We start from the raw sequence: 60,948 nt of genomic DNA on the forward strand, positions 1-60,948 counted from the left end.
GCCTGGTGGCTCCTCCGTGGACACCCAAGCCCAACGTGGTCTACGCCAAGGACACGGGCGACATCGCCGAGTTCTCCGAAATCAAAGGCATCCAGTTTGATGCCAACGATGAAAAATTCTTCAATGAGTTCAACTCAGGCGCCGTGCCAATCCAGTGGCAGCAGGAAATGATCGAAACGGGACTGTTCGACGAGCTCAACGATCCCAACAGGAAAGAAGGCGGCGGAGATGGGGATGACGAAAAGAAGTCCGGTACTTGTATATTGCTCTAAGAGGGACTCCTTGTTCATTTTTCATGTCACATGCACATTTATAATATTTTCAAATATGTACAGTGTCATTTGTCTGATGCATTTCAACGTCTCATCTAAAGGATGAGCTCTTGTGTTCCCGAGGCATCGGAATGAGGAACTTGGGTCAGTGACAGAGACGCGTCGGCGGTAACGAAAAAAATCTGTAAAACCAAAAATTTGCAAATTGCCAATCAATCAAACAATGTGGCAGCAAAGTATGAATGAAGGCAGGCAGAGTTTATTTGTATAGCACTATTCTAATTTCAAAGCAAATCTGGAGTGCTTTACAGAGCCAAATACATTTTTAAAAGATTCAATGATGAGATGAATGTCACAATAAACCCTGATTTAAAAGCAGGATTAATGAAAAGACTCGAAAAGAAATGACAAAACACGTAAACTCTTTGGATTTATAAAAATGCAAACTTTAGATCCAGCTCTTCCGTACATGGCAGAAATTTTATAATGCCACATAAATATTGACATAGTTCACCAGAAAAGAGTCCAGGTTAAATAGAATCATAGCAGAGGTGGCAAAAGTACTCAGTTTCTGTACTTAAGTAGAAAGACAGATACTTGTGTTGGAAAAAAAAAAAAAGGCTGGTAAAAGTTGAAATACTGATTGCTTAAGAAATATTTGCTTTCTCCGAATCTGTTGCTTTTCACATTCCGCCTTATATAATCCCAAGATCTCAACTCATTCAACATCAGACTGCGGTTGACATCTATTTCTCCCTTTTTTTTTATATCGTCATCCTCAGAGATTGAAATAAATTACCACCTTTTTTTTTTTGGCAAAGTAAGGAATAAAAGTACAGATATATTTGTAATGTAAGGAGAAAAAGTTGTTAGAAATATTGAAAAAAAAAATCTCTATTTGTAATTTTTTTTTGTTTTTTTTACACAATTCTGGATGGTCTGATAGACGTCAACGTTGAAGCATACCCTGGCAGGCCTTATGATGCCATCCATCATAAGGACACACACCAAGAAAAGTGCTTTTTAACTGCTGTAGTTGGAGTGCAGTTTAATTTTAAACCTCTGGCCTCTTTGTTGAACGTTGGATTGTACTATAAAAGCAGAAAAAAAAAATGTAAATATTGTACATCTATATATCTATATACTCTGAGTGAGGAGCAGGTTTAGTACCTTCGATGTTGGTGCTATGAGGCAAATTGACTAAGTGATAATGCATGGACTGTATTATACCCGAGAATGGGAAGGATGTGGGAAATTTTAGAGGACCTGGATGATGAAATCTAATTCTGGAATGTTATGTCCTGTGTGAATAACTCAAACCAGATGCTGAGAGGATATCCATTCGCAGCATTGTTTCCAGTCTCAAGAGAAAAATACCACAAGATTGATTATTAGAATTAAAATACACTCACATGCTTTCAAATTCTCCCGAGAACAGCCTGCAAAGTACGAATATTTCTCAGGAAAATTTTTATTTTGCTGAAACTTTTTGACATCCCCCAATTGTAAGCTTCAGTTTTTACAGTTAATGTTGAAAGGCTAAATGTATGTACTTGTACATATTAACACCAAAAAAGTTTTAACATATATGTAGAAGATAGATGTAAGGCTGAAATTTCATTAAAAAAAGTAAAAAATATAGTTTTAAAACGTCTCTGTTTCTGTGGACCAGCATGGTCGACGGTTGACATCACTTTTTTGGACAGAATAATGGAAATACAAGAGGAACGTGTGTGAGTATGTGTGTATGTGTGAGTATGTGTGTGTGTGTGAGTGTGTGTGTTACACACATATATACGTATATATATATATATATATATATATATATATATAGACACTCACTATATGCACTCTCTCTCTCTCTCTCTCTCTCTCTCTCTCTCTCTCTCTCTCTCTCTCTCTCTCTCTCTCTATATATATATATATATATATATATATATATATATATATATATATATATACATATATATATATACATATATATATATACATATATATATATATATATCAGTTTCATTAGTATGGACTAGTATGGACTCACTGGCTGCCTCCAAGTTGTCTTTCAGGCCCGCATTGCCTGGCAAGTTCAACTCTTAGCTGATAACGGGATAACCGGTGTTATCCTTTCCCCTTCTTTGCGTAAATCACTCTCAAATCCCTTAAGGTTCTAAAGCATCCCTGTGCAACTGCCATCTTGACCATCTGGGAAGAAAGCAAATTAAATGGAAAAGGAAGTATGGACTGATAGGTGATATTTGTTGTAAATGACTTACAATAGAATCTAAATAAAAGTAAATATCTTAAAAAACTAAACTCCATGATTCCTTGATGGGCCAAACAGTCAGAATTTAGGAGACGCCTAAATCCGCATTGATAATCCTTCTTTGACACGGACAAGTGCCTGATGGATTGAGATGGTGGCCGGAGAAAAACAAGAGAGCAATACTGACAAAAGAATACTCGCACTCAGTCCTTAAATTTGTAAGAAAACTAAAAAAGTAAGTAAAATTGCATTGTTATTGTCAACAACACCTGCATTGTTTTCTGATTAAACAGACTTTTTTTTTTTTTAAACATATTTCTTTTTTTTTTGTGCAAGAATCTTTCGTCATGAATTATTCTTGGAGCCAAACAATTCTTGGAGACAAAATCAAGTAAAAAAAAAAATCTTTACAGTGTGTACTATGACGCGCAGTAACAATGAGGATGAACGGCATTACAAAAATCCATGAAATTAACTGTCCCGATGCATGTGGTTCAATCCTTAATAGTTTTGGGCCAAGACTTGGCCAATGAACGGCTTGGGAGGAAATATCTTGACTCTAGCGGCCTCCAGTGGCAGCAATGAGTGTGAACGTGTGTCAAAAATAAAATAAAATAAAATAAAATAAAATAAAATAAAAAAGACTGGCCATTGTATCTTTTTTTTCTTCAAAACCACTTTATTCCACAATGTATTTCATCAGGTCTTAAGGCACCCTGAGAAGATGTTACAAGTTGTTCTTTCAAATGTGGGTTCCCTTAAAGACTGTGTAAACATAGTTTTGAATTAGATCATTTCCTGTAAATCTTTGCTTAAGTTATTTCTTTACAGTCCACAGACATTGTGTTGTGTGACAAAAAATACAGTGTGAATTAAGTAAATATGGTCGATAGTGTTTACAGTATATATATATACATTGAGTAAGAGTAATAGACTGGCAGACAATCAGATCAACGGGTTGAAGAAGAGAGAGAAAACTAACAAACAATCTTTGAGACCCGGATAGATATACAGATCACGTAGAGATATACAGTACATACTTACAGTGAATAATGATTTTTTTTTCTCTCCTTTCTCATCTCCGACTTCCAAGCAATTTACAGTGTACTTAGTGTGTGTGCTTTTGTCTCCTCAGCTTGCATCTGTGGAAGGCCATTTGAGCATTTATTCCAAATCCTTCATTTCCATCTTATTAGTATGTCCATGTATTATTAGTCCATGTCCTACAAGTACACAATTAAACCGAACTTGTAAAATACTCTGCTGCATTTGTAATACTAATAGAGCCAACTGGTCACACACTAGTAGCACCAAAATGTCTGATGTTTTATCTCACTATTAATGTCATTGTCATACTGTAGTGCACAGGAGTCAAACTCGAGGGCTACTATCCTACACGGTTTAGATGTTTCCCTGACCATGTGATCGGCTCAGGAAAGCTTGTAAAACACTCAACCTGAGTCAATCTATTAATGAGGCCAAAGAGTATTCTAGCACATGGACAAGGATATGAACTAAATGCTCAAATTGCTTTTTATAGTAACCATATGCAGAATCCAACTCCCTTTGTGAGAAGGGGAGACAGAGCGAGACAGCTTCTCTCATCCTGAAAGGCTCACCTACATGTCGGCTATTGCAATGGCGAGGTGACCGCACAGGAAGACAGACAGACAGATAGACATGCAGACAAACAGACAGACGGCACAAGACTAGATTGCGGCATCATGGGCTGCAACACAAAGATCTATCTATTTTCCCTAAATATGGTTCACTATGTATTTATGTATGTGTAGAAAGGGAAAATTGTCCATTTACATAGGAATACAGTGGCTATATCATATTGATTATCAAGACATGGAATTCTTGTGGTATGATATGACACTTCTTTCCCCCCCCCCCCCCCCAAAAAAGTGCTGGAAATCTTACAACGTAATTATTTGTGCGTTGTATGGCTATGAGGGCATGAAAACAAGATCGATCGATCACACAGGTGTCAAACTCAAAGTTTGTCTAGTTCATGTTTCTTAACAAATGGATTTGTTTGGACCAAAGTTGGAATTTTTCTTCAATTTCAACAGATAATAAAAGTCAACAACCTGTTTGGAATATTTAATTTTGGGTGAAATTTTAGAATGAAATAAAAATGCTTTACAGGTGATTAACGTATTTGCAAGGAGTTTCTTGTAAAAAAAAAAAGGTAATTTTACAGACCGTAATGTCTTTCCGCGTGAAACCACAACTATGATGTAGCCCCGTGACAAAAATGAGTTTGACACCCACAATGTAAAAAAAGTTGCATCAGGAATAACACGACAGCTCCAAATGGCTTGCTTTCATTGGCTATTAGTCAGCTAATCACACCAAAATGAAACCAAAACAAGGGAAGGGGAGGGGGAGCCTGTGTCTTGTTCTCTTGGGATCGTTTGCGGAGGTCAGCAAGGAATCTTGAAGGAAAGAAGGGTCATCAATGCCATCAACGCAACATTCCTAACCGCATTTCCTACTACCAACCAGACTCATCCCGAATGTTGTCTTGAGAGGGATTTGACATTTTCTTCCTTAGCGAATGTGGGCAGCCTCTGCTTTGGGAGGGGGTATACGAGGGGAGGAGGGGGGGGATCCTTTTGACCAGCAATTTCCCTCCCTTTTTACTCAATCACCTTGATCCTGAAAGTGACACGACCCAGGAACTTATCCCTCTCGTCGTTATTGCGCAGGTTAGAGCCCTCTACCCGGCACTCCACCGACAGCTCCTTGTTGTAGTCCTCCTTGGTGAGCAGCAGTTTAACAGCAACCAGCGGTTGAACATAATTCACCTGGAACAAATTAAACCGGTTGGAAATAACCGAGTACAGTCTATTCATTGATTAAATTTACTTGAGGAAAAAGTCAACTATTTTTAAGGTGATACCCAAAACACTCACATGGGCTTTCTTGCCATAGTAGGGGAAGTACATCTTGTCGATACGTCCCTTTCGAGGGAAGTACTGCATCTGGACTGGTTGCTCTTTCTGTAGAGGAGAATACTTGTTAGCTATGTGAGGCTTATATGAAATTCCATTGACAAAACACTCAGCAATGACCCTCATTTGTTAGTGTGGAGTTTGTAATGAAGTGGAAAGCATGGTATGCCTTTGTTGCAAATTGCTATTTGCAGCACACATTATGCTGATTGTACTAAAAATGGCTTGAAAATGGCACATTGTGACTTTGCTTATTTTTAATAGCAATACTGGCCTAATATTCCCGATACCATCTTACCCTAAAGTCGCCACTGACAGCATGCAGAAGAAAGTCAATAAGAAACAAAACAGACAGACAGAAAGGAGGGGGGGAAATAAAATTAAGATCAACAAAACAAAGTGTTCACACCGTTCTGCTCGTCACAGCTTTTTTTTTTTTTTATGAGACATGAAAAAAAACACAAAAAAATACACATACAAGCATGTCTATTTGGAAGGAGGCAAGTTTACTTTGATGGTGCAGTTGACGTAAGGATCTCCGATAGGCTTCAGGCCAATGATCTAGAAAGTCAGCAGAGAAATGAATTCAAATGAATTATTCTGGCCTAAACATGATCTCTACTTTAATAACCTAGCTGCACTGCTTCCCGCACGTATATGTGGATTTTTTCTGTCCAATCAAATTCTATATTACACATTAATACGTCTGGTGAGCATGATGTATTTTATTTTTGGTCACCCTGTTGAGTTTCAGGAGCACGCATGGTCTCCCCTCAGAGTAACCAAAGTTGACGTCGGACAGGCCGGAGCACAGACTCAGGTAGCCTCTCTTGAAGCGACACACTTTCTTCTCCTCTTCGTCATCTTGCAGGAAATACTCTCCTTCAGGGCAGTCTATATTCTTCTCCTGTTCAGTGTCATCATAACTATCTGAAAGAAGGAGGTGGATGCAAGTCAGAGGTCAGTAATGTGTGGTACTGTAGTAAAAAAGCGCGCAAATGTCAGTTTTGCCTTGACAAGAATTCAAGAAATTAGGAATCCTTCTCCATTCTCACTTTGCAGGAAGGTCTCCAGGCTTTTCACATATGTGTCATAGTTGGTGGAATCGGATTTGTTGAAAATGATGTCAAGAGAGTTTGGAAGGACGACCAAACCTTGAAGCAAGGAAGGAAGGGTTGGAGAGAGTAAGAGAAAAGCAAATGTGACGGAAATAGCTGCCAAGCAGGTCGATATATAATACCGTAAAGCCACATCGACACTGTAGTACATTTACGGCAACGGCATCTCATTATATGACGAATAAAATATGAATAATGAATGGAGGAGTCTTGGCAATTAGCTGAAAGGTTTACCGTAGTGCACGTGAGGACGGAGGAGACACTAACCTGGGAAAGGAACGCGATCTCTGTACCTGGGCACATTGTCATCCAGAGTGAGCAGCATCACCCACATGGTCAGAGCAAACATACCAGCCAGGAAGCAGTAGAAGACCAAGTAGAACAACAAGATGAGGGCTACAGGGGGCCACGTTGAAACCAAGACAAAAGAGAAGCGTTATGGGTAATTCATTACCGGCTGCAAACACACAAAAACTATCGTCATCTTGCCTTTGGAATCTATCCCTGAGGGGGAAACCATTTTGGCAAATGTTGGCTACTGTTCAAAAATATGGGAGCCAGCTTTAATTTTTCTGGGATGAAACTGCAGCACTCGGCACAGAACGTCTGCATATCTCCACTGCAAGAAAAAACTAAGCTATAAAATCACACTCCAAAAAACGTGACTCGGCTTGAGTATTTCAAGATGTGACTCGCTTTTACCAATACTGGATGGTGGCAGTGAATCCAACACACTCGCTGTTTGGAAAATTGTAAAAAAATTCATGGAAAAAGCGTCTTTGGGTTGTTTAATGCCACTCCCAGTTTAAGTTTCCTGTCAAACTAAACATAAAATAAATATTCTATTATATGTAAGACAACCGCATAGCTAGCCTTTCAGTCTGCTGCTTTAATGCTAAGGCTAAATAGCTTGTATTATGTGGTGCAACACCCTTAAAGCAATCGATTGAATATAAACGGTGAAGCAACAGGTAGACAGACACTAAAAAAGTACTCGTCGCCATACATTCTTTATCAGCTGAATAAATTAACTTATTTTTGTGGCTTTCGGGTGAGCTGATGGAAACCGAGACACCTTCCATGTGCATTAGTTCCATAATGTAAATTATCATTTGTATATTATATTGCCCTCAGGTGGCCAAGACATTCACACCGTGAGGAGAAGCGCAATAACCATTTGGCTGATGCCAAATTATTTGATTTCAGTATGATTTCATAAAATAAATACAATTCTTGCAATTTTTGCCAAGGGAGGCAGGAAAGGATTCATAACATTTCCATTCATTTTAGTGGAAAAAGATGATTTGAAATGGGAGTGTTTTGTAAGAACAAAGATAGTTTGGCACCACTGTATTTCCTGTTGCAAGATAAACCTATTCATAGGTCGTAATACTTTTTAAGAGGGGGGAAACTTACACTAAAATTTGTCACGACTTGTCCCCGGTTGTTTTATCATATGTAGGTTGTCATGGTTTCTGTCCGTCTGTGTACTCGTCCCTCCCTTCCTTTTGTCAACTCACAATCAATGTGACCTGCATCTCGTTACCTGTCTCGTATTTAAGTCCTGTCTGCGTGTCACTCCTCTGTCGGATCATTGCATTGTGTGTTGTTGTCTTAATGTCTTTTTGTTGCACATCTTTGTCGGTCAGTCGTGTTGGTGGTTTTGTTTGTTAAGTCATGTCAGTTTGCCGAGTCTGTTAGTTTGTGTTCTCCAATAAACCCTGGTCCAAGCTGCATTTGGTCGCCCTGCTCCATCTGATCGGTGACAAAACTGCCAGGTAGGAAGACTTATCTAAACACTGCAATAACAGGAATTAGTTAGATTAAAAGTAGAGTAAATTAGATACATATTACTTTTTTATTTAAAAAAATAAATCTGCCAGAACAGGATAATTGACAGTATCTGACACTGCCCCCTTAACAAAGGGCAATGGGGGACCCTTCATTCCCCACTCGTGCACCCTCCCTCCTTTCCATCGTTCCTCCTGTAGTGTATTTTTATTTAGGTCTTATGTGATGTATATTTCACTGGTAAGCCTAAGTATGACCGGGTCAAGTTTGTGCAGGATTATTTGGGGCCTAGTCCATGAATGCAGATTTGCTGGCGTCAGATACAGTTGGCTTCCATCTGCAACGGATAATATGTAGGCTGTGTAGAATCGGTAAGGGAGGCTGGGGGGTCATAGGTCATCCAGGTGCTCGTTTGTGCATGCGCCCAAGAGAAGGGAAGCAAACTCATTTCAGATTCATGAAGACAAAGGGGACTTGACATTTTGCTAGGGTGAGACACTTCACTCTGACATCAGTTGAATAAAATATTTCCCCAATCAGCCGTGTGTCACTGAAGTTTTCCTTCCCCGAGCCAGCCACTTTTCCACCGTTTGGTTTTGAAGACCAGCTGTTCACCGAAGAGAATTCACCACACTCCCCAGCAGTATTCCACAATTCTTAGTGAACGAAGCGAGTTGATGGGGTGGAAGAAGCGAGGAAAAAGAAGAGGGAATCCCATTTGACCTTGACAGGCATGCTAATGTGCGCGGCCATGCAACTGCAACGGAGCATCCCACTGCACAGCAGCGCAAGGGGGGGTGGGGGGGCCAGGCTGCATGACGGCCCCCGCTCTGCAGCCTATAGGAGCTGGATGCTTGTTACTACCTCTACCTCTGACCACCATTATATAAAAGCATCATAGGTGCAGCAGAGGAAATTGATGTACTGTGGCCTACCTCACACGTAATGTTCTCATTCATGCGCATGCAGGGAAAAAACTTTCATTAAAATCCTGATGGGGGTCCTTGCATGTATAGATATCACATCATCATGGTGCAGGCTTCTCCTTTCCATCTTTATGTAGGCCTGTGATGGTGCCTCAACCACCCCCCCTCCCCGTTTTTTCTGAGATGCTCGCATGTTTTAATGCAGACCAAACACGTGTTAAATAAAGAAGAAAATACAATGGGGTCACAGTTCTTACCCCAGCTGCCTGCTGTGCGCCCCAGAACCTCGCCGGTCCTCGGGTTGTAGAAGGAGTCCTTCCAGCTGGACTCGCCCGCCTTGTTGGCCTGTTTATCCTCCGTACTCGCCATGGTGGAATTATTTAAGTTGGGAGCAGGGGAGAGGTGCTAAATAAAATAAAACAAAATAAAATAAATAAAAAATCCCCAGAATATTGGGGTTTATTTTGCTCCGTTGGTTCGGGAAAATAACGCACAAAAGCGCACAGCGGGTGATGTGATGAGGCGAAAAAGCCGGCGAGTGGTCGGATCAATGGTTGGGAAGGAGTGGGCGGTGTAGAAAGAGGGAGAGCAGGCAGGCGCAAGGAAGGAAGGAACGACGGAAGGCTCTAGTGCTGGAACAAAAAAATCGAGGGGAAAAAAAGAAAATCCAGTGACGTCGACAAATGCCCCACGGTGGCAGCTGATGTGGAGGAAGGATGCGCATTGGTTGCCGACGCATGAGTCGCGTACCAATTACAAATTTAGGACGCGCTATCTTGCGTTCTTATCATCGTCACTTTATGCTCCATCCGCCGTTTATGGTCTTGGTTCTCACAGTTAATGCTGCACACTGTGTTTAAAGAAAAGGATGTGGTTTTGTATGTGTCTCCCCCACACTTTCTCTCTCCCATGATTGTGAGGCATGTAGCGCACATTCCAGCATGCAGGCTCAACTGGCTTGTTTCTATTCGCGTCTGACTGAGCATATACTGTAGATAGATATTTGGGGCATTTGCCAAGCCTTGTTGCCATGGCAATGGAACACTATGCAAAAACCACAGAGAAATAGAGGGGGACGCAGACGGTCATAAATACAGGAGCTCATATTGATTTGATTGAGTTGTGTTCCCTTGACTCCACTGTAAAATATCGAAGGACAAGCAAATGGATCGACGCCAATTTTAATTCGCCTGTCTAAGGCTGTTAGAGTCAAATTATTGGAAATTTTGACGAATATTTTTGGGGTTTAATGAATCAGAAGAATGTTTTAGACAACTTATGTGCTTCAGACTCGTTATATGCTTTAGACTAGATATCATTTGAGTACGCTGATTTGATTGGTTAGGATAAAAGACGACCCAGAAGTGCACAGGCGTGGGAGCAATGAATGTACGGTGATCCCTCCCTACTTCGCGTTTCGTTTATCGCGGCTTCACTACATCGCGGATTTTTTTTCTGAATTAAAAGAACATTTAAAAGTCAAAATAAAACTTCTAAATTAAGGAAACGTGTCTAACCTTTAGGACAATGTAGTATTGCTTCAAAGGTTCGTTTACATTCCTTTAGAAGTCCGTTTTCGCGTGTCATCACAATCGCGAATTAGCATCTTTCCGCCAACTCGTAAGCCTGACCAGTACTTCTTGTTGGTGACCGTACTTCGCGAATTTCACTTATTGTGGGTGGTTTTTGGAACCAATTATCCACGATAAACGAGCGATTACTGTATATAGTTTTTTTTTTTTTTTTTTTACCTTGTCGGTATCCAGTACCAGTGCCTTATGACATCGACGGTGTTTGATCTGGTTATTTTTCCATATTATGTGAACCTTATTGTGTGTTGTATTGAGATGACAGAAAGTAAACTTCAGAGAACGATTCTTAAACGCAAGAACTTCCCATAAAGTCCGTCAAACTTTGTTTGGAAACCGTCACGTACGCCAACTACAACGTCCATGTGGAGGTACGCGAATTTCGAGCACCCCGAGGCGATCGTGGATAAGAGTGAAATAAAATAAAAGAAACTTAACTGGTCCATGAGTATACAGAAGTAATGAAGGAAATGCATTCGATAAGAGTAAAAAACCCGCACAAAGTAGTAGTTTGAGTAATGAACAAATGTAATTAATTAAAATTTCCCTCTATAAAGGTTTGTCACATTATATAGTGTTTCGTTAAGTTTAAATATGATTCAAGTGAATTGCCACAAATACGTATATTTTCTCTCTCTTTTCACCAATTGCCAGTTGGAATGTATCCTCCATGATAAAAGGGTTCACTGCGTGAATAAAATGTACTTTCAAATATAATAATCAGAAAATGTTGACATAAGACCAATTTATAGCATGGATGCTCCTCACTCCCAAATGATGGAGATATCCTAGAGCTTAAGTGTAAGAGGAAGAGACACTGACAAGGGTACAAAAGCTTAACTTCCAGCCCTGTGACACTCCTTTAACAACCAGCATGTCAGGCATTGAGAACAGAGTTGAGGGTGGGGGTTATGTAATGCCCCACAATACAGGACGCCGTTCATATGGGTGGAATGGAGGGGGGGGTCAGGCAAGTGGTCGTGGCGCATCCAGTTCATGTTGTCAGAATGAATTTGTTTCAAGGATCAGGGTCCTCCCCTCCACAACTCATACAATGCGGCACGGCCATGATTAGTGTGAGAGCAGGCAGCACTGATTCATGGGCTCGTTTTGGCTGCCTCACTGCCACGTTTGGCTTTCTGTATTCTGCGCTTGCAGTGAGAAACATGAGATTGACAGTCGTGGGAGTGGAAAGAGTGGGGTGTTAGCTGATAAGAGTTTGGGAGACGGAGGAGCTCAGTGCAGCTATACTGGAGACATTTGTGTGATGTACGCTGTGCTCACTCTCATCACAATCCTCCTATTGTTGAGGAAGTCCCCCCACCCCTCCCCTTTTTATTCTAGTGCACTCAATTAGCACCCCTTCACCAGACCAGCACCATGAGCAGGAACCCCCCCCCCCATTTGTTCTCACTCGCCATCCGCAAGCTGCCATAGCAACCCTTGCAGTGAGCGTGCTCACAGCAATGGGAAGCGCTCCGTACACTCAACTACAGCCGTGTGTCTGTGTGCCCCACTCCATCTCCCTCCACAACTGCATCACCTTGGGATCTTTTTTTTTTTTTTTAAGAGTGAGGTTTATGAGTCAGCACCGGGTCACCTAGTATGTTGTCATAAGTGGAAACAATACTCAGACTGTAATCGAAATAAAAAAAATAGAATTGCATTCACATATTTGGGGAAACCTAACTGATTATTATTCATTGGAAAACACCTTAACTTCCATCTGAAAAACACCTATTTGCTATTTTTGCATTCAGGCCAATGTTATGTCCAATATAAAAATATTCCTGCCGCGCCATTTTATGGCCAAGCTGCTATGCTGTAGTGAGGAGATGCACGTGCAAAATGTTATTTCTAGCATCTCATACGGCATAGTGCATTAAAAAAAAAATCAAATCCAAAATCTTTTATTTAAGAGAAAAACATACACACATACATTTTTGTTGTTGTTGCACCTTGTTAAAAAGCAACATAATTAGACAAGCAATGAGTGTGTCTGTGAGGGCATGTGAGGTCAGTATCAGGCTTGTTTGCTGCGTTTGAGAGCACAATAACACAACCAAGTGCAGACACGCTCGAGCGACTGGCTCCCAACAGCCCCGACCTTCATTAAAGCGCACGTATATTGAATCACATACTGCTTCTAAATTATTAACAGATGTCAGAAAATGGCTTACGAAGGCTCCGTCACACTAATAAACCTTTTATGTTTACGTAGGTTTGTTACCTAATTTGTTTCCAGGTTTGGATTCAATCCAACCAGAAATATAAACTTATTGACAGAGGCTTTTACAGTTTGTGCAAGCTTTTTAGAGTAAAAGTATTCGATATCCAGCTTATGGTAGTGAGACAATTAAGCGCACTAGTAGAATGACTGTCTCACTAGTACCTTTTTATTCTATTATTATTTGCCACTATTGGTCTACAGCCAACAGTGTGTAGTTTTCTATTAGTTGATGTCAGTTGTTGCAAAATGTTTCTATTGTCATTCGACTACTAGCTGATCAAATTGTCTTACTGATGAAGAAAAAAATGGAGTACGTTGACCATATGACTGATATCAAATCAATGCTCTAATGGCTTTCCATACTGGCTTCACTTCCAGGCAACCCAGGATTTATGATCACTTACAGACAAAACGCACAAGAAGAAATTACTATTAGTAGAGGAAAAAAAGTAAACACCATATGAAGAGAAAATATAGTATGACATTGACCAACAATTCTGAGGTTTTTTGCATTCCTGTGAGTGACACAAGTGTAAATGTATTTGGTCTTGTGTGGGCTGCGCCGACTGGAGGGCTTATTTTCAGATTTGCGTAAATACATTTCGCTACTTTGATATGAGGCTCCTGTAGTCACTGGCTACAAAAATACACATTGATCAATAAAGTGCCCAGACTGACTGCAGTGTGGGTGTGAACTAGGCATAATGTGTCCACGAAGCACAAATCAATAATATTCAAATACGTCCTGAGCAGCTGAGTGAGGTAATCAAGTGCGCTAAGGTAAAGAACATTATATTTTTCACTTTGTAGTGAAGAGCCATTTTGTAAGATAGAAAATGCGCAATTAAGCATTTTCTGTACAGATGACACCTATTTTTGTGTCCACAAAAAAGCATTTGTGGTCCCAATTTACCATTTCATAGCCACAAGTAAATATATCATGGATACAATTTAGTCATTTGGAGACATAAATTAGTATTTGGTGCGCATGTTGTATCGATTTTGTACCCCATGTCATGTTGGGGGCTTAGTAAGAATGAGACATGGAAACGCCTCATATTAACGCCCCTCTGTGGGAAAATGTGCAAGTATGGTGTCCATTTGATGAAATAATGCAATCTGAGAAGTGACTTGAAAATCACATCGAAATGAAAGTAACAATTGATTTCTGGTCTCTACGGTCAAACGGGCTCTCGTGGTTTCAAGTATATTGGACATAATAGCGGGATGTGGCACAATCATTTTTTTTTTTGAAAGAGTGGCTCAGGTTTCAGTTTCTTCTTTTGTGAGAGGATCCCTTGTCATGGTTGCTTGTACCAATACATAGAGCGTTGTAGAGCCCTTTCCCATCTCTGGAGATCGTACCCGGAACTAGCACAGTCACCGGACATTCTTTTAGGGCAAAATATGTCACCTGCGCAGTGCAGCTTGGTCAGCTCCTCACACGATTTCCAATAGCCTGCAAGGACAGACGTTGAGAAGGGTTTGTATGTGCTTACTTGAATGATTATGCTCTCACCAGAAGGCCAGCTAATGTTGACAAAACACAATTAACTCACATTAAAGAAACCATTATTGATTTTTCCACCACCACCACCACCACCTCCCGTTTAAGACTTATTATGACACCACAACAAATTCATCTTCTGTAAGTGATTTACACAATCATCATGGGAAAAATGAATGAGAATGCAATTTACAGAACTGGATATTTGCAAAGTGACACTGACGACTTGAGCCATTAGTGGCCACCATGGTTAGCACGTCTGCCTCAGGCACAGGGTTCTGGAGTCGAATCTTTGCGGCATAGAAATTGTAGACTCTTATATTGTGCTTGGCCGTGAATGTGAATGCCATTTTGTCTACATTGACACCCGCCCCCCGCCTCTTTCCTATCAAGTCAGCCGTGATAGTTTGTACTTACCCGCGATCCTAATGAGGCTACAGAGAATAGATGACCTTGAGGTGCTACTCTCTCTCTCTCGCTCATTCCATCTGCATTAGTGCACATTTAACAGTCTCTTTGCCGCACTGATGCGTATAAAGAGCCACTCTATACACTATTTACACTATCAGTGTGAATTCATACTGTTGATATTTTGGATGTCTGATGTCAGTTTTTGTTTTGCCCGCCCCACCCAACCGCCTTCCCAAATTGCATCTAATTCCTCGCTAAAGAATAACATTTTACAATAACAACCCCACAAACTTACCCACAGAAAGTCCGGCAACAAAGGCAGCCCCCAAGCAGGACATTTCATGGTTCCGGCATCGTTGTAGCTTTCTACCAAACAGGTCTGCAGTGAGCTGCATGATGAAATCATTAGAGGAAACCCCGCCGTCCACCCTGAGAGGCAAATAGAAAGGGAAATTGCACTCAGCCACAATGCGCTGTCGTGAACTGTAATCAGAGAAACATTACATTGCCAGTAATATCTAATCTACATTCACTGAAGTCCAGTTCTTTGGCACACCCTGTTTTCTGGCGCTAATCCAAACCAATTGACTGTATATTGGCTCGTGAGATGGAATAATATAGGGCTGCCATAAAAGAGCTCTACCTGATCTTTGTAATGGGAATGTTGGTTTCTCTAAGCATCGTCTCATAGAGCTGCTTGTTTCTGTGAGGAACGCACAAATGTTAGGTCTCTTCAGCACAGGACAATGTGACTCCTGCAAAAAAAAAAAAAAAAAGTCTTACCTGAAGGCAATGGACTCCAGAATGGCACGGACCAGGTGGCATTTCGTGGTAGAAGGTTTGAGGCCCATGAAGGAAGCGCAGGCTTTTGGGTCGTTCAGGGGAGCCTTTGGCCATATACAAGAATTTTACATTCCAACAGGATCCGATAAACAGGTAACATTAATCTACTGGTAAGGAGTTTGTTTTCAAAGTGGCTGTGTTCAGAATGACTCTTTCGGGAGTTTGGAATGAGCGAACAATTCCGGACACAGCCAATGCATCCACTGCATCCGCTAACACAATACAGTACTTTGGATATTAATATTCATGATGCACACTTACAAAGGCCACTTCAGAAAGGTAGCAGAGAAAACAAACAAAAAAAGCAAAATATGTTACAAAGACAAATGGACTGAAAAGCTGGATATGAATGCAAATTGAAGTAAATGTTGTTATATTCAAACTGTGCTCGTACCTGCAGCCCACTGAAAGACGGGACGAAACACACCCCATTGGCGTCGCTCACACTGTACGCCATGGGGCTGGTATGCTCCACATCTGAGAAGAGATCTGCAAATGCAAAAAAATACAGCTATCACATTACTGTACATGATGGTGGATTTCGCTAGACCAGAACTGTTCTATGTAGTTTAATAGTAGGCCATGTTTTTGTTACGATTACCCACGGGGGACTGCGTATAATGGTGAGAACATTTATAATCAATGATACGCCCCAAGAAAATTCCCGTTTGCAACAGTGATTTTTGAGGTCATGGTTTGAGTCACATTTGGTGTGTCTGGAATCTCGCCGCAATCTCCAACCACGCCTAAACAGGAGTAGCATGACGGCTTAAAAGCAATTGCACAACCGCTACAGTAGGTGGTGCAAATCCCTCATCATGACTGCAATTTCCGATCTTTTTCGTGACTCACCAAGTGCCTGAGCCCATTTGATGGCGGTGCCAGTATCTGCTGCATTACCCTCAGCCAGATACACTACTTCTGGGCCAATCTTCCAACCCACCAGCGGATAGAGACCTACAAGAGAAGACCCACTAGTGCTCGTCACAAACATGGCACCAACATTGTGCGCAGGCATCATACATGATGTCACTCCTTGTTACTTTACCATTTACGGATGTGTGAGGTGTGCTGCCAGTGTTGATGTCCATGAAGGTACCTGTTCCCATGGTGATCTTCACATCACCCACATTGTAACAGCACTCCCCAAACATGGCAGCCTGTTGATCCGCCATCTACAGCGCGAGGCATTTCATAATTATGCGTTGACGATTGGCAAGATAACACGATCCAACATAGAGGAGGACAATAAAGACAATGATATGACAAGTCATATCCTAGTGATAAAGATAAAGGAGGTTGTGAGACCAACTCACCACTGACATGATGGGAATGGGCAAACCAAAGATGGACGGGTCAGTGCAACCAAATTCATGTCTGGAGTGTGACAGGAGAGTAAAAGAAAACAATCATCAACCCAGTTTTTACTGACACCGTCTGAGGTATTTGATTAACTTTCATTTATGGTTAAAGATGATGGAACTGCACATCTTCTAATATGTTGACTATTAAATAACACTCAAATAAGACCATCCTTACAAACACTGAGTTTTTGTATTGGATCTCACGAGTGGTCACGGGTGCCGTAGGAGCACACATGACGACTTGTAAAGCCAGCTCGAGATCAATTTCTGTCTGCTCAGTCACTTTAGCTGTGAGTGTGCATCCTTGTCTGCCTCTATGTGCCCTGTTATTGACTGGTGACCCATCCTGGGTGTAGTCTGTCTTTTTCCAGAGTCAGCTGGATACTCCAGCTTCCCCCTGACACACAATAGGATGCACAATTCTCGGATCTCATTAATATAGCGGAATGTCATGCCCGGTGATTTTGAGATTCATTTACTCACCCTGTATTTTCTACTTTGGGAAAAATAGAGAGCGGCAGGGAGACCAGAGAGCAAAGCATCTGACTCCAACACATCTGTGAATAAAGAAGCGTTACAGGGATAATAAATAAATTCATCCACAAGTTAGGCGAATAAATTACACGAATCACCAAACCTGATAGGAGTCGAAAATCCCCGTTGCACTTGCATTTGAGTAGTCAGTGGCATGAATCACTCCTGCGAGAGATCAGGTGACACTGAGATGACGATTTCTTTTTTTATCTCATGGTGTGTTTTGTATTATGCAACTCGTTGCGCACAGTTTGAGAGGATTTTGCAAGAGGGGTGGCTCTTACGTGAGAACAATGTGAAATATCAAGCCTACCGTTTGTGAGCTTAAACAAGAGCCAGGTGTCGATTGTTCCAAAGCAGCAGTTGCCTTCGGCCACAGCCTGAGCAACCTAAGAGCAGCACAAACATTTATGTTGACGTGTCATTTAAATCAATATTTATTTGGGGTTTATAATAGAGACCTTAAATGTTGCAGTATCTTTATCAGTGCTGTGCAACTCTCTCATGCACTCACCTGTTTGTAGTGTTTGAGGGTCCAAACAAGGCGGAAAGTGACATGCTGAGTGGAGAAGACAATCAGACTCGCTGCAAGTGAGCGCTTCTGCCTGGTCACGAAGTGCAGAACTTTCATTACACCATGGATCGCCTGAAGGCAGAGATGGCAACAGGATTCACAAGTTGTACTGTACTTATTTATATTAGGAACATATACTTGTGTTTAAAAAAAAAAAAAGACTTTGCTTCAAATGAAAATACAATTTATGGTCAATTATACATACATTTTGATAACTTGGCACAACATGTAAAAAAAGCACACAAAATTGTTGACCTCTCATTAACTTGCATAGTTCTCCTACTGAGAAAACTTAAAAATAAAAAAAACTGGACATATCATGGTGGACTCTGGTTATTGGAAAAAAAATGAAATAACAGATGGAAAACAGCAATACAGAATGAGACTCACTTTCAAGGTGCATGATCTGTTCCAGGATGTTACCAACTCCGCTGCTCTCTGGTCCTGCCAGCTGATGAAATTATGGAAAGGAGTGCCAGTTCTCCTGTGGAAGGAAAAAAAAACCAGTATGAAAGTAAATAAAGTGTGGCTGTGTATACTACATGAATTCTCAGCTGATATCACCTGTCCCACGTTGTAAAGGTAGCTCGCTGGGTAGAGATGCCCATAGCTTCCATTTGATGCATTTGGACTCCGGCATCTATATTGTGCAAAACAAGAATCCAACAGTGGTCCCTGTTAATTCACAATGTCTTGATGGTTCTACTGGGGATGCTGGAGACAATCAATACCTTTCACAGCCCCCTTCACCACAAAGATGAAGCCTTTCCACAGTTCATCCGGGTCAAGTTCCACATGCCCTTCCTCTGGATATAACGGGACCACCTAAATTAAGAATACAGCGTTAGTGCATGGAAGGTCGAGCTTGACTGTATTAGAAGAAAAAGTGAATACTGGACCTCTGTAGAGCACGAGCCACGAATTTGTGCCTTCTTGTCATACACGTGACATCTGATCGAAGTCGTACCCACGTCCACAGACAAAATAAATCGTCCCTTCTTGATCCCATTCCTTGGAGTCCCCATTGGAGGCAACTGACTATCGTTCATATGTCATATCGGTGTTGTTTATGGCAAGACTACATTGCGCGTGTGCGCATAATCGCTGTTTTTGTTGTGCCGCTGAGGCAAGTGACTGAACTTTTGGACTTTACGGACCCCGACCCAGTTGCAAACATCAGCGTAGCTTCGGAAACGAAACAAAGCGTCATTTTAGCAGCCAGATACGTACCATGTTGTAACACAACGATCCTCGTCCATTAAGTGGTGAAATAATTCAATTATTTTACCAAGTTACGCTTATTAATATACTCGTAATACATAAGACATAACACATAGCATGTTAGACCTGGCGGAGACGTTGTTAGTACGCAGACTAAAATCGCGGTCGAACCGCAACATTTCTCAAACAGCCGCACTTTGGGGCACCCGTAGTTAGTAAACGCCTCGAGACGTTGCGCATGCGCAGTAGGAAACGCTAGCTTGCACACACGTGTATCATCTACTGTCTGCTACAAACATGGCAAAGGTAAATAAGAAAATTACATTTTCACCAGAAATGAATGTCAGTATGCCAAGTCAAAATGTCCTGACTAGAAAAAGCGTCGACTATTGCGCGTTTGGATCATGTGCATAACGAAATTTATTGTTTTTCATCAAATTCTGTAACTAATGAGTGCTATGTATTCATTCATTCGCTAGCTTGTGTTTTAAACACAAGACCAGTCACATTGAGTTGATACTTATCGTACGAACACTAACAATACGTTACGGTTGGTTACCGTTAATTTAAAGTACAAATTAATCCCGTCGTAGTTTGTTGTAGACTGATTCTGATTGAAATCTCTTTATTCTTAGGGAAATGCCATACAGTATAATATTAAGTATGTGTGGGTTCTGAACTCATAATTGTGTGCTGCACCATATTTTACATGAGGGAAACCGTAACAAGATGTTACAAAACGTTGTTACACACTTCTACAATGTAGCTTCTGCCATTTAATCGAGATGCATTTAATTTGTTCTGTCTGTTGATGCTGGCACATGGAGATGAACAAAGATGCATTATTTGTTTTCCTCAGGGTACAACAACTAAAAAGACACCAAGTAAAGTTCTGAAGAATGACGTAGATGTCACCGCTATCACAAGTGAGTAACTACTGTCCGAAGTACAGATGAACTACTTCTCCAGACAAAGTTACACTTAGTAAAATTATAAATATGTTTCTTGATCCTTGGCTTCTAGCCGAATGACTGCCATGCCTGAGTTTGCATATGGAATTGAGCTTTATAACAATCTTTTGAAATACCAAATTAAATTTAACAGTATAGTGCTTACTCAGACAAAAGAAGCAGATGGTACATAGTAATCCCTTTATTTATCCTGTCATAAAAATTGCCACTAGTGAAGTGAGAACTGATTTGATTGATCAAACTGCTGTTGCAGAAACAAGTGGTGGTATGAAAATGACCGTCAAAATTGTGTGTCAAATTGTATGGCATCTTCTTTCATTCCCTCAAAATTGCAGGGTGAATTTATACCAGAGACCTTTGTCCAAAGGTTGATAGTAGGATTAAATCCAGCGTACTCTCAAGCTTAACTATTAAAACATATCACTTTGATCCATTTCAGAAAAACAGAAACGCAAAGCGGAATCTACTGGTGAAACGTCATTGCCCAAGAAAACTAAAGTCATCAATGATGGTATGGATGTTTGAAAGACACATTTTCTTTCTGGAAACTTCATCTGAAGCGATTTGTGTATTTTTATAGGTTATTGCGTTTTTGTTGGAAACTTAAACACCTCCAAAACCTTTGAAGAAGTAACTGCCTCGTTGGAAAAGTTCTTTATGACACAAAGTCTCATAGTACAAGACATCAGATTAGCTAAATCCAGGTAAGTATCATTTTACGTGACAATGATATGACCATTAACTTTGTTACGACAGTATTGACCTTGACATACAATGACGTTGTTGTTTTAAGAAAACATGCATTTATGGATTTGGCCTCAAATATGGATGTGACTAAAGCCTTGTCACTGGATGGGGAAGTAATTCTTGGTCAGCCACTGACTATTGATAAAGCAAAGGTCAAAACAGTGGAGCCTGCGAAAAAGAAGGCGAAGGCTCCTAAACTGGACCAGAAAGGTAACATGGGCTTCTTACTGTTGTGCTTTTGCGTCCAAACCTTTAGGGGGTGCTGTTGTTTAGTTGCAAAACATAAACGTGGATGCTCCTTTGTCCCTTACTAAACTTGATTTTATGAAAAGGTTCGGAAATGTTCACTTTAATTTTTTTTTTTTTTTTACATTCGTCAGCTAAAGATTCTAGATGTTTGTTTTTGAAGAATGTCCCATATAACGCAACAAAGAAAGATATCAAGGAGGTTTTCCCGAAAGCAATTGACATCAGGTTCCCTGATCAGGCTGACAGCCCAGACAAAGGGTGAGTTTTTTTTCCCCCAACTTTTCTAACTACTACTAATGCTAGTAATATTTTGTTCCCAAAACTAAGTAAAGTTTGTCTTTATCAACAGTATCGCCTTTTTGGAGTTTAAAAATGAAGCTATTGCTAGTAAAATAAGGACGAGGAAAAAGGGAGCCATGATCCAAGAACGGGTTCTCATCATTGACCCAGTCGGAGTTGTCAGCAGCATTAAAAAGAAAAATGCCAACCCCAAATCATCCCATGAAGGTAATTTCTGTATATCCGAGTAACTAGTTCTTTTTTTCTTGTATTCTTTAAAATGTTATCTCCCCTCTTTTTTTTTTTTAGTTGAAATTTCTCCAAGTACCAAACTTTTTGTGAGCAACCTGCCTTTCAACGTGACAGAAAAGAACATTAAACACATCTTTAAGAAAGCTCTCACCATTACTATGCCAAAGAATGGTGATAAAGCAAATGGGTAAGTGTGCACTTATCAAGCTCTATCTCTTTCTGAGCTAATGTAGCTAGCTAGCTGGCCAAATGCATGTCAACATTTGATGTCACAATTGCCCGCAGATATGCCTTTGTGGAGTTTGCCACAGTAGCAGATGCTGAAAAAGCCATGAATGCCACCAAAAAGGTGAAAATCCAAAAAAGGCTGATCAAAGTCCAATTCCATGAAAAGAGAGAAAAGACAGAGATTGGAGAAGGTATTTGGGACTAAACCCAAGTGCAATTTAAGTATTGACTGATGTCTACAAGGAATAGTACAGTTCTGTTCTTTTCTTTTTTAGTGGAGTCAAAAAAACTATTCGTATCGAAACTTAGCGACAAGACAACTACAGAGATTCTTCAAGAAGCTTTTCAGGGATGTCTCAATGCAAAAGTTGCCACAGATAGAGTGACAAGAAAGTCAAAAAGGTAGGTTGAATGTGTCATGGATTAGTCTGACACATTTAGGTGTGTTTTGTTATTGATTTTATTTTCTCAGGTTTGGCTTTGTGGAGTATGAAAATGAAGAAACGTGTGCAGCTGCCAAAAAGGCCATGGAGGACAGTGAGATCAATGGAACCAAAGTCAGCGTGTGTTATGCAAGATCCAAATCTAATAAGGTGGGCGGGGCACCAGCAGACGGGGAGTAAAAAGAACAGGTGTACATTGTGCGTATGTATACATTTGGGTTATCGTTGTTTTTCATTTAAGTTTATGCATATGTTGTTTCTCTTGTCACTGATGAAATTTTGAAACTGGTTTGTAAATTTTAGTTGAAAGTTTCTGTCAGGACAAGAATTTGGAGCTGCAAGGATGCTATGTGATGTTAAAGGCGTGAAATTTGAATCTCTACATATCACAATACAATAGTTTTTGTGTCTACTGTTTTTATTTGGATTGTATTCCAGGCTAAATTATCTTGCAACGTCTATATTTTACAAATTGTGCACTGTTACTGTTGTAATTGTATGTAACTGGTTCTGAGCAGTGTTACTTTTAATGGAAGAATAATTGTTTAGGGATCCGTGACAGCACCCTCATCCCCATCCTCACCTAGTGGTAATACATCTTTTTTTTTTCTGTATCCAACAAATTAAAATGAATAAAATTGTTAGCAAGTATGTGCAGCAATTTCTATGCAAGTGGATTCTGGATGTTCTTCAAATATATTTTTATGTTGGGGAGTTATCCTGGATGAACTTAAATATATTTTGAAAAGCAAATATTGTCTTGTTTTTGTTTGTATACATTGTATTTTCATTAAAGATTCCTACACCACCACTGATTAATAGTAATATTGTAATCTTAACTGTTTTGCTCACTCCTTTCTGAATGGGCCGGTTGCGCCAGTGTGTGTCTTGGTCATGTTTCTCCAGAAAAGCTGCAGGCAGAATAACGGACGGAGAACGTTAGCAAACATTAACAGACCTGTGGACTTGGGCATTTGATGTGATTGCACCAAGTGGAGCGCATATATTGGTGAGTTTTGCCTGAGAATTATTGCTCTTTGCATCAACTTTCACATGAGTTTATGGACTTGAACTCCAGTTATGTTTTTCATTCATTCTAAAAATAATTATAATCAATGACGGTTGCAAAACCTGGTCAGTGTGATGATGGGTCTACAAATCGAAAGTGTTGATTCTTAAAATAGTAACATCAAAATCTCCAAAACGGTTTGCATGTTTTGTTTGTAATACCAAAAAGGTTTTATCTTGCCCGTTTTATATTTTCAGCAGAAATCTTTTAACTTCTCAGTGAGATTTATAATGTAAAACCAACGTGTTTGTTTTCCAGTCAGTAAAGTAATTATTCACAAAGATGATTTGAATGCATAATAAACTAATTAACTAAACTAATTTAATTTGGTTACTGCCTCCAAGGAATTAAAATTGAATTGATATTTCATGGCAGCGTGAATGCAAGTAAGTGTCACTGAGTTAGTTGTTGCTCTTCTACTTGGAATTTGTGGAGTTTGTTTTCCCCCCCTCTGTAAACTTCCTGATGAACTTTATGCCCGTCATGCAATAGTCAATCCACTCTTTCCTTTATTTTGACCTCCAGTCTGTAATTAGTGTTTGTGTGTATTTTCTACCGTCAAGTAAAACATCAAGAGCCAAAATGTTCAATGTAAAATAAAAGAGGCCACAATATTTGAAAAATTCAGTCAGAATGACATCAACATTTTTTTAACTTTCAGATGAAAATGTGCAAAATGTGTGTCACATTTATGTAATATTTCTCTTTGTGTTTTATAGTGTTTTTTTTTTTTGTCAATATGAAAAGCAGCGAAGGGAAACTCATCAATCAGGGTGTGGCTTATGAGATGGTAATAATCCCTTTCTTTTTAGTTGACATGCTAAAATATTAAATGTATTATTAAAATATTAAATGTATTATTTGCTACATTTATTGAGATAAATAAATTACGTGGCTCTAAAAGGAATCCCTGAGGGACTCCAAAAATCTAAAATGACTGCTCACGACCCTTTCAAATGGTCCCTGCAGGAGGTGTTTGGGTACCGGCCCTGCCTGTGGAAGATGATCCTGGTGGGTGTCGGTGCAGTTTGCTCTGGTGGTCTCCTCCTGCTGCTGCTCTACTGGCTGCCCCAATGGGGCGTCAAAGCGACCTACACAAAGTCCTCACTGAGGGAGGCACAAATACTTCTGCTCAGGACTACGGTATGGGGCGTCCCTAATTCTGAATGTGCCTGTGGGTGAGAAAGAAAACTAAAAAGAGACATGGTGCTCTTTCTTTCTTTAATCCAAATAAATGTGTGACTTGAAGGCTAAGTCAAATAATGCAAATCTGTTTTCATTCACAGGACAAATTCAAACAGTGGACTTGTGTCAAAGTACATGTGATGATGGCGGCAGGGAAGACCCCCTTTGATAATTTCAATCAGCAGTCAACAAATCACCCGCTGAATGGAGATGACCATCAAGGTCCCAAGACTGAACATGAGGAACAAATACGGAAGCTCATCCCTCGCGAGTCTGTCAAGGTACTGTAAAATGAAGTTTGAAACAAGATGACATATTTGACAGAAAGAAAATGATCATGTGACTTTTTACGCTTTGTATGTTTTTAAGTATATGAAGCCAACTACATTACTGACGGCCCCCCTCTCTTCAGTCCACTACTTTACCCACAACAGCATCAAATACTACTGGAATGAAGGGACACAGAACTTTGAACCATTTAAGTACGGGTCCTTAAACAATGTACCGTATTTTCCGGATTATAAGGCGCACCTAAAAACCTAACATTTTCTCAAAAGCCGACAGTGCGCCTTATAGTCCGGTGCGCCTTATATATGGATCAAATTCCTAAATTTAAACTGGCCCAAAGCATTGTGTCATGAAATCAATCTTAAGTGGGCCCCTGAAGACTATGAATCATGAATCAAAAAGGCTATGGATCATTTTTTTGTGATTATAAAGTAATTTGTTGCGTCTGAAGTTGAAATAAAAAAGATAAAATGGAGAATGATTTGATTTGGATTAAAAATCGGACATGATGCATTAATGGTGGGCCTTATAGTCCGGTGCGCCTTATATAAGTACAAAGTTTTAAAATGGGCCATTCATTGAAGGTGCGCCTTATAGTCCAGTGCGCCTTGTAGTCCAGAAAATACGGTAATTATTTTTATTCTGTAGAATGTCAGCGTAAATAAATGTTGGGGGTTCTTTTAGTGGTTTAGAGGACATCAAGGTGAGCTGTGCAGCTATACACAGGGACCACAGCTCTGGACTCCCGAAAACACAACAGCACTACAGGTACCACAATTTCAATTTTAAAATTGTTTAGCAGGTCCATGATGCACATTTCATGACGGGGAATATTCATTGTCAATAGAGCTTTGTTTTTCGGCAAGAACGAGATTGACGTACGCGTGCCATCTTTGTTAAAAATCTTTGTGAAAGAGGTAAGTGTTTGGTTTGAGGAAAATTATTGTTTGTTTAGCTTCGTAATCATTTTTTTCTTCTTCTTTCAAGGTTCTGAATCCATTTTACGTCTTCCAGCTCTTTGCTCTTATTCTGTGGTCCACTCAAGACTCCTACGATTATGCTGCGGCCATGGCATTAATTTTTTTATTTGCAATCGCCTTATCTCTGTACACCATTCGAAAGGTGAGCGAAGACCAATCTGAGGAAATATTTGTGCCGATACATTTGAGTTGAACTTCTGAGTCTTATTGAATTTGAACACCATTAGAACAACCATGTGATCCTTTCTCACCGGTTGTCTGGTCTCATTCTAGCAACACGTGAGGCTGCATGACATGGTGGTGGAACACAGCATGGTGAGAGTGTCTGTGTGCAGAGGAAAAAAAGGCACGCTTTCTGATCAGGAAGTGGAATCTGAAATGCATACAGTACACGCACAAATATTCATGTGCATACTCTCCCACACCCATAAATATGTGCACTGCATATTTTAAATCTTTCATATCAGTGCTTTAATCATTTCCTGCTGTGGATCAGTGTATAGTAAGCATCGCCATGTTTTTGCCATTAATTGCCATTCTCCCCCGCGCCATCTCATAGCCTTTGAGCAAATCATGTCGACTGAGCTCGTGCCTGGTGATGTCATCTCTATTCCGACCAATGGGATGATCATGCCATGTGACGCCGTGCTTCTCTGTGGCACCTGCACAGTAAACGAGAGCATGTTGACAGGTTGACCTTTCTTTTTCTTTTCTTTTTTTTAAGACTTTTTTTTAGTTTTATTGTGTTTCTTTGTATTTATTTAACTGTATTTCTTGAACTGGCAAAAGTGAAACAAAATGAAAAAAAATAATAATCCCACTTTATGTGGACTGGCACTATTTTGGGCGGGGGGCCGCAAATAGCAAAACTCCACTTGTTATGATTGCCATAAAAAGGGGAAAAATGTGAACAAGCCTGGTAAGTAAGTCTTTCTGTGTTGGGATCCACAGGAGAGAGCGTACCTGTTATGAAGACCAGTTTACCAGGTTTTGGCAAGGAGGCAAACAAGATTTATAATTCAGAGGAACACAAGCGACATGCCCTCTTCTGTGGCTCACATGTGATCCAAAGTCATTTCTATGCTGATGAGCCGGTGAAGGCGGTCGTGGTCAGAACCGGTGCGGTCTGATGGTGAAATGTGGTGAAAATGTAGCCTCCCGCTCTTTTGTGCATCATTCTACCTTACATGATCTGACAGGCTTCAGTACACAAAAGGGTCAGCTTGTGCGTTCCATTCTCTACCCGAAACCCACCGACTTCAAACTGCACCGTGATGCCACACAGTTCCTGATGTGTATGGTGGGCTTGGCAATGATTGGCTTCATCTACACCATCACTATCGATGTCCTAAATGAGGTGTCGTATCTAAAAATAGTCCAGTTATTCCGTCTATATGTCCTATTCACATATTCATCCCGTCCAGGTTCATATTCAGGGCATCATCTTCGACACTCTGAATATCGTTATAATCGCTGTGCCCCCGATCTTACCCGTGGCCTTGTCTGCTGGTATCGGGCACGCACAGAGACGCTTGAAGCGTGTCGGCATCTTTTGTCTCAGTCCGCAAAGGATCAACATATGTGGTCAGCTGAACCTGGTCTGCTTTGACAAGGTGGATGTCACCCACAGGCTTTCTGATTTGATGACATATTTGCCTTACATAACACTTTTGTGTCTGTACTTTAGACTGGAACTCTTACTGAGGATAGTTTGGACTTGTGGGGTATTCAGAGAGCTGAAAATGAAATGTAAGTAAGAAAGACTTTTTTTCTCTTGACATTAGTTTCTTGATGCCCCTACTTGTTCAGGATAAAATGAGTCTTGCCGCACAACAGAAAAATTTGACGACAAAATATTAAGAAATGTTTTGTGCATTTTGTCCTTCTAAGTTCTCCTATGAGCATCCTTATAGTCCTCTTGTCCCACACAGTTTCCTACCTCCAGACACCGACGTGTCAACAAAGAATCTGCTCAACACTTGCTTTGCTGCCTGCATGGCAACATGCCACTCACTGACCACCATAGAGGGCAAACTCTTTGGCGACCCTTTGGACCTCAAAGTGTTCAATGCCACAGGCTCGGTAAAGAACACTGTTTGTTTACGCATTCAAGCCTGCCGTGGAGACTCCGTTGCCGCAACCATATTTATTTTGAAAAGCTACATATATTGTTTTTTTTTTCAGATTCTCGATGACGCCAGAAAAGAACATATTGCCCTTTACAAAATCAATATTTCCACTGTTGTGCAACTTCCGCAGCAGGTAATCCATAAGTCAATTCGGAGATTGATGTTATCCTGTATGGCTCTTCCTAAATGTAATATATATACATTCAACTTTCAGTCTGGTGAATTTGGCATTGTGCGCCAGTTCCCCTTCTCCTCAGCATCGCAGAGGATGAGTGTGGTGGTCCGGCAGCTGGGACAAAAACACTTGGATGTCTACCTAAAAGGAGCACCAGAGACTGTGGTTGACCTTTGCAGACCAGACACAGGTCAAACGTGTGTGTGTGCCGAACAGTGGCCATAAAATACACTCTAATCAATTTAAATTGACCATCTCTAAACATTTGAATGCACATTTCCATGTAAATATCCGGATCAGACAATCAACGCTTCTGTGTCTGAAAGCCACTTTGTGTGTATTTCACTTGTCATTAAAACAATTAATATGTTGAGCTCACAAATGACAGACAGGGCTTCTGTGCTTGTGTTTGTCTCCGCAGTCCCACAGAGTTTCAAAGAGACTTTGGAGTCTTACACCCGGCAGGGGTTTAGGGTTATCGCCCTGGCACACCTGCAACTGGAGTCCGAACTCTCCTTGCCACAAATCCATAGCCTCAGCCGGTATGTATTCATGCTTATGTCGAATTTATGGGTGAATACACAAACATCCCATTAGAGTGTCTTTGAACAGATCTTATTTTCAAATGATACTTGTAGTCAACAACAAGTCCAAACACTCTTGGCACAAAGTTTACACTCACCGCAGCCATTGTTGTATTCTTCCATCACGGCACAATCACAGGAACATCCCACCCCAGAATACAAAGATGTTATTTATTTACTTTAAAAATTCTTGCTCCTTCATGCTCTAAGCTTCACTCTGATCTTGGTGACCGTTGTTTTGTTATTTTCTCCTCCACATACATTTAGTTTCAATCTGTTAGATGATCACAATAAATGCAACCAGACATCTCGACAAAATCCACACCTCAGGGAGAGGTTAAGTTTAACCTGAGTTGGTAGTGAACGTTATAGTGTCGATCTTCACCGCATGTAAAAAATGCAAATTGAGTCATTTATTTAGTTTTTTTAAAATGAGTTCGAAATGATATTAAACTGTTTTGGGATCACGGGTTTGTGGTTGAGTTGGTTTTACCTACCCATATAAGCAATTATAGACAATTAGAAGAGGTGCACTATGAATTACTCACTTTTCTGCCAAGTCTTTTTCCCTTTGCATTAATTTTGGTGCCTCAACAGAGAGCAGATAGAAACCGGCATGGACTTCCTTGGTTTGATCATCATGCAGAACAAAATCAAAGAACAGACTAACGGTGTTTTGCTTGATTTAAGACAAGCCAACATTCGAACTTTAATGGTGACAGGTAAAAGGTGTATCTTGCATATTGTTAGGCTGCCAGAGTTTGAAGTTCACATATTTGCCATCACATTTGTGTGCCGTTAGGTGACAACATGTTGACTGCAATATCTGTGGCACGAGACTGTGGGATGATTCAAGCCCATGAGAAAGTTATTATTGCAGATGCTGTGCCTCCGAATGATCAAAACCCTGCTAGTATTATGTGGCGCTACCCGGCGAATCCTGTTCTGAACAATAATCAAGTAAGACCGGCACTAAGAACCGTGTAAATATATATATAAAATTATAGTCTTTAAATTCTTCAGAAAACGCTTCTTTATTCAGATTCATTATATGTTCCCTTCTGAGATGAGTAGAAATCTTTAAAAAAAAAAAAAATCAGAGAAAAATTAGAAAATGTGTAGTTGTCCAGAGATATTTTATAGTGGAACGAGCCCTCCGTGGCCCCCCTCTAGCTCTGCCACTGCATTGTAGTTTTTATGTATTGCATGCTCTGGCTTTTGCCCCCAACTCTTTTTATTGAAAGTGGAGGAATATTCCAAATACATCACCAGATTAATGTGACAATGGTTTTGTATAATTGTTCGAAACAACACATTTGTATCAAACCTGTGTGTGATCTCCTGTTGCTTACTCCATTCAGATGTCTACAATAAGCTTTGCTGGTGAGGGATTACATTGTGAGAAGAACACAGATTATCACTTTGCATTGAGTGGCCAAGCCTTTGCTGTCATCTCTGAGCACTTTCCACAACTTCTTCAGAAGGTATTAAGATACATTTGGCTTGTTTAGTTTTCAATGTTATGGTTTTCACATTGACTGGATGCTGGACTTTGTTTCTTTCCATGGGTCACTTCAGATTCTCCTGGGAGCCACTGTGTTTGCCCGAATGGCTCCAGATCAGAAGACCCAGCTGGTGCAAGCCCTGCAGAACATTGAGTCAGCTTGATTTGTAATTTTTATCAATTACCAAATTTATTTCCATAGTGTTCCATTCTGCATAATATTTTTTACTTTACAGTTACATTGTTGGGATGTGTGGAGATGGTGCTAATGACTGTGGGGTGAGTATGCAAAAACTGATCGGACATCCCAGGTTTTGGGCTAAAGTTTCTTTCTTTTGCAGGCCTTGAAGAAAGCACACAGTGGGATCTCCCTCTCTGAGCTGGAGGCCTCAGCAGCTTCCCCCTTTACCTCCACCGTTCCGAACATCTCTTGTGTGCCTAACCTCATCAGGTTTTGTTTTTGCCTGTCTCGTCTAATTTTGACATCTATGTATGATAGCTTCACAGTAGACCATTTTTGAAAAGTAATTATTTTCCCCTCACTGTCCACAGGGAAGGCCGCGCCGCTCTTGTCACGTCTTTCTGTGTGTTCAAATACATGGCCCTCTTCACCATCATCTTGTTCTGCAGCACAACTCTGCTCTACTCAGTAATTATTCTGCCTCATTTGTAGACGTGGTGATGCATTTTTTCTATAATTCATATAACGGGGAAATATAACTCAAATTATGAATACTCTGCTATGATGCATATTTGTGGGAGTTTTTTCTAATAACAGACAGGAAAGAAATTATTGCAAGTGTCATTTTTGGTTATTATTTCCAATGATATAAAAACAAAAATGTGTACATGCAGATGTGCTGTGTGTCTGATGTGTCTTCCCCAGGTTCTTACAAACTTTGGATTCTACCAGTTCTTATTTATTGACATTGGCGTCACTATCTTTGTTGTCTTTACAAGTGAGTAACAAGCATTCCATTCTCTCTCTCTCTCTCTCTCTCTCTCTCTCTCTCTCTCTCTCTCTCTCTCTCTCTCTCTCTCTCTCTCTCTCTCTCTCTCTCTCTCTCTCTCTCTCTCTCTCTCTCTCTCTCTCTCTCTCTCTCTCTCTCTCTCCTCTCTCTCTCTCTCTCTCTCTCTCTCTGTATATATATATGTATATATATATGTATATATATATATATATATATATATATATATATATATATATATATATATATATATGTATATATATACATATGTGTATATATATATATATATGTATATATGTATATGTATATATATATATCTATATGTAGATATATATATCTATATCTAAACTATATATATATATATCTATATGTACATATAAAGTATACTATATATATTTAAGTACTAAACTATGTGTATATATACTATTATATATATCTATATAATATATTTATATATACTATAATATCTATATACTATATATATACTATTGTATATATATATATATGTATGTACATAAAATAGTATATATAGTATGTATATATATCTATATATATTGTATATATATATATATAAAATATATATATATGTTATGTATATATGTATATATATAATTATATATTTAAGTATTATATATTATATATATGAATATATGTATATATATATATATATATTGTTATTTTATGTATATTATATGTATATATAATATGTATATCTATTTAAATATATGTATATAGTATATATTATATATGTATGTATGTATGTATGTATATATATGTATGTTAAGTGTGTATGTATGTATGTATTAATGTTGTATGTATATGTATGTATGTATGTATATATATGTATGAATGTATGTATATGTATGTATGTATGTATATATATATATGTATGTAGTATGTATGATATTTATATTTATGTATGTATGTATATATATGTAAGTATGTATAATTTATGTATAGTATTCTTTATGTATGTATAATATATGTATGTATGTATATTACTAGTAGCTATGTATTATTATATTATGTATATTAGTATATGTATAGTATGTATTATTTATGTATGTATATTATGTATGTATATTTGATGTATTATATATATATATATATATATATATATATATATATATATATATATATATGTATGTATATATATGTGTGTGTGCAAGCTGATCTAGTCTTGAAATGAGCAGATTGGTCTTGCATAATGAGGCACAATCATTTGACACAAGAGTGCTGAATTTAATGCATAATGCATAATTTTCCAACGGGTTTGTTTTGATTTGTAGTGAGCCTAAACCCAGCGTGGAAGAAGTTGGTGAAGCAAACCCCTGAAACCAGCCTGATTTCCTGCTCAGTGCTCTACTCGCTTATTTCTCAGATCTTCAACTGCCTACTGTTCCAGCTTGTGGCTTTTTTTTTAGTGCAACATCAGAGTTGGTATGAGCCGCCCAAGTCAATGTGAGTAATGTCTCCTATGAGAATTACCAAAGAAAGAAGTGAATCACTTGAACTACAAATGGAATTTGTGCTGTAATTGCTACTGTATACAGTCAATTTTGTGTCAGCATTTTTTAATCCAGTGAGGCGATAATATAAATTATTTTTCTAATAACCCTCATCTTTTAATACTACCCTGGAAAACCAACTTATGACTTGTGCAGTATTTTCTCTTTTATAATTTTGTATTTTAGTATAGAAGATCAAATTGCCAAAATTAAAAGTAAATAAAAATGAAAATGAAAACAAAATGTTTTTTTTTTATAATTGAACACATTTAGGACCGCCCCCTCATTTGAATAACATTTCCTTCCGCATTGCAGGATGAAAATTGCCAGAATAAAAAAAAAAAAATTAAAAGGGAAAACAAGAATGAATACAAAAAATATCATTGAAAATTTTAATCAAAAAAAGATACAAATAAAAACTAAAATTAAAAATAAAAGAAAAAAATATTTAAAAATGAAAATGTGGAAATAAAAAAAAAAAATTTATATACAATTCAACATCAAGTAATTTATATTATAATTTATGTTTTCAATTATATTTTTTCAAATTTCATGTTTTTTTATTTACACATTTTGCATTCTGGCTGTTTCATGCGAAATAAGAAAAGCTATCATGAAAACATACTTGCACACATTCTTTCTTATTTTCTATATTAGATGCGATTAACAAACTCTGTCTCTCCGCAGCCATGATCCCTTCTCCAAGTATGACCCTAACGAACTGTCTAACCTCAGTGTAACGCCACCACCTAAAGAATTGTACGGTGTAAATTACTTGTATGCTGACGTCAGGAACTTTGAAAACACCTCCATCTTCTACGTTTCTGCCTTCCAGTACTTGACTGTAGCAATCATCTTCTGTAAGGGAAAACCTTTTCGACAACCATCCTATAAAAACTGTAAGACAAAAGCAAATACTTTCTTAGTCAGATATGTGGATTTATAACCAGCATATTTGCTTGTAAATAGTTTAAAATGAATCACAGTTATTAATGTTTCATTAACATTTTTTGTACTTTTTTTTTCTATTTTCAGGGGCTTTTATGCAATCTGTCCTTACACAGTATGCTTTTTTCCTGTTCGTTTTGCTTCATCCCATTCCTGCTATTGACGATGTGTTTCAGGTAAATTCAGATGAACCCGTTGTGTTGATTTATTTAGAATTTTTTTTGTGGTTAACATCTCAATTGCAAAAAGCCCGTAGGCATAACATAGGTACACCAGTAATTTATTTTAATCCTGAGCACAATGTAGATATAAAGGGCGTACACAGTGTTAATTTGTGCCACAAATAATTACAAATTGGCAAACAGTTGGGTAAAAAAATATAGCGCACCCTCTCTTATACTAAGAGGAGAAAATAAAGAGAATGAAGGCAGTATTTGTTTAGGCTGCAGATGAGGTACAATGACATTCTGAAAGCTTCCCATTCCAAAATATTATGGTTACTGATAGACATTTGAAAGAAATATATAGACCTTTAAGTGTATTGCAGTGTCTATCAAAGGTGGCCCTTTTGGTTGTATACATAGACCTCCATGTTTTTTTTTAATTCAAATATAACTCCTTACAAGTTTTTAAATCTCGGGCCACATTTTATTTCTGTCATGTCTGATGGCTTTGTACAATCAAACGGATAGATGTGAAATGTATTATTCTAGCAGGTGCACAAAAACTATGTGTTTTTGTCTTTCACTCAGATTGCAGATGTTCCCTACGAATGGCGCATCACGCTGCTCATCATTGCTTTAGTGCATGCTGTTGTGTCTTTCCTACTGGAGGTATGCTCATAAACTCATCTGTTTTCATCATAACCAAAATTCAAAAAGTTGTGCTATTGAGCTAAATTTAACTTGACCTCATCTAAACTTTTGAACGTATCCAAGGACATCTATACTTTTCTATAGTTTCTAATTGGATAATAATTCAATTAAAACGTATTGCACCTAAATCAAATTGATACCTAAATGTTAACATATTAAATGTAAATGCAAATGTACACGAGTTTAAAGTTAAATACAACGTAACTGTAATTGGACAGTAATTCTTTTATTTATCACTAAGAGGACACCCATGTACTCTGATGTCACCAATGACAAGTTTCAATGTTTTATTTAATTTCAAGGCACTAGTGTTCCACTGTAATCTGTCTTGTGAGTACAATATAATTTTTACTGACATTTTTTTCAATGTTCTACCTTCATGCTGAACCTGACCTCAGATTGTGAATAATCGTTGGGGTTGGGCCTACTTCTCCTGGAACTTCTGTTGGAAAAAACGTCACCCAAAGACTAAATACAAGTGTCTGGGTCTGAAGCTGAAAGATGAGGCTTTTTGGCCTCCTGCACCCTCCACCATTGCCTATGCCAACAGCACTCTTCACCTGCACACTTCTGTCTCCCCTTGATTAAAAAAAAAAAAAAACTAAACCAAAAAAAAACCTAAACATTTTCCTTTCATGGAACTTCAAATAAGATCTCAAACAGGAAGCAGCATTATCAACATTACTCCAAATCAATAACTCAAATTAGCAGTTCAAGTAGATTGATTTGCATTACATATTTCATACGTCACTATCATTTTTCTGTAGTTAATAACAGTTTGGTTCTAAATACATTACATATCTATGACACCATTAAGGAATTAAAAGAACAAATCGGACTCATTTGGTCAGTTCTATGACAGCCCTCAAAGTTCAGCCAATCCAAGATTGACCAACTACAAAAAAAAAAAAAACATTGTGCGTGACCTACAGAACCTTTGTGCATACGTGACCCTAACTTGAATGGTTAACTTTTGGATATTGATTTTGCAACAGTAACAATGTCGCATGTACTGACAATTTGTTTTAATTTTTCTTACCTTATCAACTAAATGTAGTCAAATGCTCGTTCTTCAGAGAAGCATTTTTTTTAAATGTGCTTGTCAGTATCTACTAACTGTTAACAGGCCATTAAGACAATTTGCTAGATCAACAATTCATTAGATTAGACATTTGGATGTTTTAGCTGTAAACTACAAAAGTGAATCCACCTTGCCTTTGAGGGAAGTAAGACCAAATATTTTTCACCATTTAAATTATCCTCAATTCTGGGGGGACTTGACAAAAAATGCCTCCAGCAGTGAGCACAAATCGTCCATCCTATACTTTTATTCTCACTTTACAGGTATTTTAATTGTTCTGCCACTACGTGTCGCTGGCATGAATAAAATGAGTAAAATTATTTGTAGTAAATAAATCATTTTCAGAGTGTTCAAGCATAATTGGATCATTTGCTGTGCCGATACAACTGATGATCTGTAAAGGCACATACTTGTTCTAAATCACTGGACTAATGCACCATCTTACATTTCTCGTGGTTCAGGTGAAACGATGACACAACTTTCCTCATTTAAAAGGTTCCTAATTGTTCAACTGGTTTGTTTAGGTGTAGTTTGTATCCTACATAGATAGCTTCGTATTCATTTTCCCACGTTGTTAGTCGTAGATTGCGACAGCAATCGATAACATCAAAATGTACAATCTGTCTATTTCTTATGCAAATTAGCCGATGCTTATCTGATTTTTATCTCACACTCTGAAGAGGCTTGTAAAATATCCGTCGGATGCTTTGTTGTCTTTTCTTTACTTGAATGAGCGTGGGTAAAAAAATAAAAAAGAACATCCTGATTTATGTCTCTTGAAGCATGCAGTGTAAATCCAGCCTTAGAGGTGTGTCCTGATGATTAAATAAGCCAAAATAACCGCAGACGTCGGCCAGAAGAGAAACGTGGAGGCACAGGTAAGCTCATTCAATCCCTTGTATGGAGAAAGAGCTAGCACGGGCCAAATAAACGGTATGTAATATTTACTGAAAGTAATGTTTTATTGTCAAATTCCGCGCATGGTAAGGTACGTTGACGTTTGTGAACTCACTGACGTGTAGTTTTGCTTGTTTGCACATGGAGGTTGTTTCAAGTGTTCACTCATGTTACTTGAAGTGTAAGCAACCTCAAAGCAAAAGTCGGAATTGAATATGTGCACCGCATCTGTGCAAACCATGTCTCGAGAGAAGCACTACTTTGCAAACAAAACTTGAATTCATAATAACGATCGCGTTTTAACAGCAGAGGTAGATATAGCTACAAACTGTACTCAAATAAGAGTAGACCTCCAAATAATTACTCGAATAAAAGCAAAAAATGGTCAAATAAATACTCGAGCACTGAGTAACTGATTTATTTTCAATCCGAGCATGGAACGTCAAGTACAGAAAATATAAATGTGGAATGTGAAAATTGAGAAAGTGACCAACATTATCACTTCAATTAAATTAATAATGCACTAAATCTTGCGATTTTGCAAAACCCATATGGATTAAGGCAAAATCAACCCTAAAAAAATTGTCCCCAACAATTTCAACAAACATTGCAAACAATTATAAAGATAAAAGAACAGACTATAGCTCAAAGTAACAGAGCAGTACTTTGATTTGATTAAAATGATGCAGTGAAACTACTCTGACAAATATACTTCAGTAAATGTAGCACATGACGTTACTACCTGCCTCTGATAAACAGACAAAATTTTAATGTTAAGTCACAAGCAGGCCAGGCAAAATGATTCACAATGTAAGTAAAAATCTTGGGAAACAACTGCTGATGTATTTTCTTCTTATTTATTTTTTTTAATCTATTTTTTATTTTAAAGAAAATGGTCTATTTTCAGTGTATGGTACTCAACACAAAAGAGTGCATGCACCTAGGTGTTCTTTATATAATTTATATTTATTTATAAATGTAATATATAATCTCTGAGGATATTCTGACCGACATTGATGAATTGTTTTTGGCATTGAAATATATTCAAGGTGAATAATGTCAAAGTGGCCTTTGAGTTCTTTAATTTTTCTGTATGCAGCCCTTGGAAGAAAAAGTTTGGACACCCCTGCTGTATAGGAATCAGAATGTGTGAAGCCTCTTTTCACTAAAGTAAGCAAAAAATTAAGTCATAATTACAGGAAAAAAACACTTTTAGATCATGCATTATAAGGATTCCAATGGAAAAAAAGTGCAGTATATTCTTTTAACTAGTGAAAACAGCTTGTCTTCTTTCTGAGGTGCTTTAGAACAGGAGACCAAATTCCCTTGTATTTTTGTTCCAGTTTTTTTGCCAGCATGGAGACCAGAGAAATGAAGTTCATCAATGAAGGCCTGGAGGATGAGATGGTAATCGTCCCGATCTATTTATCCATGCGGCATACCTATCAGTAATGTGTTGTAGGATTTACATGCTTATTGTGGATTTAGACCGAGCTGGCTAACTTGGTTTATTCATTAGGTTTGGTTTTCTGTCATGATATAGCCATAGCTGCTGAACTGGCAAACACTGAAATGAAATTATATTGGTTTGTGAATGGCTGAGGAACCAAAACGGAAATGCTTTGTCTTTTTGTGTTTCAATGGGCGTGTTCGTTAATTTTATTCATTAGGTTTGGTTTTCTGTCATGATATAGCCATAGCTGCTGAACTGGCAAACACTGAAATGAAATTATATTGGTTTGTGAATGGCTGAGGAACCAAAACGGAAATGCTTTGTCTTTTTGTGTTTCAATGGGCGTGTTCGTTAATTTACTGTAACGTCCATTCACGACTCTGAGAGTGGGTGTGTTCAGGGAGGCACAGCACGCTCCGCTTAATGGCATATTTGCGTTAGCCTATGCGAAACCACAACCTACGTATGTGCTCGTAGTAAAATAAAAGATCGCTCTGAGATATTTGTTATTCGTGGTAGGGGTTTTCCCTTTATCCACGGAGAAAACTTGGGCAAATGATACAAATGAAGTGTTCCTAAAACAGATCTTTGAGGAACGCCAAGGTATTTACACAATATTTAAGGAAAATAATTATTCACCGGACAATGCAGTCTATTGATATTCAATTTAAATTTTCTAAAGAGTTGAATGTATAAAATATTTCTTTGGGATTGCAGGAGGTGTGGGGTTACCGACCCTGCCCGTGGAAAATGATCCTGGTGGGTGTTGGTACCGTTTGCTCTGGTGGTCTCCTGCTACTCCTGCTCTACTGGCTCCCTGAATGGGAGGTCAAAGCCACCTGCACGCTCAGCTCACTGAGCGAAGCACACACTCTGCTACTCAGGACCACGGTAGGCGTTGACAAAGTCTAAACATTCCTATTTGTTCTGTTTAGCCTGTGTGGGTTTCGCACCACTTGATGACTGAATCTTTAATTATTGGTGCACAGTAGCTGAAAAATGCTGCACACCAAGTGAGTCATAGGTAAAATATGCCGGGATGACAGATTTAGCTGATGCCTCTAAGTCATAGTGGAGCTTCTAGTTTGCCTCAAGATAGGGAGGAGTAATTGGTCTGTTCCATGTACGTAGGTATGCACTCGGGAAGTCAAGTCAAAAATGTTCTTGATAGTAATGGTTTATGTGGCCCTACTAATCAAAAAGTAACTTTTTTTTTAAAAAAAAGATAAAGATAGATAAAGATAAAATTATGATGTTTAAAAAATACAATTAAATTCATGTTCGGCTTCATTGCTTTCACAGGATGATTTTAGGCAGTGGACTCGTGCCAAAGTACGTGTGATGTTGTCTCCAGGAAAGACCCCCTTCGATAGTGTGGATGATCAGTCCATGGCTCACTTGCTGAATGGCCACCACCTCATTGCTGAAGAGAAGGAGCAAAATGAGAAATTCTACCTCAGACAGTCTGCTAACATTGTGAGAACTCCACAATTTTTTTTTCTCTTTTTCTTTTTCTTTTCAAAATAATACATCAGCCCAGATTGTGACCCAGATTCCTTTTCGCTCTGTCGTCTTTGCAGATTCGCTACTTTACTCACCACAGCATCAAATACTACTGGAATGAAGGGACACAGGACTTTGAAACATTCACGTAAAAACACTGTCCTATTTGCTATTATTTTGTTAAGTACCACCACATAAAATACTCTGCTTTCCAAGCATTACCATTATGTCCAAGATTAAATGTATTTAATATATTTAGAAAATAAATCTCTAAGTACACTTAACAGTCTTTCAAAGTTAAATACAACTAAACTGTACATACTAGTGTAATATATTTAGAAAATAAATCTCTAAGTACATTTAACAGTCTTTCAAAGTTAAATACAACTAAACTGTACATACTAGTGTAATTAGTTTGTGTACCACGAGGGGTATGCCAGCACATTTTGAGAATCACTGATCTATGGATTCAGTGAAAGCAAAAATAACATTTAAGTGATTTTTAGGGGCTTGGAGCACTTAAAGGTGAACTGTGCAGCCATTTACAGAGACCACAGCTATGGACTCACAAAAACAATACAGGACTACAGGTACCAATAATCAAGATTTTTCCAAATTTGTTTTTGTTCAATAATTTTACACTGTACAATATTATACAAAAGGCAACATATGCAGGGATGACACTTTGCTTTTTTGTCTTCAAGAACGGTTCTCTGAACTAATCCTTTGCTTGTTGTCAACAGAGCTATGTTTTTCGGCAAGAATGAGATTGACGTACGAGTTCCAACTATCTTTAAACTCTTTGTAAAAGAGGTATGTTTTGGGGATCAGAAACAAACATTTGTTTTATCGTTTATTTCAGCCTCTTGATTTTTGATCGTTTATTTTTCATTTTTCACCCCTCAAGGTCTTGAACCCATTTTACATCTTCCAGCTCTTTGCCATTGTTCTGTGGGCTGTTCAGGAATATTTCCATTATTCCCTCAGCATGTTAATTTTATCTTTACTTTTAATAGCTGCTTCTTTGTACACCATACGAAAGGTGAGTATAGATGAACCATTTGTTTTATGCTCATCCTGTGTATCTTTTGGGATCACTTCAACGTAACATAATACCGTAGTCAAGCGACCCTTTCCATACTGTCTATGGCTTCGACCCGTTTTCAGTTCTCGAATTCTTAAATCTTTTCTCACCACTCTCATTCCAGCAATACAGGAAACTTCATAACTTGGTGGTTTCACACAGTATGATGGGAGTTTCAGTGTGCAGAAGAAATGAAGGCACGTTTTCCATTCAAGCCCCTAATTCTGTTTTGAAATAACATCTGTGTGTTTTTAAATACAGTGGTAGCTTGACTTATAAGTTATTGGAGGTATGAGCTGTCGCTTAGTCGATTTATTTTTGGGCCAAAATGTAAGTTACAAACAAGACCCAGATACGCCACCGCTTGAGTGAATTAAAAACGTCGGCCAAACGCATTATGAGTTGAAGCTGCTGTCATCCACAACTTACACCCAAATGCTCACACGCTCTATTTTTTTTTTTAGCTTTTTTGCTCTTATATTTGATTAATGGCATTTCAATTCATTACATGTAAATTTTATCTGAGTGAATAAAGTCAAGGTACCATTGTAGTAACATTCCCTGTAATATCAAGCTTCAATATAATTATCAGGAACTATATGTGGCCACTTTTCAAACTTGATCCCAGATACTGAACAAGTCATGTCGACTGAGCTCGTGCCTGGTGATGTCATCGCGATTCCATCCAATGGGATGATCATGCCGTGTGACGCCGTGCTCATCAGTGGCACCTGCATTGTGAACGAAAGCATGTTGACAGGTTGGCCTTCCGCATACGGTTTCTGTCACGTCGCAATTAACGAAATGATTACAACCGCAACAACATGAAAATTTGCCATGTACGTCATCTGCAACGCTTCAAAATGAATTTGACCTGTGAAAAACATAAACATTTGAAGTCTCGAGACTTCTGAGACGACACACACTTTATTCAGTTAATAAACCGTTTCATGAAGTTCCTTGTAAAGATCTCCCAACATGAAACAACATCTTCAGACTGTTCTCATGAACACGTTTGACTTTGGAATTTTGTCTGGATTTCCAGGGGAGAGCGTACCTGTTACTAAGACCAGTTTGCCAAGTTCAGGCGATGACGCAGAGAGGATCTACTCTACAGAGGAACACAAGCGACACACCCTTTTCTGTGGCTCACATGTGATCCAAAGCCGTTACTATGCTGACGAGCTGGTGAAGGTGATTGTGGTCAGAACAGGTGAGGACTCCTGAATTTCTGAAATGTTGTAACCCAAGTGATGATCATACCAGATGATGAAATGAAACATCCTTCAACTGTTTTGCCTTAGTAATAATGTGAATATGCTCAACAGGCTTTAAGACGGAAAAGGGCCAGCTCGTGCGCTCCATCCTCTACCCTAAACCCACCAACTTCAAACTGCACCGTGATGCTACACAGTTCCTAATCTGTATGGCGGTGTTGGGAGTGCTTGGTTTCTTCTACGCCATCGTTGTTGATGTCCTATTGGGGGTATCACTTTTCAGCTCTCTACTTTGCATCATGGCGTTACATGTAATCCCGGGTGGCCGAAGCTTTGGCCTTCGATTGAGAAAACAGGGTAAATGGCATGATGCATGATTTTAGTCTCCTTCACTACTGCCATAGTTTGAATTACTCCAAGACAACCTGCCCCGGGGCATTTTATACACACCAGTGGGAAAATGTCTTCCACAAACACGAGGATGGTTTGGTTATGAGCCTGTAGAAGTTGCGGCAGTGCCCCCAGGCAGTTTTGCAATCTCCAACATTCTCTTCATGTACACAGGTTCTGCTGATTTGATTCTGATACTTTTTTCAGTGGAAAAAAAATCCTTCTGAGCTATACTGTATCCGGAGGTGGAACCTCAAACTCAACAAGCTTTTATATCGTTGCAGTTTGCAAGTTACTTTTCTGTGACCCGGAACTACCATCACGCCATGTTGTTTACAAACGTTAGGAAAAGATCCATCTATCAAGTGAGATGTGTTATATTGGTGGTTTCTTTTTGCATCCTTACCAGGTTTCTGTCCAGGCTGTCATCTACGACGCTCTGAATATTACTCTTATTGCTGTGCCCCCGATCATACCCGTAGCCTTGACCGCCGGTCTTGTGCACACGCAGCGACGCTTGAAGCGAGACGGCATCTTTTGTATCAGTCCGCAGAGGATCAACATCTCAGGTCAGCTGAACCTGGTCTGCTTTGATAAGGTGGGTCTAATCCACAGCTTTTGCTTCATTATATTAGTGTTTTTATTTTATTTTTTATTATTATTATTTATATTATTATTATTTATTTCTGTACAAAACAAATGTCCATCCTGAAATCTCAGCCCAAAGCGCACTGTTCTGAAATTGTGAGTGTACTAGAGTGTCTGAGTAAATCAGTCCTTGGTCATCGAGGTCATGTAAGAAAACTTCAGTTATTTTGGTTGTGTGAAGCACATTGGCTTGTTTATGACACGCTTATGAAATATGCTTTAAAGTGCAAAGTGCCTTTCTTAAAAGTATTTACTAGGAATTGCATTTAATAACTCAAAAATTACATTGATACTCTGATTATCCGTTATTATACTACGCATAACCGTTTTCCCCGTCTGACTGGTTTGTGCCAAAACCATTTTCTAAAAATCCTTTTAGAATAGGATATTGTCTGTAGCTGCTAACAAGGAGCCCTTTTGGTGAACAAAAACATTCATTCAACCCTTCACCAACCGCGCCTAGTGACAACACCAACAAATGTCATGTTAGCACCCCCACACCCACCAGAGACACAAATAGGACTCCACACCCATAAACGTATGTGAGAAACCTTTTGTATGGAATTTAAAACTATGCATAACCAGTTGCCTTATCTTAATAGGACTAGGATGTTCTGAGCTTGTTCAAATAATTTTGTATGTCTAATGAGTAAATGTCAATCTAATTTGAAATCCTTACTCCAATTCTTTTTTTTATTTATTTTTTTAGACAGGCACTCTCACTGAAGACTGTTTAGACGTATGGGGTGTTCAGAGAGCTGAAGCTGGCATGTAAGTCATTTAACCATTTTGGACTCACCAAGTCCTCATTTAAAGCTTTATGATTATGATTGAAATAAAAACTGGTGCCCTTCATGTTGCCTGATAGCTGGTGGACTTTAAGTCTTGCTATCGCAAAATTTATGTTCATGACCAAAATCTGTACAACTCTGACATAATGAGGTAGACAGGCAAAGGCTGCATTCAATACAGAAATGTATCACCTCAAAATGTCAAACAAGCAAAACAAATCTTTCCCATTTGAATTCTCAACTTTAAACTAATTCATTGCTTCATTGTCTCACAGTTTTTCAGCTCCAGACATTGAGATATCTACAAAGACTAATTTTGCTGCCTGCATGGCAACTTGCCACACCTTGATCACCATAGAAGGAAAACTCTGTGGGGACCCTTTAGACATCAAGGTGTTCAGCGCCACGGGCTCGGTAAGGACCACTGGGAATTTACATGTAAAGGTTTCTCTTCCCATGAGAATGCCGTTACAATGAGTACATTATAGAAGAATAGGCTTCATATTTTAAAGTCAAGTTTAAAATTCAACTATACATTTTGTTTGATCAGATTCTTGAGGAGGCAACCGAATACCACACTGCACTTTACAATGCCAGAATTTCCTCTGTTATTCAATTCCCGGATCAGGTAATCCTTAAACTCGATAGTTTAATCAAGTAAAAGTACAACTCCTAAAGTCTTTTTTTTTTTACCTTTCAGTCCAGTGAGTTCGGCATTGTGCGCCAGTTTCCTTTCTCCTCGGCGCTGCAGAGAATGTGTGTGGTCGTCCGGCAACTGGGACAAAAACATTTTGACGTCTATCTGAAAGGAGCACCAGAGACTGTGGCTAATCTCTGCAAACCACACACAGGTCGGACGTGTGTCCATGGACATTTTAAGTAATTCAGTCTGACCAAAGTCTATCAATTTTCCAATGGGTGACATTTTGAGTATGCCCTCATTCATTTAGTCAAGATCCCCTCTATAGAAATATGAATATACAACGTGCTTGTATTTGTCTCCGCAGTCCCACAAAGTTTCACAGAGATTCTTGAGGTTTACACACGACAAGGGTTCAGGGTTATTGCCTTGGCCCGTAACCAGCTAGAGTCTGAACTCTCCTGGCTCAAAGTCCAGAGCCTAAGCCGGTATGCATTCATCTATTTATAGATTTATTGCAGAATAATCCCACACTAAGATGTTAGTTTTTAGTCTGATTTCTGGTGGCCACATATAGTTGTTTTAAAATATAGTTTTTGTCTGCTTAAAATATCAGTCTGACACTAATAATGCACTTACATGTCTAAAAAAAAACAACCGTTGATGCATTTAAAATTTAAATGGGAAAAAAAAGTGCGTATCCACTCATCTTACATTCCAAAGTTATACCATTGCAAGGTAGCACCCAAACATTGCTTCATAAAATAATTTTCCATTTTATTTGCGTTTGTGTGTGGAATTTCCATCTCTTTGAGAATTTTCCTTCTGGAGAGAAGATGAAGGTAAACATGTTTGACTTCAGTCTGTTTCTCATTGGTGTTAACAGAGAGCAGATAGAAACCGATATGGACTTCCTTGGTTTGATCATCATGCAGAATAAAATCAAAGAACAGACTGCTGACGTTTTGCTTGAGTTAAGACGAGCCAACATTCGAACTTTAATGGTGACAGGTAAACACTGTAAATTTCTTATCGGGTCATCAATATATAAAATTCACACATTTGACTATTTTTGTGTGATGTCAGGTGACAACATGTTGACAGCAATATCAGTGGCTCGAGACTGCGGAATGATTCCAGACCATGAGAAAGTCATTATTGCAGATGCAGTGTCTCCGAATGATCAAAATCCCGCCAAGATCACGTGGCGCTACTGCAAGAGCCCAGTTCAGATAAACAATCAGGTAAAACAGGGATGTTATGCTGAAAATAGAATTATTGTTGATGTTTGCCAAATCCAAAAAAGGAACTTAATATTAAGAAAACATCAAATCAAAAGCATGACAAATTAATGTTGTAGTTGTGTTGAATTGAAAGAAATCCAGTATGTGGTATTTGATCTGTCAGGTTGTTCAGGCTTGCGCAAACTCGTTATGTGACCTCGAGGCGCACTGGTTCCTCCTGTTACTTTTATGTAGCTCCTAAAAGTGGCTCCACTTTATATGACTCAAAAGCAAGTACATGCACAGACCTGTGTAGTTTGCAAATGAACCTAATAGTCTCCAACCAAATGTACATTTTTTGTTAAAATCCTTTTCTTTAAAAGTCTCCGGAAATTATAATAACTTTTTTTGTGCTTCTTTAATTTTCCGCTCCAATTAAGACTACTAAGATCCCTTTTTCTGGTGACGGGGTGTGCAGTAACAATGACCCTGGCTATCACTTTGCTGTGAGTGGCCAATCCTTCAATGTCATCACTGAACACTTTCCAACACTTTTCCAAAAGGTATGAAGATACCAATTAGCTAACTGTGTTCAGTGTCTTGCCATAACAAACTGGGTGTAATTTGTTGTCCTTCCTCACGGGGGCGCTTTAGTTCCTCCTGAGAGCCAGCGTGTTTGCTCGCATGACTCCGGACCAGAAGACTCAGCTGGTGCAAGCCCTGCAGAGTATCGAGTCAGATTATTTATGAATTTTCACACACTATCTGTGTTCTTCATTTGGTTTTAGCAAATAATGTTATCTTTACTGTTTTTTTTTTTTACCTTGCAGTTACACTGTTGGGATGTGTGGGGATGGTGCAAATGACTGTGGGGTAAGTATCTGCAGATCTGTATTTGCAAATCACATTTTATACGTGGTTCACAAATTATTCACAATATTTTTGTAAAGCAGAATATTACTTGATTTGAGTTTAGCTGTAGTAATGCGCTTTGGTTAGTTTTATGCAAATAGACTTTAGTCCAGCGGCTTGGTGTCGCACTGGGTAGCATGTCCGCCTCACAGTTAGGAGGGTGCGGGTTCGATTCCACCTCCGGCCCTCCCTGTGCGGAGTATGCATGTTCTCCCCGGGCCCGTGTGGGTTTTCTCCAGGCACTCCCGTTTCCTCCCACATCCCAAAAACATGCTTGGTAGGCCGATTGAAGACTCCAAATTGTCCCTAGGTGTGAATGCGAGACGCAAATGGTTGTTTGTCTCTGTGTGCCCTGCGATCGGCTGGGAACCGGTTTGGTGAGTCCCCCGCCTACTGCCCGATTACGGCTGGGATAGACTCCAGCACTCCCGCGACCCCCGTGGGGACTAAGCAGTTCAGAAAATGGATGGATGGATGGATGGATGGACTTTAGTCCTGTCATTTGGTGGTATCCATGCTAAAGAGATTTTTTTTTTTTTTAAATCTGATGTATTGGCTTTTGCCATAATTGTGTATAATTAAAGTGTTCTTTCAATTGGGTGAAAAGTAAATGATGTGAGTTATTCACCATGAAATTGTTGAATTCATTCCTCTGAATTGTTATTTCATTCTCTTGCAGGCACTGAAGAAAGCTCACAGCGGGATCTCTCTTTCTGAGCTGGAGGCCTCTGTGGCTTCTCCCTTCACCTCCTCCATCCCAAACATCTCCTGCATTACCAACCTCATCAGGTAGCTTGCAACTGGACAACAATTTGACCTTTCAGTGTCAAATCTCACTTGTCATGCATAATGCACATTGACATGGCGGTAATAGTGGAACTTTTAATTTTTTTGGGTGCCTCACTGTCCATAGGCAAGGCCGTGGTGCTCTAGTCACAACTTTCTGCGTGTTCAAATTCATGTCCCTCTTCAGCTTCATTATGTTCTGTGGAGTCATTCTGCTTTACACGGTAACTATTCTGAAATATAAATATGAAAATACATTAAGAGGCAGTGCTTGGTTTCATTAATTATATTAAAAGTGAGTTTTATTATAAAGTACTGGGCAGGATGACCAAGAAAAAGGGGACGTAAAATACTGGACTGATGTTGACAGTACTGCATCCTCTTTAGGTTCTCAGCAATTTCGGAGACTGGCAGTACCTCTTAACTGATTCTGTGATGCTTGCTCTAATCATCCTTACCAGTGAGTAATACTAAGTCGTGGACGGTCATCGAGCGGTCTAATCAAGATGTGCATTTTGTGATGATACAACTCAGGTTCTTGATCTGGCATCTCATTTTAGTGAGTCTGAACCCAGCGTGGAAGAAGTTGGTGCGACGCACCCCCCCAACCAGTCTGATGTCCATCCCTGTGCTATCGTCAATTTTGTTTCAGATAGTCAACTGTCTACTCTTTCAGATCTTTACTTTTTTCTTGGTGCGACAACAGAGTTGGTATCGGACTCCTCAGGAAATGTGAGTGTCACCTTGTACAGTATTTAAACATTCCTGATTATTAGCCACAGTCTCTAAAAGATTGAAGTCATTTTTAACTATTGATATGTAGTTTGCGTGTTATTAAAATAAAGGCGTGCTTTATAATTTGACAAACTTTTTTCTCTGTCACAGTCAATGCAATGACTCCAGTTTCAGTGACACCTGCAGCCTCAACCAAACCAGAGATGGAGCCTTATATATCATAAAGAACTTTGAAAACACCTCCCTCTTCTACGTTTCTGCATTCCAGTACTTGATTGTTGCGATTGTATTCGCAAAAGGAAAACCCTTCAGACAACCAAGCTATAAAAACTGTAAGATAGTTTGCAGAGAAGCAAAATTGTTTTCAACATAGTTTTGCTCACCATCATTTTTACCCTTGTAGTTAATTCAAATCAAAGTGTATTCAAAACCATGTTTATCTAATTGAGTTATAGTTTCTAGTAGGACCTTTTTGTTTATTGTAGTCTGACTTTTTTTTTTAAATTTCAGGGTCATTCGTGTTAACCTGCACTCTTCTGTACACTTTTATCCTCTTCATCATGCTGTATCCCATTCCTGCTGTTGATGAGGTCATGGAGGTGAATCTTGTTTTCTTTTATCTATTGGCTGGCTATCAGTGGGGACATACTTGACTCAATAACACCACTATCACATTTCAATGAAAAAAAACAAAAACATCAAGAGTATACCTATGGGCAATGAACCCTGGAGTTCCCCAGAGGTCAATCCTGGGACCCTTGGTTTTTTTGACATAATGTCTAGCTTTTCTGGTAATGTCATCTTAGAATTAGTTGTTGTTTTTTTGTTTTGTTTTTAGTATGTCCAACAACCAGTCATGTTCTCTTGCTTTTTGTGGCCATTTTGTGATAAACTGATACCGATACAAGTATGAAACTGTAAACATTTCTCTGCCCATCCTGTTTCTCTTCCTTCCCTCAGATCGCGGATGTTCCCTACAACTGGCGCATTATGCTGCTCATTATTATTTTAGCGCACGCTGTTCTGTCTTTCATCCTCGAGGTATGCTCATACGCTCACATCTCCCTCTGGATGCCTTTTTATAATCCAATTTGAAAATACCAATTTATATTCTGTTTGCACAATGATTGTTCCTTGACTACTTCATGCTTTCTAATCAATTGAGAAATAGTCCTGATTGTGCATGTGTGGGTCTGCGAATCAATAAGGTAGAGTCCTCTGATCGCTGCAAATGTTTCCTAGAATTTGATCCTTGACACTCTGTGGAAGTTTTTTCCAACTAATCCGGGTGTAAAGTGGACCAGCAAATACACAAGTAACACAACACAGGTTGGCAGGATTTTGATTTTTGATTCTGTCTAGTATATCCTCATGCCTACTCTTACATTGATGTTGTTTTCCATAATATTTGAATTAATTTTGATGCACATATAAATTGTGAAGCCAAAATGTCATCGCTGTTGGGAAACAAAATAGTCAATTTAATATTTTTTTTACAAATTGATGGACATGATTGTGTTGTGGTAATATTAGTTTATAATAGATAGCAATAATAGATATAACACCTACTAGTCATTTTTTAGATATGAGTATTCAACAATTCGACAATGACAATATGCAACACTCACCGCCCAAAACATCTTTGACAAATGTACCCTCTATTGACACACTTTTTATGTTCTATCTTCACGCTGAACCTCATCTCAGATGGCGAATCAACATTGGGGCTTGGCCTTCCTCTCCAGGATCCTTTGTCGTAAAAACCGGCCCCCAAAGACTAAACACAAGTATCTGGCAATGAAGCTGCAAGAGGAGATCGACTGGCCTCCTGCACCTTCAAGCATCACCTATGCTGGAACACCTCAGTACCACTTATCGGTCCCATTTTGACACTAAGAATGACAGAATATCCTTAAACACAGGCCTCGCCTCTACTGGATGGATGGATGGATGGATGGATGGATGGATGGATGGATGGATGGATGGATGGATGGATGGATGGATTCAGTAAATAGGGGAAAAAATAAGTTAACTGAACATTTAAGGACTTTTTCTGTGATTTCAGGCTATCCCTGAACCCCCTGACTTGATTTAGACTTTTTACATTAAAAGACATTGTATCAATTTCATAGTTGATTGAAGTTGTTTTTTGAAGAAACAAATGTGATGTCAGACAGTTGTAGAAGTCAACAACTGGATGGACAGAAACTTTTATCTCCACAGGCAAATTCACACCTTCTCCCCCAATGAAGCAAATAACCGATGGTTGCCACCAGGTTGCAATAGAGAGTGATAAGTGAATTTGAGGCAAAAAAATAATAATCTTTGCGATAAGTGTACAATACCGCACCTCCATAACAGATGGTGTGACATTTGTAATACGGCATATTGTACTGTTTGCACTTAAGCCTGTTTGTGTAACTCAGACATATGTGTGCAACTATTCGAGGCGTGATTAGATGAGGTCTGAGATTGACCCCGATTATTAGGATTGTGGAGTTTTCATGAGACACAATTCCATCATCATTCATTTTAAAAAATCGGATCTTTTGATTGTCTTTTTTTGAGCCAGCATGTGTTTTTGCTTTCCACTCAAATAATAGTTTCTCGTGTGCTTTTCTATGTAAAACACACTGTTATGCTAACCGATTTTTTTCATTCGAGCTTGCTGTATGCTTTTGCCTCCAGCTAAGCCGCCCATTGTTGACCTCTTTAGTATTCATTTATTTTGTTTAAAAATGGTCTCTTACTGCTGTCATGTGCAAACAAAGTGAGTTGAGTTGACAAAGTGAAGTCATACATTATTATAGCTGCACAACGCAGAGGAAAGAGGGACGATAACACGGTGAGTTATCTACGGCTTCCATCCTTCCAGTTTAAAACTGCCACAATTACAGCATATTTATCTAAAATGTGCAATATTAAAAACTTGAAGAATATGACATGACAACAAATGGTAGGAAAAAACAAAGTGCAAAATATTACAGAAGATAAACTATTATAAATATTGTAATATCAAATTATAAAAATTAAATAGTCACCATTCTTAGACTTTGTACTTCGAATTGACTCATAGTCAGACCTGAAACTTGACGAGGCCCTCGACCATGTAACTGTTGCTTTCCTTGTAGTGGTTCTTCTTTTGTCAGTATGAAGAGCCAAGAAGTGAAGCTCGTCAATAAAAGCCTGGAGGATGAAATGGTAATCAGCCCTTCATATTTATCATGAATCATTATTTTTTCTAATCGATATTGATCGTGCAGGAAGTATGGGGATACCGACTTTGCCATTGGAAAATTATCGTGGTAGGCATAGGTACCCTTCTCTCCGGTGGTCTCTTGCTCCTGCTCCTCTACTCTTTGCCGGAGTGGGGCGTCAAAGCCACCTGCACGCTTACCTCACTGAGGGAAGCACAAACACTGCTACTCAGGACCACGGTATTTATGTTTGTGTGTTTGCAACTGTAGCCTGATCTTCTCCAAATTAAAACTGTTGCAGGAGACCTTTCCATCCACCACTGCTCAGTTTAAAATGTTCATGTCATCCTAGCAGTCCGATGATAGGTTCACTGTCAAAATGACTGCTGTGAAAAAGATGAATGAAACTTTTGCACAGTGCTATAATTTAAATATTCAAATGTATGTTTTTAACATGAAAATAATTTCTGTTAAGTCTGTTATTGTTGCTTTCACAGGATGATTTCAAGCAATGGTTTCGCGCCGAAGTAAAAGTGATGGCGGCTCCTGGGAAGACCCCCTTTGATAATGTGGATCATCAATCCAAAGCTCAGATGGATGGCGAGGACCCCAAAATCTCCCAAAGTCTTCTACATAAGGAGCGGATCAGGAAATCCTCAAATACAAAGTTTGCAAAGGTACTTCAGTGTGACAAGGATGCCATTATTTTTTTTAAGGATCATAAAAAGATGATCTTATTTCATTTTCTTTAACAACAAGGAGATTATACTTTAAGTACTGGCTATAAAAATATATTGTGATTCAAAAGTACCGTATTTTCCGCCCTATAAGGCGCACCTAAAAACCTAAAATTTTCTCAAAAACCAACAGTCCGCCTTATAGCCCGGTGCGCCTTATATATGGACCAAATTCCTAAATTTAAACTGGCCCAAAGCATTGTGTCATGAAATCAATCACAAGTGGCCCGCTGAAGACTATGAATCATGACTCAAAAAGACTATGGATCATTATTTTATGATTATAAAGTAATTTGTTTCCGTCTGAAGTTGAAATAAAAAAGATAAAATGGAGAATGACTTGATTTGGATTAAAAATCTGACATGATGCATTAATGGTGCGCCTTATAGTCCGGTGCGCCTTATATAAGGATAAAGTTTTAAAATGGGCCATTCATTGAAGGTGCGCCTTATAGTCCGGTGCGCCTTATAGGCCGGAAAATACGGTATATTGTTATTCGAACTACATCTTTTGTTGGATGCTTCCTGTTCATCAGGGCGTGATTCATTGCCCCAGATCATATATTGCAGTTTGTTTGAGGATTGTGCCAGTTTGTTATTTTTTGTTCAGTATTTGAGTAAACGTATTTACAGTAAAATTCTGTTTCCTCCCTTCGTAGGTCCGTTATTTTATCCACCACAGCATTAAGTATTACTGGAATGAAGGGAGCCAGACCTATGAATCATTTCAGTAAGTTGCTATTACCAATCTGAATAATATGGGCCATAATATTTCATTTGTGGATGAGTACTTGGACCTGTGCACGATGTCTGATAAAATCACCTTGCTGTGAACAAATGCAGACGTACTGAATATGTGTAATATGGAGAATGTTTTTTTTTTTTCCTCATGTTTTTTTAGGGGTTTGGAAGACGCCAAGGTGAAGTGTGCAGCAATCCACACTGACCACAGCTCTGGACTCACAAAATCACTCCAAAAGTACAGGTAGGAGCATTTTTCTTATATTTTTTCTTTACACGCACAATGAAAACAACATTCACTGAAAATGTTTTTTGCCAACAGAGCTTTTTTTTTTGGTGAGAATGTGATCGATGTAAAAAATCCATTTTCACCAAAACACTTCATCAAAGAGGTAAAAATGAAAAATTCTTTTTTTGTCCTCCTTTTGTGGTCCAGATAACGATTTTGTTTTGTTTCCTTTCTCCATCAAGGCCCTGAATCCTTATTACATCCTGCTGTTTGCCGCTTTCATTCTGTGGTTTATTGAGGGCTATTACTACTATTCATTGGCCATCCTTCTAATGGCAGTTATTTTAATAGCCGCTTCTTTTTACAACATTCGAAAGGTGAGTCAATTTTCACATTTGTTTCACTTTTATTGTTGTAAATGGCGCTGCCATCAGCTTTGCTTTATCAGAATGTCCAACTCAAGGCCCCGGGGCTATATTTGGCCCACCGCATCAGACTATGTTTACCACTGAAGCAAATAATTCATCCATCCATTTTTAACACTGCTTATCCTGGTCAGACTTGCAGGGAGCTTCAACTTCAGATTGCCTTTTGTTCCAGTTTGGAAACTGTGTTTCATTGCAGAATCATGTCAAACTCCACAAGATGGTAGAAGGACATTGTATGGTTCGCGTTTCAGTATGCAGAGGGAATGAAGGAAAGTTGAAGTTATGCAATAACAACTTTTAACCACCCTACAATAATTGCTTGCGTTGGTGGTGTGGATGATTGAGCATGTCTTGTTTTCAAACTCCATCACAGGTGTCGAACAGGTCACTTCGACCGAGCTTGTGCCCGGTGATGTCATCACTATTCCGGCCAATGGGATGATCATGCCCTGTGATGCTGTGCTCATCTGTGGCACTTGCACTGTTGACGAGAGCATGTTGACAGGTACAAAGGCACAGGACAGCAGGCTCATAATTTCAAGCCCAACCAAAACTGTCATCTCAGTCAGTCACTCCGTCAGTCAATCAGAAAATGATTAATTCTAGTTTGTCACCACTATTTTATGACCTCCTTGATTTTCCTTCTTCTTCGGCGGTATCGCGTCAGCAACAGCCTTCTTGTTATTTTTTATTACTATATGTCTGTGTGGATTTCCAGGGGAGAGTGTTCCTGTAACAAAGAACAGTGCACCAACTTCAGGCGAGGATGCTGAGAGGATCTACGATACAGAGAAACACAGACACTACACACTCTTCTGTGGCTCACATGTGATTCAAAGTCGTCACTATGGTGCCGAGCTGGTGAAAGTGGTTGTAGTGAAAACAGGTGAGGTTTCTTGCTGAATCTGGTAAAAATAAAGTTACTTTATGCGTCTATCATCCAACAGGCTTCAGTACAAAAAAGGGTCAGCTTGTGCATTCCATCCTCTACCCGAAACCCACTATCTTCAAACTGCACCGTGAGGCCACACAGTTCCTGATGTGTATGGGAGTGGTGGGAATGATTGGCTTCGTCTACTCCATCATTAGCAATGTCATAAATGAGGTACCGACTGTTGACAGGCCAATTGGCAATATTTTCAGAAGCATAAGTTAATGATCACTTTCCCATCTCTTCTAGCTTCCTGTTCACACGATCATCTTTCAGGCTTTCAACATCATCTTCATTGCTGTGCCTGTGTTCTTACCTATGACATTGACTGTCGGTCTTGTGCATGCACAGCGGCGCTTGAAGCGAGACGGCATCTCTTGTATCAGTCCGCAAAGAATCAACATCTCTGGTCAGCTGAACCTGGTTTGCTTTGACAAGGTGAGTGAGTGACAATGTGGGTGCAATTCAAACTGTGCAATCAAGAGTTATGCCATGTTTGTGGCAATAATGAAACCGTTTTACTCCAAAATGGTTCATTGTAACATATTTATCCTTTTTATTTATTTTTTTCAAATTGACCCAATTGACCGGTCCAGTTTTTAAGGGTTTATTTATGACCGGTTGCAAAGATACTGAACAGGTAGTAAGTAGCCTGCTTGGTTTCCCCACTAGTCTTTTTTTTTTTTTTTGCTGCCTAATAAACAGGCTAAGTTAACTCTCTTCGTTTTTTCTCTTTAGACTGGCACCCTCACTGAAAACAGTTTGGACCTGTGGGGTATTCAGAGAGCTGAAAACGGCACGTAAGAGTGTGCTTTTTCATTTTGTTACAGGAATAACGAAACAATTAAATGACAAAGTCTAGCAATATGAAGTGGAAAAAAATGATGTTCATATTTTCTATGATCTTGAAGCTTTCATGCTCGCAAACCAAAAACATAGATAATGCAGCCTAACATAACAAAAATGGAGCATTCAAGTCTCATCCCTGATAATAAAATTATAACAACTCAACATAATTGTCAAATGTACTTAATAAATGAACACTGACTTTTAAATTTATTTAATAAAGTTCTCACGAATTTAATTTTGTATTCTTATTTGAAAAGAAAATTTTAGGTTTGTTTATTATTTGCTTATCTAATAGCTGACATTTGATTAACTTTGTTTACAGTTTTTTAGCTTATTATATTCTTATTTGCTTATCTAATAGGTTACATATTTGATTTACCGACTTTGCATACAGTTTTTCAGCTCCAAACACTGAGGAGGTAAAAGGGAGTCTGGCGAAGAATTCTTTTGTCACCTGCATGGCTACCTGCCACTCATTGACCAACATAGACGGTAAACTCTGTGGAGACCCTTTGGACGTCAAAGTGTTCAGCGCCACCGGCTCGGTAAAAATACTGATTGTTTAACACACCGTACTTAGGCTAAGGCCGCTTAATAATTTGGGATGTCTCCTTTTTTTTTTTTTAACCTGTCTGTATGTATTGCAATATGGAAACAAATAAGGAAAACTAGCACACATTTCTATTTTCATTTCTAATTTGTCATAACTTCAGTAGCCTACTTTAGTATGAAGCAGGTTAATTGTTCTGCCAGTTTGTATTCTAAAGAATGATACATTAAATTATCGTTTATTCGGTAATAGTTGTACAAGAAGATAAGTAACGAAATTTTCATAGAAAAATTCGCACTAGGGATAATACTTTTTCCTTTGCTTTTTTTTTTTTATCACTATTGTCACTTGAAATCAAAATCACTCGTCTTTAAAGCAAAACTTGAAATGTCTTCTTTGTCACAATTAAGGAAGCCACAAGTGTGGGCTTACTTTTTATTTTTTGCATGTTCTATACAGATCCTTGAGCAGGCAAGCGAAAAACAAACTGGACTTTACAATATCAAAATTTCCACTGTCGTACGATTCCCACAACAGGTAATCCTTCAATGAAGCTGTTTATTTTCACAATTTTTTTGTACAACTGCAAAAATTTTTGACATTCAACTTTCAGTCCGGTGAATTTGCCATTGTGCGCCAATTGCCCTTCTGCTCGGCACTGCAGAGGATGAGTGTGGTTGTCCAGCAGCTGGGACAAAAACACTTGGAGGTTTACCTGAAAGGAGCACCAGAGACTGTGGCTAACCTCTGCAAGCCGCAAACAGGTCAGATGTGTTAGGCGCCGTATTCCCATATCCGTAAAAGGAAACAGGTTTTTCCTAACTGTGCAGATTCTCTTTGTCATTTTCATGCCATATACACACTTTGGGTGGAACAATGAACAGTGTGGGCATTCCCTTTCAAATTTGGTCTCTCGTGCATTCTCCTGTTGACGAGACTCAGTCAAGCGCCAAGGAAAGATTACTAAAGATCATATTTTGGATTCATATTTGTTTGGATGCAATTACGAGATGTCGGATGCATGTCAAGAGACTTACAGGAAGTTATTGAATGCACTTAATTGGTCATTATCAAAAAAGTTATTTTTTAAGTCTTTCTTTTTCTTTTATCTAATCTTTTTTTGCTTAATTTTTATCTTTTTTCCATTCTTTTTATCTTTCTTTTTTCCTTTCTTTTTTTCATAAAAGTGACTTGCATTTGAATGGGAGAATATTGATGGCCGTTTGCCAGCAAAATCATCAACAGGCTGAGCTTATAAATGTCAACCTGACTTCTTTTTGTCTCCACAGTTCCACAAAACTTCATTGAGACCCTGGAAACATACACGCGGCATGGCCTCAGGGTTATCGCTCTGGCTCATCACCAACTTGAGTCGGAACTCTCCTGGTCCAAACTCCAGAGTCTGAGCAGGTGTCCAATAAACGACTACACAATAAAACAATAGAACTGCACAATTTTAATTTGTACAAAACGTTTGATACAATTTGTTCACCATCACAAGGAGAATGCTGTAGTCTGGTTTGATTTAGTGCATCAGTGTATGTGTGTGTGTGTGTGTGTGTGTGTGTGTGTGCGTGTGTGTGTGTGTGTGTGTGTGTGTGTGTGCGTGTGTGTGTGTGTGTGTATTTCAACAGAGAGCAGATAGAAACTGATATGGACTTCCTTGGTTTGATCATCATGCAGAATAAAATCAAAGAACAGACTGCTGTTGCTTTACTTGAGTTAAGACGAGCCAATATTCGAACTTTAATGGTGACAGGTAAACACTGTAAATTTCTTATTGGGTCATCAATATATAAAATTCACACATTTGACTATTTTTGTGTGATGTCAGGTGACAACATGTTGACAGCAATATCAGTGGCTCGAGACTGCGGAATGATTCCAGACCATGAGAAAGTCATTATTGCAGATGCCATGCCTCCTTTTGCTCAAAACCCCGCCAAAATCACATGGCGCTACTTGGAGAACCCTGTTATAAACAGTATTTTGGTAAGACACTGGAAATATATTATATGCAAATTCTTTTGAAATTTTGAAACCCATCATCCTACTCTTCTTTCTTTCCTCGTATTTAGACTTCTGAGATCAGATTTGCTGGCGACGAACTGGGCAGTGAGGAGGCTGGCTATCACTTCGCTGTGAGTGGCCAATCCTTCAATGTCATCACTGAACACTTTCCACAACTCCTTCAAAAGGTATGCCGATAACATTTACCTGAGTGTTGCCATGACAGTAATGTTTGAAACTTTGTCTTTGTTCACGGGGGTACTTTAGCTCCTCCTGAGAGCCACCGTGTTTGCCCGCATGACTCCGGACCAGAAGACTCAGCTGGTGCAAGCCCTACAGAGCATCGAGTCATTTTCTTATTTATTAGTGTATTTTCTTAATTATTTATTTTCTTCATGGCACTAATCTCTCTTTTTTTGTTTTTGCAGTTATTGTGTCGGGATGTGTGGGGATGGTGCTAACGACTGTGGGGTGAGGGTTCTATTTTCTACTGCTTATCTTGGGTTGGGTTGTGGGGGCAGCATCTTTAGCGGGGAAGACTTCCCTCTCTGTTAAATTTTCCGTGGGAAAAACAGCAAGTTTTGCATGTAAGGATTTTCTGGATCAATGAATTCTCCTCCTCTCTCTCTCAGGCCCTTAAAAAAGCTCACAGTGGGATTGCTCTGTCTGAGCTGGAGGCCTCTGTGGCTTCCCCCTTCACCTCAACAATCCCAAACATCTCCTGCATTACCAACCTCATCAGGTAGTACCCACAACACAGTGTGGTACTTGTTATTTTATTTAGGTGTCATTTCCTCATTTTCCCCAGGCAGGGCCGTGCTGCTCTTGTCACGTCTTTCTGTGTGTTTAAGTTAATGGCTGTCTTCAGCCTCAGCTGGTTCTGCAACATGATTATGCTCTTCATGGTAAGTTTTCCGGCTCGTTGTTCATTTCTCGCCATGATATTAGATAATTATATGTTAATGTGTAATTTGACAAATAGTACCTCAACCTTTGGTAAATAAATGTATTATGTTTTAAGGTTGGCGACGGATTTGGGGACTTCCAATACATTTTTATTGACTTTGGCATTAGTATGTTTATCCCCTTTACAAGTGAGTGAAACTGTGAAATATTCATCCAGTTTAAGAGACTTTTTATTCTGTATTTAATCAGACTATTTCTCCCAAATTAATTTTCTTTGTTAAGTGAGCCTGAACCCTGCATGGAACACGCTGGTGCATCGTACGCCTCCATCCTCTCTGCTTTCTGGGCAGATGCTTTCCTCCGTTTTTTCTCAGATCCTCAACAACGTGCTCTTCCAGTGCATGGCGTTCGTCTTAGTACAACAACAGAGTTGGTATCAAACACCTGAGTCAATGTAAGTAACATTTCTTAAATGCTTATTTTACCATAACAAATGTTCTGTTTTGACAAAAGTCTTTCTTCTGTATCACAGTGCGTGCAACGAGACCGGCTTCAGCTTCAATGAAAGTGAAGCTGAAGAAACACAACGCTTTAAGAGCTTTGAAAACACATCCATATTCTATGTCTCCACTTTGCAGTTCTTGATTGTAGCCATTGTCTTCTCCAAAGGAAAACCCTTCAGGAAACCAAGTTATAAAAACTGTAAGATACATCTGATGTTGTGAGCTACATTGGTGCATTGATGTCATAATAGACAGATCAATTATGAAAAATTCCACCGAGTCACCTGAATATTGGTTGGGAAAAAAATTCTATTCTGCGTGTGTGTTATCCATATCTGTCCTACTATCCTTGCATCATTAAGAATCCTCCCTTCTGTGTTTCTGCATTAAATTTCAGGGTCTTTTGTGTTAACCTGCTCAATTCTGTATGCTTTTATCTTGTTCATCATGCTGCATCCAATTTCGGTATTTGAGGACCTAATGGAGGTAAACATATCTTTTTCAAAGATCTTAATGTTTTTCAGGAGAACTAAATTTTAGCAGAAGCTCTAGCGGTTGATAAGTTGCGTGGTTGTGTGCGTGTGTCCGTGCGTGTGTATGTCTGTGTGTGTCATTCTCTTAGATTGGGTGTCTTCCCTACGACTGGCGCATTACACTTCTCATCATTAGTATAGCACATGCTGTTGTGTGTTGCACAGTGGAGGTAGGCTCATACTCTCAAAAATATTCTCTCGATGGCTAATCATGTTTAACATTTTTATTTTGAAATACTGAAGCACATTCTGTCTAAAATTACAGTTCTGCAATTTGTGTTATAATGTTTCCTAGAATTTGATTCATGACAGATTATTGAGGATTCTTTTTTGACTGACACAGTTTGTTATCCGTCATCATGATCTCAGATGGTGAATGACCGTTGGGGCTCAGCCTTCTTCCTCTCGACTTGCTGTCGGCAAAACCGTCCTCCAAAGAAGAAATACAAATGTCTAAAACTCCAGGATGAGGCTGACTGGCCTCCCGCACCGTCAACTATCAGCTTTGCCAACACTGCTCAATACCACAGGTCTGTTACTTTTTGACATCCACCAGCTCTTGCAATTTTTTAATGCACTTCATAATTAACAGAGCACCACCTACTATTAATGTATTCCTCCACAAATAAATGTATTTTCTTATTATTCCAAGCCCAACGCAAATTTTTGTGGTGATTGATTTACTACATCTAAAGCAGAGGTGTAAACTCTTGGCCGAGGGACCAAATACGGCCCACCACATCATTTTAAGTGGCCCGCAAAGACAAATTGTACGTTAAATTTGTGTCAATCGTAAAATTCCTTTAAATAAACTGAAACTGAAAATTGCAAATTTTCTTCACTTTTAAAAAAAATTAGATATTGCTAGCCATTTATCTTTATAAAATATTTTTTAAAATATTTGATCAGTTTTTATTAGTCTTTGATTTAAAAAGTAATTATTCATCAGTTTGGTGTGTAGCCTATACATATATATGTCTTCCCAA

At 38.9% G+C, this 60,948-nt stretch overlaps 8 protein-coding genes across 11 annotated transcripts in view; 6 read left to right on the forward strand and 2 right to left on the reverse strand.

Annotated features, from left to right (window-relative positions):
* The window catches only part of grk7a (G protein-coupled receptor kinase 7a), a 6,302-nt gene extending 4,452 nt beyond the window's left edge, over positions 1-1,850 (forward strand). Inside the window, exon 4 of the mRNA XM_061296279.1 lies at positions 1-1,850. This exon is cut by the window's left edge and continues 68 nt beyond it. Coding sequence (XP_061152263.1) covers positions 1-272 — 272 coding nt within the window. The 3' untranslated portion in view covers positions 273-1,850.
* Positions 1,851-4,427: 2,577 nt separating this feature from the next.
* Positions 4,428-10,196, reverse strand: atp1b3a (ATPase Na+/K+ transporting subunit beta 3a). Of its 2 annotated transcripts, XM_061295948.1 has the most exons (8): positions 9,828-10,196; positions 9,591-9,738; positions 6,884-7,012; positions 6,554-6,652; positions 6,238-6,428; positions 6,009-6,059; positions 5,460-5,546; positions 4,428-5,351 (listed from the first exon to the last, which is right to left on the reverse strand). In XM_061295948.1, exons 2-8 carry the CDS (start codon positions 9,700-9,702, stop codon positions 5,184-5,186), a joined length of 837 nt encoding a protein of 278 aa, XP_061151932.1. In that variant the 5' UTR covers positions 9,703-9,738; positions 9,828-10,196; the 3' UTR covers positions 4,428-5,183. The 2 variants fall into 2 exon arrangements, with proteins under 2 accessions (XP_061151932.1, XP_061151931.1); XM_061295947.1 differs by having other exon boundaries at positions 9,591-10,195.
* Positions 10,197-12,816: 2,620 nt separating this feature from the next.
* On the reverse strand, positions 12,817-19,827 carry gk5 (glycerol kinase 5). Its single transcript, XM_061295294.1, has 16 exons — positions 19,285-19,827; positions 19,117-19,210; positions 18,950-19,025; positions 18,776-18,869; positions 18,326-18,457; positions 18,125-18,200; positions 17,915-17,976; positions 17,761-17,834; positions 17,230-17,290; positions 16,962-17,088; positions 16,766-16,870; positions 16,308-16,402; positions 15,854-15,957; positions 15,714-15,773; positions 15,366-15,499; positions 12,817-14,611 (listed from the first exon to the last, which is right to left on the reverse strand). The coding sequence occupies exons 1-16, from the start codon at positions 19,432-19,434 to the stop codon at positions 14,454-14,456; spliced, it is 1,602 nt and encodes a 533-aa protein (XP_061151278.1). The 5' UTR covers positions 19,435-19,827; the 3' UTR covers positions 12,817-14,453.
* Positions 19,819-23,590, forward strand: LOC133165543 (nucleolin-like). Its single transcript, XM_061295295.1, has 11 exons — positions 19,819-19,912; positions 20,466-20,532; positions 21,017-21,088; positions 21,158-21,281; positions 21,371-21,534; positions 21,705-21,831; positions 21,923-22,080; positions 22,162-22,291; positions 22,390-22,523; positions 22,608-22,734; positions 22,805-23,590. The coding sequence occupies exons 1-11, from the start codon at positions 19,904-19,906 to the stop codon at positions 22,953-22,955; spliced, it is 1,263 nt and encodes a 420-aa protein (XP_061151279.1). The 5' UTR covers positions 19,819-19,903; the 3' UTR covers positions 22,956-23,590.
* A 974-nt stretch (positions 23,591-24,564) lies between these two features.
* LOC133165573 (polyamine-transporting ATPase 13A3-like) lies at positions 24,565-26,833 on the forward strand. 2 transcript variants are annotated; one of them, XM_061295357.1, is made up of 8 exons: positions 24,565-24,634; positions 24,814-24,987; positions 25,131-25,310; positions 25,399-25,511; positions 26,002-26,085; positions 26,165-26,234; positions 26,305-26,439; positions 26,571-26,833. In XM_061295357.1, exons 1-8 carry the CDS (start codon positions 24,584-24,586, stop codon positions 26,748-26,750), a joined length of 987 nt encoding a protein of 328 aa, XP_061151341.1. In that variant the 5' UTR covers positions 24,565-24,583; the 3' UTR covers positions 26,751-26,833. The 2 variants fall into 2 exon arrangements, with proteins under 2 accessions (XP_061151341.1, XP_061151342.1); XM_061295358.1 differs by lacking the exons at positions 26,165-26,234; positions 26,571-26,833 and having other exon boundaries at positions 26,305-26,387.
* Positions 26,750-34,276, forward strand: LOC133165572 (polyamine-transporting ATPase 13A3-like). 2 transcript variants are annotated; one of them, XM_061295355.1, is made up of 20 exons: positions 26,750-26,988; positions 27,249-27,416; positions 27,497-27,654; positions 27,722-27,910; positions 27,985-28,046; positions 28,229-28,379; positions 28,482-28,791; positions 29,023-29,143; positions 29,783-29,907; positions 29,988-30,145; positions 30,547-30,669; positions 30,764-30,843; positions 30,926-30,968; positions 31,031-31,140; positions 31,242-31,338; positions 31,576-31,648; positions 32,947-33,118; positions 33,853-33,924; positions 34,001-34,064; positions 34,201-34,217. In XM_061295355.1, the coding sequence occupies exons 1-19, from the start codon at positions 26,871-26,873 to the stop codon at positions 34,005-34,007; spliced, it is 2,337 nt and encodes a 778-aa protein (XP_061151339.1). In that variant the 5' UTR covers positions 26,750-26,870; the 3' UTR covers positions 34,008-34,064; positions 34,201-34,217. The 2 variants fall into 2 exon arrangements, with proteins under 2 accessions (XP_061151339.1, XP_061151340.1); XM_061295356.1 differs by lacking the exon at positions 33,853-33,924 and having other exon boundaries at positions 34,201-34,276.
* A 1,333-nt stretch (positions 34,277-35,609) lies between these two features.
* LOC133165571 (polyamine-transporting ATPase 13A3-like) lies at positions 35,610-50,472 on the forward strand. The gene is made up of 33 exons (XM_061295354.1): positions 35,610-36,947; positions 38,066-38,136; positions 38,310-38,373; positions 39,137-39,310; positions 39,722-39,895; positions 40,000-40,070; positions 40,429-40,512; positions 40,666-40,735; positions 40,830-40,964; positions 41,131-41,203; positions 41,635-41,766; positions 42,052-42,219; positions 42,335-42,492; positions 43,023-43,211; positions 43,971-44,032; positions 44,328-44,466; positions 44,603-44,680; positions 44,753-44,903; positions 45,060-45,180; positions 45,579-45,703; positions 45,779-45,936; positions 46,356-46,478; positions 46,570-46,649; positions 46,746-46,788; positions 47,507-47,616; positions 47,741-47,837; positions 48,001-48,073; positions 48,174-48,345; positions 48,499-48,680; positions 48,859-48,947; positions 49,309-49,389; positions 49,591-49,677; positions 50,056-50,472. The coding sequence occupies exons 3-33, from the start codon at positions 38,323-38,325 to the stop codon at positions 50,236-50,238; spliced, it is 3,633 nt and encodes a 1,210-aa protein (XP_061151338.1). The 5' UTR covers positions 35,610-36,947; positions 38,066-38,136; positions 38,310-38,322; the 3' UTR covers positions 50,239-50,472.
* Positions 50,473-50,621: 149 nt separating this feature from the next.
* LOC133165575 (polyamine-transporting ATPase 13A3-like) lies at positions 50,622-60,663 on the forward strand. Its single transcript, XM_061295359.1, has 31 exons — positions 50,622-51,193; positions 51,480-51,549; positions 51,612-51,785; positions 52,043-52,222; positions 52,942-53,012; positions 53,184-53,267; positions 53,346-53,415; positions 53,495-53,629; positions 53,877-53,947; positions 54,052-54,185; positions 54,399-54,566; positions 54,628-54,785; positions 54,861-55,049; positions 55,350-55,411; positions 55,855-56,005; positions 56,470-56,547; positions 56,624-56,774; positions 57,300-57,420; positions 57,645-57,769; positions 57,845-58,002; positions 58,089-58,208; positions 58,288-58,367; positions 58,449-58,491; positions 58,653-58,762; positions 58,829-58,925; positions 59,042-59,114; positions 59,209-59,380; positions 59,459-59,628; positions 59,827-59,915; positions 60,052-60,132; positions 60,332-60,663. Exons 2-31 carry the CDS (start codon positions 51,499-51,501, stop codon positions 60,506-60,508), a joined length of 3,543 nt encoding a protein of 1,180 aa, XP_061151343.1. The 5' UTR covers positions 50,622-51,193; positions 51,480-51,498; the 3' UTR covers positions 60,509-60,663.
* The last annotated feature ends 285 nt before the right edge of the window (positions 60,664-60,948 follow it).

This window comes from Syngnathus typhle, linkage group LG13 (assembly GCF_033458585.1).
Source record: "Syngnathus typhle isolate RoL2023-S1 ecotype Sweden linkage group LG13, RoL_Styp_1.0, whole genome shotgun sequence".
Lineage (NCBI taxonomy): Eukaryota > Metazoa > Chordata > Actinopteri > Syngnathiformes > Syngnathidae > Syngnathus > Syngnathus typhle.

Bases quoted from the DNA above. Each gene is read 5' to 3' on its own strand.
- atp1b3a (XM_061295948.1), bottom strand. From the start codon at position 9,702: ATGGCGAGTACGGAGGATAAACAGGCCAACAAGGCGGGCGAGTCCAGC. The intron at 6,653-6,883 runs GTTAGTGTCTCC...CCTTGCTTCAAG, and splicing joins AGATCGCGTTCCTTTCCCAG to GTTTGGTCGTCCTTCCAAAC. The intron at 6,060-6,237 runs GTGACCAAAAAT...CTGACTTTCTAG, and splicing joins TGCTCCTGAAACTCAACAGG to ATCATTGGCCTGAAGCCTAT.
- gk5 (XM_061295294.1), bottom strand. From the start codon at position 19,434: ATGAACGATAGTCAGTTGCCTCCAATGGGGACTCCAAGGAATGGGATC. The intron at 19,026-19,116 runs GTATTGATTGTC...TGCACAATATAG, and splicing joins GGTGAAGGGGGCTGTGAAAG to ATGCCGGAGTCCAAATGCAT. The intron at 18,458-18,775 runs GTGAGTCTCATT...CTCTGCCTTCAG, and splicing joins ACAGATCATGCACCTTGAAA to GCGATCCATGGTGTAATGAA.
- LOC133165543 (XM_061295295.1), top strand. The intron at 21,535-21,704 runs GTAACATGGGCT...TACATTCGTCAG, and splicing joins TCCTAAACTGGACCAGAAAG to CTAAAGATTCTAGATGTTTG. The intron at 22,735-22,804 runs GTAGGTTGAATG...TTATTTTCTCAG, and splicing joins GTGACAAGAAAGTCAAAAAG to GTTTGGCTTTGTGGAGTATG.
- LOC133165573 (XM_061295357.1), top strand. From the start codon at position 24,584: ATGAAAAGCAGCGAAGGGAAACTCATCAATCAGGGTGTGGCTTATGAG. The intron at 24,635-24,813 runs GTAATAATCCCT...TGGTCCCTGCAG, and splicing joins AGGGTGTGGCTTATGAGATG to GAGGTGTTTGGGTACCGGCC. The intron at 25,311-25,398 runs GTACTGTAAAAT...TATGTTTTTAAG, and splicing joins TCCCTCGCGAGTCTGTCAAG to TATATGAAGCCAACTACATT.
- LOC133165572 (XM_061295355.1), top strand. From the start codon at position 26,871: ATGTCGACTGAGCTCGTGCCTGGTGATGTCATCTCTATTCCGACCAAT. The intron at 30,844-30,925 runs GTCAGCTTGATT...TTTACTTTACAG, and splicing joins CAAGCCCTGCAGAACATTGA to TTACATTGTTGGGATGTGTG. The intron at 30,969-31,030 runs GTGAGTATGCAA...TTTCTTTTGCAG, and splicing joins ATGGTGCTAATGACTGTGGG to GCCTTGAAGAAAGCACACAG.
- LOC133165571 (XM_061295354.1), top strand. From the start codon at position 38,323: ATGGAGACCAGAGAAATGAAGTTCATCAATGAAGGCCTGGAGGATGAG. The intron at 40,513-40,665 runs GTACCAATAATC...TGTTGTCAACAG, and splicing joins AAAACAATACAGGACTACAG to AGCTATGTTTTTCGGCAAGA. The intron at 45,181-45,578 runs GTATGCATTCAT...TGGTGTTAACAG, and splicing joins AAAGTCCAGAGCCTAAGCCG to AGAGCAGATAGAAACCGATA.
- LOC133165575 (XM_061295359.1), top strand. From the start codon at position 51,499: ATGAAGAGCCAAGAAGTGAAGCTCGTCAATAAAAGCCTGGAGGATGAA. The intron at 58,492-58,652 runs GTGAGGGTTCTA...TCTCTCTCTCAG, and splicing joins ATGGTGCTAACGACTGTGGG to GCCCTTAAAAAAGCTCACAG. The intron at 58,926-59,041 runs GTAAGTTTTCCG...TTATGTTTTAAG, and splicing joins ACATGATTATGCTCTTCATG to GTTGGCGACGGATTTGGGGA.